At 43.3% G+C, this 72,089-nt stretch overlaps 1 protein-coding gene across 4 annotated transcripts; it reads left to right on the plus strand.

Annotated features, from left to right (window-relative positions):
* Window positions 1-8,787: 8,787 nt before the first annotated feature.
* LOC147892842 (uncharacterized) lies at window positions 8,788-50,530 on the plus strand. Of its 4 annotated transcripts, XM_087387551.1 has the most exons (7): window positions 8,788-8,904; window positions 13,706-13,843; window positions 48,871-48,951; window positions 49,091-49,326; window positions 49,434-49,487; window positions 49,655-49,726; window positions 49,843-49,967. In XM_087387551.1, exons 1-6 carry the CDS (start codon window positions 8,868-8,870, stop codon window positions 49,724-49,726), a joined length of 618 nt encoding a protein of 205 aa, XP_087243677.1. In that variant the 5' UTR covers window positions 8,788-8,867; the 3' UTR covers window positions 49,843-49,967. The 4 variants fall into 4 exon arrangements, with proteins under 4 accessions (XP_087243677.1, XP_087243675.1, XP_087243676.1 ...); XM_087387549.1 differs by lacking the exon at window positions 49,655-49,726 and having other exon boundaries at window positions 49,437-49,487; window positions 49,843-50,530; XM_087387550.1 differs by lacking the exon at window positions 49,655-49,726 and having other exon boundaries at window positions 49,100-49,326; window positions 49,843-50,530.
* The last annotated feature ends 21,559 nt before the right edge of the window (window positions 50,531-72,089 follow it).

Consider the following 72,089-nt stretch of genomic DNA (forward strand, 5'->3'; position numbering starts at 1 on the left):
ACAGGGTAAGCAAGTCGATAGAAACTTTGAAAAAATATGATGCCTAGAGAAAGTTAGAGCGATTCACTCCTAGCATTGGAAAAGACAAGTTGATAGTGACTTTAGAAAAATAGGATTCCTATATAAACTTAGAACTATTCGCTCCCAGCTAATGAATAGTGGTTTGACTTGAATGTTTTGGTGGGAACCACCATGATGGATATGTATAAAAGATGTGGAAGCATGGAGGATGCACAGCGTGTCTTCAATGATGTCCCCTATTGTGATGTGGTTGTTAGATATCAATACTCCACTCTCGTGTAACTATGCGGGAACCAACTAACTCTACTTGTAAGCCCCCCATATGAGGAGAAGGCATTTGAGTAGCTCGATTATCCGGTAGGTCCTGGTTTGGACACCAAATGGGAGCCATGTGTGGCCTGATGGCTAGACAGCTTCAGATAGAGTTGGCACAATACCAACTAGGCTACATGCAAGTGCAGGAAGGCATCCCATGACTGACCGCACTAAGGGTAGATAGCATTTCTCGAGGCAACCCCCACTCTCGGGCTGCGGGGCCCATTTGGAACCCTAGATGATCTCAGATGTGGCTTTGGGTCGAACGGGGACCGTAGGGCAATTGCTCTATTCTATGCCACGGTTCTAATGTGTGGTTGGTGGCCTATTTCGGGACCGCAGTCGATCGTTTTGGGCCGACTGGGTCGGTGGTCTCCCAATTGGGTCTAACCGACTACAACTGGTGGCTATATAAGAGCAAGCCCGTGAAGCCCATTATCATCACTGGCTATAGCAACCCTGATTCCTTGGCATCCAGCCTCTGTCCTCTACTATTTCCAGCACGATCAAAGCTTCTCACACAGGAGCGCACGGCTGGGAGGCAGCGCCATCTATTGTAGCAATTTTACAGTAATTAAATTTTTTATTCTCTATACCATCAACTTTTCTCTCTTGCATACAAGATCTTGTTATCTATTGAGCACAAACGTTGTATTGTTTTCTTACATGGTATCAGGGCTTGGGCTCTAGCAAGAAGATTTGGTAGTGTGTTTCTGTTTGCGAGCAGATTGTGAGAGATGGCCCAGCCCGCAAGACTGCGAATCCCACCGTTTGGCGAAAGCGAAAAGTTGGATGGCACTAACTATCCACTCTGGAAGTTCAAGATGAAGACCATCCTAAGCGCATACGAGCTTTGGGATACTACTACTGGGGTGGACGTGAAGTCGGTTGCAAGACCGAATCTAGCCAATGCAGGACAACAGATAGTACCAACTGCGGATCAGATTCTCGTGTGGATAAGAAGAAATGCAGATGCGCTGTGTTTTATTGTCTGCAGTGTAAGTGATTCTGTCATGGCGTTAATTCAACATGTCACCACAGCGGAGGTGGCATGGACGGTCTTGAAAAATTAGTACGAGACCACGAATCAGAGGAGATTCAAAATTTGGAGACTCAACTCGCGAACGAGAAACTGTCTGAGTCTGAAATGGCAGAGAAGTTCATCACCAGGGTAAAGAATCTGCGCGATCAGATGACTGCAATTGGCATCACCATCACCAGTGAGAATCTAGCGCGAAAGTACATACGGATTCTCCCACCAAAGTACGATGGTCTTGTTATGGTGCTAAATACACAGAACAAAAATCTGCCCCTCAACTTTGAGGATTTCAACGCAATGCTTCTGGAGGAGGAGATACGTCAAAAGACAAGGACTAGAGAAGATTCGGCTTTCTCGGCTGGATCAAAGAAAGGTAAGGGTAAGGACTTTGGTAACCCATCTTCTCTTGATGATAAAAAGAGAAAGAAGAAGATCAAGTGCTTTTATTGTAACAAGGCAGGGCACAAGTAGAATGAGTGCCGAAAGAAAATTCCAGATGAGAAGAATGGAGTAAAGAAAGAGTCCAGCAACAATGGACAGGCAGTACCAGTAGAGCTGTTCATAGTAATTGAGGAGATTCGCACGGAGGCAGTTCATGTACCTGCGGATGAAACTTGGATTATTGACAGTGGTGCATCGTGCCACATGACCAGTCAGAAGGATTGGTATACCTCTCTACATCCGGTAGGGAATGGCATCTTGGTAGCAGTCGGCAATGATGCAAAATGTCCAGCAAAAGGAAAAGGTACGATTGCTCTCAAGTCAGATGGAGTTGTAAAACAATTGTCCGATGTTCTTTATGTGCCAGATCTCAAGAGGAACTTGTTGTCTGTTTCTGCGATCACAGATTGGGACCTCAAAGTTCACTTCGATAAGAATGGTGCATAGATTTTGGATCTTCAAGGGAAGGTCATTGGTAAAGGTACACGGCACAACAACATCTACGAACTCTCAGCTTTCAGTGCTCAAGCCGATGTGAGCAACACTAAGCTGTGGCATGAGAGGTTTGGTCATCTAAACCTTAGTTCTTTAAAGGAGATGCATAAAAGTGGAATGATTGTAGACCTACCAGAAATTACAGATCTGCCCGATGTATGTGAAGCTTGCATGATGGGCAAGCAGTATCGGTAGCCCTTTCCTAAAGAGGCCAGCAGGGCAAAGGCTCCTCTAGATCTCGTTCACACGGACCTCTGCGGAAAGATGGAGACGGAAGCTTTGGGTGGTTCCTACTACTTCATGACGCTGATCGACGACTACAGTAGAAGGATATCGATATACTTCCTGAAGACTAAAGATGAGGCTTTTAGTAAGTTCAAAAAATGGCATGTAATGGTCGAGAAAGATATGGGGAGGAAGGTGAAGAAGTTGAGATCAGACAGAGGTGGTGAGTACATCAAGTGAATTCGAAAGTTATTGTAAAAGTCACGAGATCAAGAGGCAGAAACCCCCGCCACATACATCATAGCAAAATGGAGTAGCAGAGCGCAAGTTGTGCATCATCTGTGAAATGGGCAGGAGTATGATGAAAAAGAAAGATATGCCAAATACTTTCTGGGCTGAAGCATGTAACACGGCAGTTTACATTTTGAATCGTAGCTACATGAAGGCTGTGAATGGGATGACTCCACTGCAAGCCTTTTCTGGTAAGAAACCTTCAGCTGCAATATCAGAGTTTTTGGGTGTGACTATTTTGTGCATGTCCCTATTGCTAACAAGACACCGAAGAGCTAGAAGTGTATTTTCTTGGGCTACAGTGAAGAGGCGAAGGGTTACCGTCTCTATAATCCTGTTACTAAGAAGGTAATAGTAAGTCGTGATGTGGTCTTCTCAGAACATCCGCATCAATTGGAGGAGGATGCTTCCTTCTTAGACAACTAGGACCAAGATATCCATCCAGTACAACCACCAACAGCAGGCCGAACTCCCCTAACGGTGCTTGGGAGGATTCAAGATAAAGAAGAGGAAGAAGAGCCTCCAGAACCACAACGGCAACGACCATTCCCAAAGTGGATAAAGCAGCTTTTGGATGGCAGAGAACCTCCAGCCATTGAGGAGGAATCATCCGAACACCGCCGGTCCAAGAGATTAGAGGAGCAAAGAAGGGCACAGGAACACTTGGTCAACTACGCTTTGATGATAGAGGTGATCCGTGCTGAAGAACCCAAGTGTCTTGAAGAAGCACAAGGTGATGATAAGTGGATGGAGGCTATGCAATCGGAGTATGGCTCCATAATGAAGAACAACACTTGGGACCTTGTGGATCAACCACCAAAACGCAAAGTAATCGACACCAAGTGGGTGTACAAGACCAAGTACAAGTCTGACGACATGTTGGATAAGTACAAGGCTTGGCTCGCGGCAAAAGGATTTGCACAGGTACATGGTTTTGATTATCAGGATACATTTGTACCCACAGCTTGACTAACCACAATTCGTAGTGTTTTGGCTTTAGCAGCACAGGAAAGTTGGCCCGTGTTTCAAATGGATGTAAAATCCACCTTTCTAAATGGAGATCTCAAGGAGGAGGTATAGGTGGAACAACCACCAAGTTTTGTGATCCCCAGTTCAGAAGGTAAAGTCTGTAAAACTGAAGAAGGCACTTTACGAGCTGAAATAGGCCCCATGAGCGTGGTACCAGCAGATTGATGCCTACTTTCTGCAGGAGCAGGTGTATGATTGTGGTCCTTTATGTGGACGACCTTGTCATAACGGGGAATCATGAAGAGAAGATCTGGCAAACAAAGCATTTGCTAGGAAGAGAGTTTGAAATGACAGACCTCGGACTAATGCATTTCTATTTGTGGCGATTGAAGTTTAGCAAGAGCCAAAACAGATCTTCATTTCACAACTGAAGTATGCTGTAGAGATACTGAAGGCATTTGGCATGGCTGAGTGCAAGACAGTTGGCACTCCTATGGAGGTTGACGTGAAGCTCTCAAACGAGGATTCATCACCACTGGTGGATGAAGCGAAGTACCGAAGGCTTGTGGGCAGTTTGATTTACTTGTGCAACACATGGCCGGACATCAATTTTGCGACTGGTGTACTAAGTAGGTTTTCCAATAACTTGGAGAACCATTGGAGGGCAGGAATGCGGGTGCTGAAATACGTCAAAGGCACACTTGATTATGGCATCATCTATACCAAGGGCAACACCTTGACTAGATTCTATGACTCGGATTGGGCAGGAGACGTGGACAGCAAGAGATCAGTGACAGGTTACTGTTTCTCACTTGGATTTGGAGAGCTGTCATGGGTCAACAAGAAGCAACCCACAGTTGCTCTTTCTTCTACAAAGGCTGAGGACAAATCATCATGTTTTGCCTCTTGTGAGGCAGTGTGGTTGAGGAGGATTTTAGGGGACATGGGTGCAGTGCAAAACAAGCCTATGCAGTTATCATGTGACAATCAGAGTTGCATGGCAATTGCAAAGAACCCTGTGTTCCACGCTCGCACAAAACACATTGAGATTCAATATCACTTTGTATGCGAGCTCATCATGGATGGAGAGGTCAACTTAGTGTACTGTCCGACTACAGAGAATGCTGTGGACATCTTCACGAAGGCTCTTGGAAGAGACTTGCTGGAGAGGCATCTTCATCGACTTGGCATTGGGTCGAAAAAGTAAGTTCATTTGCGGGTGGACATTGAGGGGGGGTGTTAGATATCAATGCTCCACTCTCGTATAACTATGCAAGAACCAACTAACTCTACTTGTAAGCCCCCCATATGAGGAGAAGGCATTTGAGTAGCTCGGTTATCCGATAGGTCCTGGTTTAGACACCAGATGGGGGCCATGTGTGGCATGATGGTTGGACGACTTCGATAGAGTTGGCACACTGCCAACTAGGCTACATGCAAGTGAAGGAAGGCATCCCATGACTGACCGCACTGAGGGTAGACGGAACATTTCTCGAGGTAGCCCACTCTCGGGTTGCGGGGCCCGTTTGGAGCCCCAGATGATCTCGGATGGCTCTGGGCCAAACGTGGACTGAAGGGCAGTTGCTCTATTCTGCACCATGATTCTAACGTGTGGTCGGTGGCCTATTTCGGGATCGACCTCTAGTCGGCCGTTTTGGGCCGACTTGGTCAGTTTCCCAATTGGGTCTAACTGACTACAACTGGCGGCTATATAAGAGCAAGCTCGTGAAGCCCATTACCATCACTAGCTACAGCAACCTTGATTCCTTAGAATCCAGCCTCCGTCCTCTACTGTTTCTAGCACGCCATCGAAGCCTCTCACACAGGAGCACACGGCTGGGAGGCAGCGCCATCTATTGTATCAGTTTTATAGTATGATTCTCCATACTATCTACTTTTCTCTCTTGCATACGAGATCCTGTTATCTATTGAGCACAGACGTTGTATTGTTTTCTTATAGTGGTTATGTGGACTAGCATGATCGTGGAATAGTGATTATGAGTTGAATGTTACAATGGGAACTACCTTGATTGATGATGTCCCTTATTGTAATGTGGTTATTTGGACTAGTAATGATCCTTAGACCTACCTATAACTCACCCATTCTCGGGTCCATATGATAGTATCTATATGTGTTCACAAGAACAAATCCATATATACATGTAGATGTATAGCATAAATCACAATATGTGTAGTAGCTTGTATAATAGTTGCATATACACCTACATATATAGCTACATAAAACCCTGGCAATTTAGTTGTAGAGCATGTAAATGACACCAAAAGATAGTAGCATTACATGTAGCCAATGCATAGCATAAATCCTCATATATATAGTAGCTTGTATAATAGGTGCATATACACCTACATATATAGCTACATAAAGCCATCTATTGAGTCTATATGCACAAGCATTATATATTCTATTAGATTTTGGTACCATGATTTTGTCAAGCACATGTGTACTAGGCCCACCAAGCAAAAGAAAAGAATAATCTTATCGTTAAACTTTCTCTCTATATGTTTCCCCCATTATGAGCTTACTCATAACTCTCCCACCCCTTCACGTTACTAATTATTGCTATTGATTTTTGGGGAGCGAAACTCTCCACTCTCTAATCTTTCCTGATCAATGGAATTTAAATTTCTTTATACTTGGATGTGTTTAGATTAAGTCGAATCACCATGGGAAAAAAGACTAGCCTAAGATGTTAGGATGGGACAAATCATGACATATGATGAGTATATCTACTAGCGGGTGCTCCGAATTTGAAAAATCATAGCTTTGAAACTGGATAGTTCAAGTGAACCACGTTGTAGTTGAGGAAGAAAAAAATCAACACAAACGTTGAAAATGCACATAGCTATTAACTCATGATGCAAAAGAACTTGGTGGTGCCCTTTTAGGAAAATATTGTTAGTTTATAATAGCATTCTTTCTTGATATTATGCTTTTCATAGTATTAGATTTGGGGCAAGGAGAGAGAACCGTGAATTGTTCCTATAAATGGTTTTTGATGGGAAGGATATTTTGCCTAAATAGTAAAGAAAAAAGGATAGTGCTCTTCAATTACTTTGAGAAAGAATGGACTTTTAATATTCAACCTTTTGGGCCCCTGCATCAAAATCTTCTCAAGGTCCCTTGTGTTTGTTAATGCAATTCCTTTGTAATAACACCTTGGGTGCCTATCTCCCTACCTAATTCCTCCTTGATCTACTACCTATTTCAAAGGCTTTAATCTCAACAAATTATTCCATACATATAACTTCACCTAATTGAAAAGGCCTTAATTTTTCAATGCACTTGAAGCGAGATCTTGCTCGAGTATGCTTGAAAGTGTGCATGTTGAATTTGATTGGGGAATAGCATAAGATATTTCAAAGGATCGTAGAAAGGTCTTTAGAAAAATGAAGCGGTTGGAGGGGGGGGGAGGGAGGAAAAGGGGAAAGGGGGGAGGGGAAAGGGGGGGAGGGGGAAGGGAGGGGGAGGGGGAGGGGAAAGGGGAAAGAAGGGAGGGGAAAAGGGAGAGGAAGGGGAGGGGAAAAGGGCCTAAAACAAGTGGAGGGATACTTTTTTAAAAAAGTGTTAGGAGAGCACTGCCTATAGGGCAGTGCTGAGGATCGAACACATTGGATTCTCTAACGTGAGTAAGACCATGCTCGAAAACACTCGCATCATGCACTAGACTTACAAGAGATACAATCAACAATCTGTGTACGCCCTTGGTTGGATTATTACTGAAATGGTGAAGTTTTTCATAAATATTTCAGTTTGGGTATTAGATAGCTGAATTAAGCCAAGGGCAAAGGGATAACTTCAAAATTTCATTCACTCATAAGGTCTTTCCATTAGGCTACATGAGAAGTTGTGAAAATAAATTTATTGTTAAAGGGTTTTTATGACGAGAAGACCCCTCCCCTCATAAATAGAGGGTAGTCGTCATTAACCCCTCTCCTCTTTACCCCTCCCCTTTCTTTTCCACTTATTTATTCACTAATCAAATACAATCCTTTATTTTTATCAATTGGGGGATCTATTTGAGACTAAAGAACAATATATATACACATTTTGAATTCATTATGGGACGCAGCCTAGACCAAAGTTTTCTCTTTCTGAGCCCTCATTAAGGCACATGCCATAATCTTATAAGATTATAAGATTATAATCTTATTTATAATCTTTTTGGCCTGCCACCTACAAGGAGGCCTTACTGAAGGCGAGGGTTTCTTCCAAAGAGAAAAATCATTTTCTTAGATTTATTTTGTAAATCCTATTTCATTCCACACGTGCCTCCAATTCCCACCATTTCTCCCTCTTTTCCTCATTTCTATTTCAAGGCCCTCTCTCTCTCCAACAGACAAATAAGTTGAAGGGTACAAAGATATGGATATCTGAGGAGCTCACCCCGACTCAACTCAAACAAAGGAATAGTGAACTCACTAAAGTCAAAGATCCATGAAAAACTAGAAAATGGGCAGTCTACCGAGACGGAATAGCATTAATTCGAGATTTCAAATCTAAATCTAAAGATCCTTAATCTTAAACTGATGTAATGAAGGCCATTTTGATATAGGACTACAACTTAGATGTGTGCTAAAATAAGCTCGAGCTGAGTTGCCATGTGCACTCTCTGGTTGATCCAGATATGTAAGGGTTTTGTTTTGTACTTGATACTTTGTCCCATAAGCCCGTGAGGCTTTCTACGAACGTCAATATATCTTTTTTTCTCTCTCTCTCTCTCTCTCTCTCTCTCTCTCTCTCTCTCAAGTTTCTCCCCACTCTTGATCTCTATGCCCACATTATCGCAAGGGTGCACCCTAAGAAGCTGCACCCTTGCTCCTAGGCAGGCCTTATGAATGACAGAAGTCATTCAACTTGTTTTATGTGTGGATGTGAATTGTTTTTTTTTTCTTTTCGTGTTAGACTGAAAGCGAAACTCTCCCACATGAGCTCCATATGGGTGACCAAGATAAAGCCGTGAGCTGCTTGTGTGTAAGGGTGGATTAAGTGGATCATCGTTTCTTCAGGGTATAGGGGAAGGGAGCTGTGCTTTCGTGTTGATGACTAGAAATGCAGGTCGCTAGACTTCTTGTGCGTCCTCGCTTGTGTAAGTGTAATCGAGCTCTTGCTTACTTCTTCGCTTCTGTTTTTGTACCAGCTTTTTACATCTCGTTTATGATTAGAACGATTGCTGGTTCCTTTTCTCTAAAAACGTCCTTGTTAACATAACCCATCATGTCCCTTTTTGGCAGAAAGGTATCTTTCTTTTGTTTTCATGTTTTACTAGCGACTTTAGCCTCCTCGCGGTGATATGTTGATCATTTCGTTGCTTGTACGACCCCTGAATCTGAGTCCTCTTAATTGCGTCCAAAAGAGGCTAACTCCTGCACATGCGTATAAAGCACACCCAACCACCTGTAAGATCATAATCGTGCTCTTATACTTCTACTGTGGCTCTTTACAAGAGGATCTAGCATTGGGGTCTCACGCTTGAGTGCTATATCCGAATTCAAGAGTTTCTTCAGTAGCTCTCAGAAACTTGTCTTACATGTGTGCTGGATTTTTGCTTACGTAGAAACAGAATGGGCATTCTAGAACTTAATTGTACTACTACTTGCAAGGGATTATTTGCCATCCCTATTTCACGGAGCTATAGATAAGGTCGTGCCAATGCCTATAACTCATTGACATCAACCTGGCTGATGTTTTTCCACGTACTTGGGTGCAAAAGTTTCTACAAAGTCCCCTCCTATAAATTTGTCAGATTTTGTGTACGCCAAGATTTTAACAATTTATCTTGATTTTCCTTTTTGGCAGCAGAATGTCTGCTGTAAACAATCCTGTGATTCATTTCACTTGTAGAAATCTACAAGATCCTGTGAGAGATACTCTCTCCGATAAAATCCCCTTTTCATATTCGTAGCTTTATTCCATTTACTAAACATAGTACTTCTCCCCATTTACGAAACAGTCTCACTTCTATGACGCTTCATTTTTCTTCCAAATTGAGCTTTTGCATGTAATAGATTTAAATTTTTATGATGTCATTGTCCATGAAAGCAACAATATATTGGAACATGCATGACGGAGTAGCAAGCACTTAAACCACCCTTGGATGAGTTTGAGTGAGGGGTGAGCTTGAGTGAGGGGTCTCGTGAGTCGTCACCTACATAAATGCTGGATAGCCACTTTGTGTCCTCATAGCTCCACTAGAGAGTCCTTCCATCGCCAAATCCTGCATGTTGTCTTATTGATGGAGGTTGCTTGTGTGGACATTGGGGTGCCATAGGTTGTAGAGGTTTGCCACCACGTGCCGTCTGGATGAGGAGAGCTCGAGGGAGGGTGAAGACAATGAACGGATCAAAGGTGCAAAAGAAAGGAAAGAAATAAAGATTTCTTTAACAATAATAAAGATTATGACATTGATTCTATAAAGAAAAGATACACAAAGGTAGTAAATGTTGAAGATGTTTGCTCTTGGATAGATTTTCTTTTAGATAATCTTCACATCACAATAGGTGATTGATTCTTTGTTTCAATAAATTATAGGAATTGCATCCAAGTTGTGGCCTGTTGGTATTGGGATAATTCTTTCTATCTTAAATGATGCATTGCCCTATCAGCTAGATTTAGATTTAGATGCTCGTTTGGGAGGGACTAAAAGGAAATCGTTTAGACTTCACAAGCAGTTGTAGCTTGAATGAAGAGATTTGAACTGCGTTTGGATTAGCCTTCTCCTTTAGTGCTAGCCTTCGTCATGGCTGAGTTTGCCCTTCACCTCTGGAGTGCTGACAGAAACTCAGTACGAAGACTTTGTATAAATGGATGCTCAAGTATGTGTGGATGTGTGGATTTGCATGTGTGAGAGCATACTTTTATGCTATGGTCTACACCCACTGTTGGGCGCTGATGACGTTAGTGGGGATGTCATAGTAGCTAGTCCGTGCTATGCGTGATGGACTTTATGGTTTTCAATCTTATGAGTGACTATCATGAGATTGAAACTGCACTATGTTGTGTATTTAGAGGATGAGCTTGGGAATGTTCCTGGATTCATCTAGGTATATAAATTATAGGAATCCCTATGGGCACTAATTGTGCTGTCTTTTTAGCAAACTTTTATCTTTTCACTTATGAATTTGAGTCTATGCAACGTCTTATTTCTATCAATACCTGCCCTATCATTTTACATAAGCTTAGTCAAGCTAGGCATTTTATAGATGATTTATTTGTACCAGATGTCCCCGACTTTCAAGACTTTATGTACAAAGACGCTTGTGCTTTTGGAGAAGGAATCTATCCTTGTGACTCTTGGGAACTGAACTGCACTTCAAGAGGGGATTCTTGTGTTTTGTTAGATCTTGGACTTTCTCTATCTACTGTATGATTAGAGGTTGATAGATATGATAAACGTGAAAGGAGTCTTTTATCGCTCAATGTAGTAATGTGATCACTTTACTAATACACAAGAGGTATAATCCAAGAAAAATAATGAAAAAATTACACACAATCTTAGATATGAAGTCTTTTATCTATGGTGTATCGGCCTTAGGCATGTTTAAAATGATTGAACATAAGCTGAAGACAAAAAGCGGGAAGCTGAATAACCCATTTTTCTTTTAGTTTCAAAAGAGAGTTGATTGAGTATGCATGTGTTTCTTAAGTTAGGAATGTGTTTTTGCATCTTTGTAGGAAGTGGGAACACAAGTGTAAGGGGTTCATTTAGTTTTTTACATTTTAAATAATTCATTCCTTCTGTAAATTCTTTATTTCATTCCTACGAGAGAGAGAGAGAGAGAGAGAGAGAGAGAGAGAGAGAGATTTTATTCATGTTTTTTGGAAGATTTTATTTCTTGATTTGCTTGTTTATTTTTGCTTAGTCACCTCCTGTTTTCTTTCTCTTTTGTTTTTTTTGGGACATATTTTAGTAAGCACTGGGTTTGCTTAGAGCTCCAGAATAGCTGCTTATGCTTGGGCATTGATGACGATGAAAGTGTTGCTTTGCTTGCTAAGTACGTCTTCCTTTTGTTTTTCAAAGCTTTTTGTTACCTTTTCTTCTATTTTGTTCTCTTTCTTTTTTTTTCCTGTGTAGATTTTTGGATTTTAGAACAATAAAAAATCTAAATGTGTACGATTGGATATATTCTAGTCTTAACTTTTGTAGAAGGTCAAAAAGGCCTTTGAGCCCAAAATCTGAGAGGCATTGTGCTTGTACACCCTGTGTTGGAACCTAAGGTTTCTAGCAGTTTTCCATCCTTCAAAACTTAAGTTTCTAGCACTTTTCCTTCCTCCAAAACTTGGTGTTTGTATCATGTATACTTCTAAATATTATAAGCAGTGTGGTGATTGTCATTCTTGGGTGCAAAAGTTGCTACAAAGTCCAATCCTATGAATTTGTCAGATTTTGTGTATGCAATGCATATCCAACACTTTCATAAATTGTATGGTTTTCCTTATTGGCAGCCTTGTTGTGTTCTAGAGTGTCTATATGAATACAATATTTGTAATTCCAGTTCTCTTGTACAAATCTACAAGCTCTTGTGATAGATACTCTCTCAATTGTCACTTCTAAGACACTTCAACTTTCTTCCTATTTGAGCTTTACATTTAATAGATAAATTCTTCTTTGGTGTCATTGTCAACAATAGATTTGCTTCCTGTCAATAACGGTATATCCAGCATATATTGTGCAACCTTTTGCCTTCCTACTCCATTAAAGAACGAGTCCCATTATTGTTACCATACACATCCTTTGCAAAATTTCCATTTACCACAAAGTCCACTCCTATGCATTTGTCAGATATTTTGTATGCAATGTATGTCTCCTCTTTCTCAAATTGTCTTGCTTTCCTTTTCGGCAGCGTTGTTGTGTTCTAGATTGTCTATAGCAGTACACTACTATGTGATTCCATTTCTCTCATAGAAATGTACAAGATCTTATGACAGATACGCTCTCCCATTGTCACTTTTAAGACACCTCGACTTTCTTCCTATTTGACAATTACTTTATTTTTGCGGTACATTGCCCTATCAGTTGCGTAAGTTTTTTTTCTTAGAACTTTTGTTTGGGACCGTGTAATGGATGGTTGTGTGTGTCGGTTTGTGTAAAACTAATAAATGTTCATCATTATGCATTGCGTGGAGTCTATGGCTTGAACTTTTGGGTGATTATTATGAGGTCCTTGTAACATTATTCATTTTGCTTTTACATGATAAGTTTGGGCTTATGTTTTTATATATACACTTATCCCTAAAAAGTCCTCAATCTTAGTGAGTTCTAGTTCTAGACTCGAGGTCATTTACCCTAGGTAAACCATGGGCATAGTATACTTCTCTCCTTAGATTTTGAGATAATAAGGAATGAAGTCAGGTTCCTTTCTTAACATAGTAGTATACTTCTCTCTTTAGATTTTGAGATAATAAGGAATGAAGTCAGGGTATCTTTCTTAACATAGTAGTAAACTTCTCTCTTTAGATTTTGCAAGTGTCCTGACTTTTCATATGCATTGTACTAAGGAGATGTGATTTACTCCCTTAATATTACCCTTGCGTGCATGTCACATAATTTTGTGGGGATTTTGCTATATTTAACAACTCATCTCGTAATTCTTAAAATACCCAACGTAGCCCTTGATTTTGGAGTAGCTGTATATTTGAATCATGGAATAAGGCACCTCAGTAAAAGGAAAGATTTTGATTTATCATGGGTTGCATAATTCTCTCATTTAGAAGCTGAAATCTTGATACATTCACCCTTCGGAAATCGGATTGACATGAAAGCGAAGTGATGACTTTTACAAACATACAAGTATATAGCCTTTTGTTCATTGTTAACTTTCAAGGGATCTATTCTCATTGAATTGTTGAAGTTAAGCAGCACTAAGTAATGCCTGCTTATTTGTTTAAAGTCCTAGGAGGCAATTCCAATATATTCAAAGCTACGTTGCCGGCTCATAGCTACCATCAGCTTCATCCATTATTTATACAGGGAAGAGAGTTACAAGTGAAGCTACCAGTTTTTTTCCAAGCTGCTTCCTATCGACCTGGTGAGTGATTTGTGGCTTGCAATGGTTTGTATTCTTTAAAATTTTTTGGGTTTTTGTTAAATTTGAAGTTGCAACTGCCTTCTGCTTTTGTGAGCGTGGTTCATGAAAAACTCAAGTTTTAAATTCTTGCTAGAGGGGTTGCTGCATCCTTTTGTGGTTTCCCTATCATATCTGAGGCTGGCATTTCAGCTGGAGTCACTCCACCAGAGTTGTTGCATGGCCTACATATCCTCATCGGCGGTTGTGCATGGCTTAGTTGGAGAATATGGGATTTGAGTGCCTAGATGTGTTTGGCCCCATATCATGAGTCCCAAGTATAAAGGAGGAAAGAGGCATGAGTGTGGGAAAGCTAGGAAAGTGAACTTATGTAATGAAACAGCTATGTATCTTAGTATTTTAGGATAGTCTTTTTGGATAGTATGCACACTTGGATAATCTATAAGACAAAACCATCGTAGGATAAAGCAGCCATGATTGCAATTCTTTCTTAGTTATGGCTTTGCATGGCACTGTTGGGGAGAAAGCTGCTATTAACCTATTGCATGTACCATATATGTATGCTTAACCCTAGGACAATTTAGTCCACTCTAGGTTCAATATGTGCTCTAGGATAATTTGTTGACTCTATGCATATTTGGACAAGACAAGCATGTTGATGAATACGAATTCAGCATCATTGTAATCCTACAAACATGAAGCCTAGCTAGACTAGAACAGCTTTTGCCTTCATTTTGGAGAGCATGCATATTACGAGAACATGATGTAATAGTGCCATTACGATTAGTAGGAGAATAGTTTCATGTTATTTCTTGCTAGATTTCAGTTCATTTTGGACACTTAGTCCTGTTAGTCAATGTATGACTCTTAGGACTGTTAGTTCTACCCTAGGCTTACATCAGGGCTAGACATTATTATGGCTTGTATTTTCACTTCATGCAGTTGTGCAATGCACCTATGTTTTGTTCCTGCTGTGGTCTCCAACAGCATTGCTTTCTAACAGTGCCATCGATTCTGCCCGGGTATCTCTCTCTAACCACGAGCCCTTCTGCTGATCGACCTTCCTTCCTCAGGCAGAAATTTTGAGTTTCTTGTTGCCCTTGGAGGAAATCAGCCTGGTTCTAGCTGTTCGATTGGTCGCCCCTTTGCTGCGCCTCATGCTACAGCAGGATTGCGGCCAAATTCATGTCTAAGTCCCTGCCTTTGATCTCTATCTGCCCCTGTTGCAGATCTGCAGGCTGTCACCTCTTTTTCTGGTGCATTTCCAGCTTTCAGGAGACATGATTTTGGCTCAGGTGTACTCACTCAGCTGTTGCCTACAGGAGTCTCATATTGCTGCTGCACAGCTATATTTGGCCCCAAACTGCTTCATATCAGGTCGCCTACAGGCGGAGAGGGTGCTTTGGAGATACGACCTGCTCAAATCTGCCCCAAACAGTAGCCATTGTTGGCCCCAAACTGGCTGCCAAGTTCTGGAGGTATTGAGTTGCTGTTTGGTGGTCAATTAAGCACTAAAACAGTGACCGATTTTGGGATTATCTCTGCCTTGCTAGTCGACCCACATTTGGGGATTTTCGCTGCCAATATTAGAGGAAATTGTGCCACATCATGCCGCCTTTCTGTTGCTGAATTCCTGTCTGACAGTAACCAGCCTCTATACCCTCTAATTCCAACTGAATGGACTCAGTTTTGGAGTGTTTGCAGTTCCATTGTGGTGGACATTTGCAGCTGTCAAAGTTTGACTGCATGTTGACTTTTGCCAGCTGTACAGTCAATTACAGCAGACTGTGTGGTGCCCCTTGTGATTGGTTATCACTTGGTAGCAAATTTGTTGACTCTATGCATCGTTGGTCACTCTTACCTAGTGCAGGCGATTTACTTGTGTGGTTGCTTAGGGCAGTCACTTGGTTCAGTGAAATTTTTTGGGGACTTGGGCATGATGCCTCAGTTGCAATGGCAAACAATGATCTTCTTCTGTAAAAATAAAAATAAAAATTTGGGCATGTTGTCTCAGTTGCAATGGCAAACAATGATCTTTTTGTATATAAAGACGAGTTAGATGACCTCCATCACTGTTATGCTCCAGCCGAGATAGCATGACCGACTTCTGTAATATTTAATGTGCGTAAATAAAATGGTCAAGAGAAGTAACTGCCAAGGTCCTAGGTGAGGGTGTAATGGCATTGACTAGGTGGTTCTGAGTGCTTAGGCCTAGGTGCACCTAAATGTGTAATAATATCAAGGGGCAAATGGTTTAATTGTGCCCCAAGAGAGGGGTAAATGGTGTACCAAGAAAAGGGCTAAAATGATGACATGTGGCAGAGGGAACCATCTAGGGAGTTCTGGGTTTTGTGGATAGGCATGAGACAAAGAAATTACGTATCAGATGAAAAATGCGATCCACGAGAGCAAGGCTGGGTGGAAAAACGATATGTCATCGCCCGTGATTGCGTTTGACCAAGAGAGGGATAGAATAGGTTCGTTTCAATTGGTATCAGAGCCTATGGTAGAGATCAAAGGCTAGACGAACGGGAGAGAAGGAATCGGTTGCCCGTGACGACGAACAGCGTGGTGGCGGAGTTCGGGTTGTGGGAAATTTCGCTGACGGTGTTCTCCGAGTGAACGAGCTGGTGGTCCGACAATTTGCTGGTAGTGCTCGATGTGGCAGCCATGGCGATGCAACAACACAGAAATTTGGGCTTGGCAGAGCCAGAACCGTGTAAAAGCGAAAGGCACACATAGAAAGGTTTCTGGGAAGCGCGACGCTGGCCAGCCAATTTCAGACCCCGAACAGTGACGAGCGGAACCTTGTCCCGATTCCTTTTAAAACCTGCGAGGAGATTCCAGGGAGCCGTTCTTTTCTCTTTTATATAAATTTTTAGTTGCAGTCGATTCGTTCTATACAGCAGAGGCTGTCGTTTATTATTCCTGCATAACAAAAGGGGAATCTGAAAAAGAAAAAGAAAAAAAAAACCCTATTTTCCCTTTTGAAACTATGGAGGCAGAAGGACAAGATTCCAGGGTGAATCCTAGCGAATCTAGAGCCCGGTCTACACAACAAATGTCCCATCACACAACACCTACTCTGGTCGGTAGGATTTCGGTATTAGAAGAAGCTTTACAGCAAATCATGAACCAGCAGCTTCAAGTGAACGCTGGTCAGAATGAGATTAGGGAGATGGTGCAAGCCTTGTCGGCTAGGCCATCTAGAATTGATAAGGGCAAAGCTCCAGCAGAGCCAGAGCCCAGTATACATTCATCAGAGCGTGCGAGGGTCAAGGTGCCTACTATTGCCAACTAAAGACCGGAGAAGTATGCTGGTCGGATGACCGAGCGCAGTTCTGATGTGATCGAGGTTTGGTTACACAAGTAGGAAGAAGCCTTCGCCATTTGTGAAATCAGATCTGATCTAAAGAAAATCCGTGAGGCCACTCACCTGTTTATTGAGGCAGCGGATAGATGGTGGATAAAGTACAGAAAGATCAAGTTCCCCCTACCACCTGGGAAGGGTTTAAAGCTGAACTTAAGAAACACTTTCTTCCACCTGATGAAGAGTCCCGAGCTTGGGATGCTTATAGAAACCTTCGTCAGAGGAGTCTGTCGGTGGCAGAGTACACTGACAAGTTTAGGGAATGTGTTATGAAGATAACAGACCCTCTCCCTATGTCGGTTCAGTTGAAATACTATAGCTATGGACTGAACGACAAGATTAAAATGGAAGTTCGGGCTAAATATGTGACTACATTAGATGAATCTATTGCAGTAGCCTTGAACTATGAGGATGCCAGAGGCAAATCTAATGGATTTGTGCAGGCAGGGACTCAGTATGAGTACCCGAGAAAAGGGGGATTTCAGAGGAAATGGACTTCAAAGGTAAGTGTCTCGCAGCCAAGTGGCCAAACCAAGCAGGTGAAGCCGGTTGAGGGACCAGCAAAAACAAGTACCACCGTTGGGGTGAAAAGGAAAATAACTCCAATGGCAGCCCGGGCTTGGTCAAAGTCCTCGTTGACCCCTGAACAAAAAGAGAAAGCTAGAAAAGAAGGATTGTGCAGAAGGATTGTGCTTCGGCTGCCTTCAACGGCATCAGTGGAAAGATTGTCCACTGAATAAAGACCGTCGCACGGCCAATATGATAATATCTGAATGCGACGCGGAAATGCAGGAGAGTCCCAATGCGGAAGATATGCAGATGCAATTGGCGGGACCTTCTCAGAGGTTAGTACCTGTGTTGTTAAGTGTGTCTGTTACTAAGTTAGTAAGCGGTGCACCTGATAGCATCCTTTCAAAGCCCGCAGCAACGGGGTATACGGTTTTCGATGAGCCCGAGTTGATTAAAATGAAAGGGCAAGTAGCCAGTCATGATGTGATTGTGTTGTTTGACTCAGCGTCAACACACAATGTAATCAACTCGAAGCTTATTAAGAGGCTCAAGTTGAAAACTAGTCCGTCTGACTATGCTTATACGGTCAGGATGGCGGATGGAAGTTCAACTGAAGTATGGGACCAAAGGGTTACCCAGTTGGAACTTCGAATTCATGACTATGTTGAGAAGCTGGACTTTGAACTGACCAGACTTGCTCACGCAGATATAGCCCTAGGCATGGCTTGGCATTTTTGGAAAAATCCAGCCATTGATTGGAAAAAGCATATTTACCAGTTCAAGATGAACGGGGTAGAATATGTTTTGCGAGGTGAAAAGGATTTACCTCGAGGACCATTGATTTCAGCCATGGAAATTCGGAGGACTCCGAAAGAGTTTCTGTGTCTGTGTATAGCATCGGTAGAGTCGATTGATGATGCATCGACTAGCATTGAGGCTACCCAAGATGGAAAAATGGCCGAGTTGGCTAAAGAGATATGAGAGAAGTTCTCTGAATGTTTTAGGGATGAACTACCTTATGGGTTACCTCCAGAGCGGAAAGTTCAGCATAAGATTGAACTAATCCCGGGGGCAGAACCTGTAAATAGACCTCCCTATAGAATGAGTTTTACTGAAGAGGCGGAGGTGCGTAGACAACTAGAAGAATACCTCAAGTTGGGGCAGATTTAACCAAGTTTCTCACCTTTTGCTTCGCCAGTGATATTAAAGAAGAAAAAGGATGATACGTTTCGCCTCTGTATAGATTACAGAGCATGGAATAATATCACTGTTAAGCACAGGTATCCGATGGCTCGGATTGATGATTTGCTAGATGCATTACATGGAGCCGTGATTTTCAGCAAGATAGATCTTAAGTGTGTCTACCATCAAATCCGGATTAGAGCCGAGGATGTGCATAAAACCGCTTTTAGAAGCAGGTTTGGTCATTATGAGTTTTTGGTAATGCCCTTCGGACTTACCAATGCTCCAGCGACATTCGTCATGCTTATGAACGATTTACGACGTCCGTATATCGGAAAGTTTGTAGTACATTTTATTGACGATATTCTAGTGTTCAGTAAAAGTATTACTGAGTATCGTGAACACTTGAAAATAGCGTTTAGTACTTTGAGGAAAGCCAGTCTTTATGTAAATAAAAAGAAAACTATACTGTGTATGATTAGGCTGGAATATTTAGGATTCATAATTACTCCACAGGGGGTGGAAATGGATCCGAAGAAAGTGGCTGCGATACTAACTTGGCCAATCCCTCAGAGTCTGACCGCGTTGCGATCATTCTTGGGATTTGTCCAATTTTATAGAAGGCATATCAAAGGATAGTCCGAAATAGTATCGCCATTGATTGATCTGACCTCAGATAAAGTATCTTTTATCCTTGATAGAAAACTTCAAGGTTTCAAAAGCCTTGTTCATTGCATCATTCCAAGAGATCGGCTGGGTAGACCTGCGTCCACGACCTTTCAATATGTTGGTCAAGGGTGCTGTGATTCGTGAATAATCACGCACTGACTTCCGAAGAAATACCGTAAATCCTAGGAAAGAACGAAGTTGTTTCACAGTCTGAGGGATAGGCCATTCTAAAACCTTCTGGATACGATCCAGATCAATACTAATACCTTCAGAAGAAATCTTGTGTCCTAAGTAAATGATCTCCTTCATAAAGAAGTCACATTTACTCATCTTGGCATAAAGCTTATGCTGTCTTAGAACAACTAAGACAACCCGAAGGTGTCCTATGTGATCCTCAAGCGTCTTACTATATACCAAGATATCATCTAAGAACACTACAACAAATTTGCCCAGAAAATCCCTGAACAAATCGTTCATCATCTGCTGAAAAGTAGCAGGAGCATTGGTCAAACCAAAAGGTAATACGAGGAACTCGTAATGACCATATCTAGTCCGGAATGCGGTCCTATCTATGTGTTTAGCATAGATACGGATTTGGTGATAACCCGTACGCAAATCAATCTTAGTGAAATACTTCGCTCCGGCCAAACGGTCTATCAAATCATCGGAACGAGGTAAAGGATAGCGGTTCTTAATTGTGACTTTATTTAATCGTTTATAATCTATACACATTCTCTAGGAAGAATCTTTCTTCTTTCTTAAGAGGACAGGTGCACCCCAAGGTGATTTACTTGGGCGGATATAGCCCATATTCAGGTAATCCTGTAGTTGGCTAGCTAACTCATCCTCCTCTACCTGGCTCATCCTATAAGGTGGTACACTGATAGGTTGAGCCCCCGGGACTAAGTCTATGCGATGATCTACTGCCCGTTCTGGAGGTAAACCTTCCGGCAGTTGAGCTGGGAATACGTCCTTAAAAGTATCTAACAACATTCTCAATTCACGGTGTTCAAACAACAAATGAAGAAAGCGGAATCAAAAAACACACTGATAGACATCATAATGAGAATTGTTTAATATATTCCGAAGCTGCATCGCAGATACAATAGGCCCCTGAGAAGGGGGAATTTTATCACACTGAATACAAAATCGGGTGTCCTTATCTACGAAAGAAAGTGTATGCTCTGTCCATCCGATCTGAATATTATGGGTTTTAAACCACTCTATCCCGATCAACAAGTCTACATGCTCCAGATGCATAACATAACATGTAAGAGCTCCCGTGTAGGCTTGAATCTGGATAGAAAGCGCTTCAACCTTGCGATCCCAAAACTGCTTCCCAGTTGGAAGCTGCAACTCGTAGGTGTGGTCGCTAGGTACTGTGGACAGCCCCATCTTCTGCACAAATTTGTAATTAACAAAATTGTGAGAGCTGCCCGGATCAAAGAGAATGTGAACCTGTTGGTCCCTAACTTCTCCATAAACTCGGAAAAGGTCATGGGAACCAAACAACGAAGTATTGAAAGTACAATTACAAGAGAGTAGGCAGGTAATGACATTTACTGAAATACCTATCATCGCGACTTGGTTTGCTCCCTTGGCTGCGGTATGTGGACCCGCCTGGAGCTTCGGTCCTAGCACCAACTTTTGGTTCTTCCGCTTAGGACACTCATTCTTTGTGTGGCCCCGCTCCTCGCAATAGAAGCATCGCCCTTCTTTCTTGAGCCTCAGAGTGCGAAGGAAACGGGCTTTACCATTCTTTGCTGGAGTTAAGCTTTTCCTGGAGGCGTTGTCCGTAGACTTCGTCTCCGCAATACCAGTCGTATGCTGAAAGAACTTGCGTTTGTTCTTTCCACTCGTGTCGGTAACTGTGGTTGCCTTGGTACCGGCCATGGTATCATCATATATGCGTGCATATGTCATGGCCTCCTGCAACGTTGTGCACTTGTTCTTTATCTGCAACTTGTAGGAGTCTGGCAAACCATCCACAAAGAAACCTAACAAGGTCACTGGATCCATTTTAGTGGCCCTGGTTTGCAGATCCCTAAATCTTTGAAGATAAACTTCAAAGGTCAAGTTTAATTTTGACATATCGAGGGCCTTGAGCTTGCCAACGATATCGTAATCATCCTCCTTCTTCAGGAACTCCTTCCTGAAGATCCCCTCAAAATCTGTCCAAGTATCAGGCTTAGGCTGGAGTTCCTCCCACCATAGCAAGGCTTTACCTGACATAAACCCTGCTGCAAGCTGGATCTTTTTCTCATCTGGATAGGGGTGGAATTGAAAGTATACCTGCCACTTGTGTAACCAAGTGTCAACTACCTCCTTTGTTCTTGACTTTTGGTCACCCGGAAAAGGATCTGGAGTTATATTCGGGCCTAGCACTGAAGCCATGGCATCCACATGCGTGAGTGCCTGTACAGTGCTAGCCAGAAGGGTGAGAGTTGCTTGAATCCCCTGGAGTTGCTGTGTCAACCCCGATTGATTTGCATTGATTTACCAACTGACACATCCCCGCACTCCTGAAATCCCTGATCTGCAAATAAACCACACACAACATCAGATCTGAGCAGGTTGCTCACCACCCAACCATGACATCTACGGGATGTGATCCCGAATCAGAAGATGTCCCCTCTGAGCCACGAGCTGAGCTACTGGCACGAACTCCCAATCAGATCCAAACCAGCTTGGTGTCCCATACCACCAGGTGGCGCTGTGAAGCCCTGGATCTGCCACTGGGCCTTGGGCTACGCTAAGATGTAGGGGCGCGTCCGCGACTCAATCCAGGATCAGACCTTGCACCTGGGAACGAGACTTGCTCCCAACTGCACACTGAGAACTGAACCCCCTGGACCTCTTTTATAGACTCGGGCTCCGGCGCCAAAAATAGCGAAGACCTATAAATAGTTCGTACCCTTGCCACTCAACCCGAGAATCAAGCCTGCCTAGCTCTAAGTCTCCCCAGGCTAACCTGAGCTAGTTCTGTGTACCTAGTACACGTCAGATACCAATCCGTGCACATGACAGTAACCATGCGGGCTGTGGGAGCAAAAGTTTCATCAAAATCCATGCCTTCAGTTTGAGCAAAACCTTTGACCACTAACCTTGCTTTATACTTATCCAAGCTGCCGTCTGATTGTATTTAAGTTTGTATACCCACTTAGTGCCGATGACTTTCCGTCGCGGGAGCCTGGCCACTAAGTCCCAGGTATTGTTCTTCAGGATAGCATCCATCTCTGCCTGCATGGCAGCTTGCCATTTTGGATTATCCTTTGCCTCCTCAAAGGTCCTTGGCTCGTCAAGCTGAGCCACCAATGCAAAATTCACGGATGGGGTCTTTTGAAGACGTTGGGACTGACGCAATCCGGAACTGCTTCTCTTAGGTAATTCGATGACCCGAGACTCTTCCAATGTCCGTAGGTACCATATAAAGAAAATACTTGGAGACAAATAAAACAATACTGAAGACAATCAATGGCTGAAGAAGATATATATATCACAAACGGAACTTAGTACAAGTGAAGAGAAGCTCTGAAACAAACTTCAGTCCTGACAACTGTAGTGGACTTCTGCACTAGCTCCACAAGTTGGAACTGAACCAAATCTGAGACAACAAACTGATGAAGGGGTTGCTGCAGATTTGGAGTAGAAAGAACGGAATCTGGAGCGGAAGTTGGAGGTAATCTGATGCAGAAAGATGAGCAGAACTGAAGCAGAAAGGAAGGCTGTTCTGGAGCAGAAAAGAGGGCAGATCTGGAGCTGAAAAGGGGACAGATCTGGAGCAGAAAGGAGGGCAGATCTGAGCAGAAAGGAGGGGCAGATCTGGGGCAGAAAAGAGGGCAGATCTGGAGCTGAAAAAGGGGACAGATCTGGAGCAGAAAGGAGGACAGATCTGAGCAGAAAGGAGGGCAGATCTGAGCAGAAAGGAGGGGCAGATCTGGGGCAGAAAAGAGGGCAGATCTGGAGCTGAAAAAGGGGAGCAGAGGAGGCAGCCAGGAGGCAGAAGTTGAGGCAGCAGAGGAGGCAGCCAGGAGGAAGAAGTTGAGGCAGCAGAGGAGGCAGCCAGGAGGCAGAAGTGGCTCAGGGTGTGCAGGAACCTCTGGAGCTGGAGAAGAGATAATATGACAATACCTAGCCCCCCCCCCTTTAAATAGGAAGGGGCAGAAAAAGTCGGTCAACCTGCAGGTTGACCGACCTGGTCAGAGTTGACCGACCAGGTCAATCTGGTCGGCCAGATCTGGTCAGACCAGAAAAAAAAAACATTTTTTAAATAATTTTTTATTTTGTTTCTCCTCTGCACCGGGGCTTTTGACATTTCTTTGGTTGTGTTTTTGGCCTCCGATTCGGGGTTTCTTTGACAGGATTTGGAGAGGCACCAGTGGTGTTTGTACCTGTTTTATCTGGTCCTGGAGAATTGGAGATTGCCTGGCTTAACACCCCCTCTCAATGTCCAATGCAGACAGGAGAAGCAAAGAGGTGTTCCATGAGTGATCTATCATCTTCATCAGCCTTTTTTTTTTTTTTTTGGTGGGGGTTTTCATTTAGATGGAGATGCCTACAAAGTAGGTTTTCATCTTCACTAAATGCCCAGATGATGGTACAAAAAAGAAAGACTTGAAGGAGTGCCCTCGCAGGGTATTTGTTCACTTCCTTAAGTACACAAAGAGAAAAAAAAACTGTTAAAGAGGAGGTAAACCAATCCCCAACCGTGGGCAGAGATGCTCAAGAGTAGGGCGATTAACCGGCTTGGTAAGAATATCAGCATGATTATCGGCAGCTGGAACATAGATCAACCGAATAGTACCTAGTTCCACTTGCTCGCGAGTAAAATGAAAGTGAACACCAACATGTTTGGTGCGGTTGGAAAAAATGGGATTGCCTGCGAGAGCAATGGCACTTTTGTTGTCGACGTAGAGGATCGTGGGTTCAGTACAAGGAAAGTGCAATTCTGCCAAAAACTGTCGGAGATATATGGCCTCTGTGGTACAATCATACAAGGCCCGGTATTCAGCCTCAGTAGAAGAACCAGCAACAGTCTCTTGTTTACGGCTAGACCAAGAAACAGGTGCCGAGCCAAACGAGAAAATATAGCCGCCATGAGAACGACGATTGTCCGGGTCACCAGCCCAGTCAGAATCAGTGTATTCGTATCTTGCGGTTCATTCGTGGTACTTACTATAAAGAAAATACTTGGAGACAAATAAAACAATACTGAAGACAATCAATGGCTGAAGAAGATATATATATCACAAACGGAACTTAGTACAAGTGAAGAGAAGCTCTGAAACAAACTTCAGTCCTGACAACTGTAGTGGACTTCTGCACTAGCTCCACAAGTTGGAACTGAACCAAATCTGAGACAACAAACTGATGAAGGGGTTGCTGCAGATTTGGAGTAGAAAGAACGGAATCTGGAGCGGAAGTTGGAGGTAATCTGATGCAGAAAGATGAGCAGAACTGAAGCAGAAAGGAAGGCTGTTCTGGAGCAGAAAAGAGGGCAGATCTGGAGCTGAAAAGGGGACAGATCTGGAGCAGAAAGGAGGGCAGATCTGAGCAGAAAGGAGGGGCAGATCTGGGGCAGAAAAGAGGGCAGATCTGGAGCTGAAAAAGGGGACAGATCTGGAGCAGAAAGGAGGACAGATCTGAGCAGAAAGGAGGGCAGATCTGAGCAGAAAGGAGGGGCAGATCTGGGGCAGAAAAGAGGGCAGATCTGGAGCTGAAAAAGGGGAGCAGAGGAGGCAGCCAGGAGGCAGAAGTTGAGGCAGCAGAGGAGGCAGCCAGGAGGAAGAAGTTGAGGCAGCAGAGGAGGCAGCCAGGAGGCAGAAGTGGCTCAGGGTGTGCAGGAACCTCTGGAGCTGGAGAAGAGATAATATGACAATACCTAGCCCCCCCCCCCTTTAAATAGGAAGGGGCAGAAAAAGTCGGTCAACCTGCAGGTTGACCGACCTGGTCAGAGTTGACCGACCAGGTCAATCTGGTCGGCCAGATCTGGTCAGACCAGAAAAAAAAAACATTTTTTAAATAATTTTTTATTTTGTTTCTCCTCTGCACCGGGGCTTTTGACATTTCTTTGGTTGTGTTTTTGGCCTCCGATTCGGGGTTTCTTTGACAGGATTTGGAGAGGCACCAGTGGTGTTTGTACCTGTTTTATCTGGTCCTGGAGAATTGGAGATTGCCTGGCTTAACACCCCCTCTCAATGTCCAATGCAGACAGGAGAAGCAAAGAGGTGTTCCATGAGTGATCTATCATCTTCATCAGCCTTTTTTTTTTTTTTTTTTTTTTGGGTGGGGGTTTTCATTTAGATGGAGATGCCTACAGAGTAGGTTTTCATCTTCACTAAATGCCCAGATGATGGTACAAAAAAGAAAGACTTGAAGGAGTGCCCTCGCAGGGGATTTGTTCACTTCCTTAAGTACACAAAGAGAAAAAAAAACTGTTAAAGAGGAGGAGGTAAACCAACCGTGGGCAGAGATGCTCAAGAGTAGGGCGATTAACCGGCTTGGTAAGAATATCAGCATGATTATCGGCAGCTGGAACATAGATCAACCGAATAGTACCTAGTTCCACTTGCTCGCGAGTAAAATGAAAGTGAACACCAACATGTTTGGTGCGGTTGGAAAAAATGGGATTGCCTGCGAGAGCAATGGCACTTTTGTTGTCGACGTAGAGGATCGTGGGTTCAGTACAAGGAAAGTGCAATTCTGCCAAAAACTGTCGGAGATATATGGCCTCTGTGATACAATCATACAAGGCCCGGTATTCAGCCTCAGTAGAAGAACCAGCAACAGTCTCTTGTTTACGGCTAGACCAAGAAACAGGTGCCGAGCCAAACGAGAAAATATAGCCGCCATGAGAACGACGATTGTCCGGGTCACCAGCCCAGTCAGAATCAGTGTATCCCTGTAGGGTTAGTCCTGGTCTGAAATGTAAACCATAAGAGTAAGTACCACGAATGAACCACAAGATACGAATACATGCATGCCAATGAGTGAGCTTGGGTTCATTAAAATATTGACTGAGAATAGAGACGGAGTAAGCAAGATCAGGACGAGTGTGAAGGAGCCAGAGGAGTTTGCCAACAACCTGGCGATAGAGATGTTCATCAAAGGGAGGAGACTCCAAGTCTTTTGAGAGCTTTACGGTGGGATCTAAGGGAGTGGCAGCCAGCTTAGGCTCATGAGGAATGATTTGATCAAGGAGTTGAAGAGCATATTTCTGTTGAGAAACAAAAATACCACCAGAATGTTGTACAACTTCCATGCCTAAAAAATAGGAGAGCCGACCAAGATCAGTCATTTCAAAAGTGATGCTGAGTTGAGTTTTAATGTACTGAAGTGTAGTGGGAGTGGAGCCTAAAAGCAAAAGATCATCGACATAGAGTAAAATAAAGCAGACCCCCTCTGACGAATGATGGATATATAAATTTGGATCAAAGGGAGTAGAATGAAAACCATTAGTTTTGAGGAAGGTGTCTATTCGGTGGAACCATGATCGAGGTGCTTGTTTGAGACCATAAAGAGCTTTGCGGAGACGGAAAACCTTATTTTCATGGCCAGGAGGAGAAAAACCTGGTGGGGGAGTCACATAGACTTCTTCATCAAGGTAGCCATTGAGAAAGGCACTCTTGACATCCATTTGATAGATAGTCCAGTGGTGATGAGCAGCTAAGGCAAGAAGAAGACGAAAGGAAGTTAACCGAGCAGTAGGGGCAAAGGTTTCCTCATAATCGATACCATGTTTTTGGCGGAATCCTTGCACTACTAAGCGGGCTTTGTATTTGTCCAGGGTGCCATCGGCTTTGAGTTTTGTTCGGAAGATCCACTTGGTTCCCATGACCTTTTTGTGAGTGGGTCGATTTACCAAGATCCAGGTCTGATTGCGATCAATACTTTCAAGCTCCTGTTCCATAGCACGATGCCACGCAGGATTTTTAACTGCTTCCTGCCAAGTGGCAGGTTCAGAATGTATGATATAGGCCGTGGTAAAAAAAGAGGCAGTGGCAGGAGAAGAAGTTATTCGAGTAGAGCGGCGCGGACCAGAAGGAGGAAGTTCGACAGGAATAATCCCGGAATCCTTCATAGTTTGACGATACCAGCGTGGTAGTGGGTCGTGAGGAGAAGCAATGGGTGGGGGGAGAGATGTTTCGGGAGGAGAGGAAGGAATTTCGGGTGGAGAATTGTCGGAAGGAACTGGAGTGGAGACGTCATCAGTAGAGAGAATAGAGGAATTTTTAAGCACTGCTCTTTCATCGAAGACCACATCTCGGCGAACCAAAACTTTGTTTGTACGAGGATCAAATAATCGATAAGCTTTGGCTTCTGCCGAGTAGCCAACTAGAAGAAAAAGTTCAGCACCAGGTTCGAGTTTACCGCGAGTATCATTGGGAGTATGAGTGTACGCGCGGCAACCAAAGATTCGAAGATGAGAAATAGAAGGACGATAGCCATAAAAGGCCTCAAAAGGCGTCATGTTCAGGATGGGTTGAGTAGGACAGCGATTAAGGATATAGACAGAAGTATTGACGGCTTCGGGCCAGAGACGTTCAGGCAACTCGGCTGCAAAAAGCATGGAACGGGCCATGTTCATGACAGTACGTTGTCGCCGTTCGACACGAGCATTTTGGGAAGGCGAATTTGGAGATGTAAGATGGCGTTGGATACCATGCTCTTGAAGGAATTGAGTGAATTCATGGGAAATGAATTCACCACCATTATCACTACGAGCAATCCCAATAGACTTGCCTGTTTGGTTCATAACCAAGCGAGCCCAAGTAGCAAAAAAAGAAAAAGTGTCGGATTTCTCTTTCATGAAAAACACCCATTGATAGCGAGAGTAATCATCCACAATTAAAAAGAAATAATGTGAACCATTGAGGGAAGGAACAGGAGATTTGCCACTAATATCGAGATGAATTAGACGCAAAATCTCACTGGCTCGAGAAGTGGAATGAGAAGGAAAAGGAGTGCGGCTTTGTTTACCTAATTGACAGGGATGACAAATATCTTTAGCGCGCGATAATTTAGGTAGGCCATCAACTAGATGATCCCGAGACATTTCATATAAAGAGTCATAGGACAAATGTCCCAGACGATAATGCCATAATCCTTCTGTGTCAGTTGGATCTTTTAGGATAGCATTACCGTAAAGCCGATGAAACTCAGAACCGCAAGGGGAGGGAGTCGCAAGAAATTGATTTATAAAGTACAGACCATTAGGTTGAGCATCACCTCGAGCTAGAAGGAGTCCCGAGGACTCATCTATGATGTCAACATGCATCTTTGTAAATAGCACTGTGCGACCAAGGAGGCAAAGTTGATGAACAGAAAGAAGATTGACCCCTAATTGGGGCACATAAAACACTTGATCCAATTGAGCAAGTTTGGGACCTTTGTCAGTATCAAAAGTTATTGAACCAACACCATGAATAGTAGCAACAGAGTTATTGCCACAACGAACTCCCCCTGTTGCCGGTTGGCGAGAAATGAAGAGATCAGGATGAGGAGTCATATGATGAGTGGCTCCACTATCCACAATCCAAGAAGATTTAGAGTCACATGAAAGAGTATGAAAAGCTGACCCAGATAAGGAAGAGGAGGAGTCAAGCTCGGTGATATGGATCAAGGCTTGAGAAGTGAAGTCTAGAGAATCTCCGGTGGACCAGTCAGACAGACCTTCAGGAGTTATAAAGGGAGGAGAAGGAGTGAAGTGATTAGTGACATGGCCCTGGGGTCTCCAGAGACCAGTGTTCGAAGAAGGAGGAGGAGGACCACCCCTAGGACGCCAACGAGGTGGGTGAGGAGTCGTGGTAGGGGGCTGTGGAGTCCAACGGGGTGGTTGAGGAGTCGTGGTAGGGAGCTGAGGAGTCCAACGGGGTGGTTGAGGAGTCATGGTGGGAGGCTGAGGAAGAAGGCCTTTGGCTTTGGAGCGACATTCATCGTCAATATGCCCAACTCTCTGGCAATGCTGACAAAATCTATTCTTTTTGGGAAGGGAGTGCCAGGCGGGTTTACTACTAGAGGGGTTAGGAGTAGGAGAGGGCTTTCCGGAGCTAGGTTGATCTTTTGGAATCCCGGAGAGAAGAGCCCCCTCTGAAGCAGGAATGCTATGTTTTTGGTGGACCTGAGAGTAAAGACGAGCATAACGCAAAAGTTGACATTCAAACTCATAAAAAGTAGGAAGAGAAGGTTGAGAAATGATTTGTTGCATAAAACTGAAATACTTGGGCGGAAGTTTATTTAAAAAGAAAGTAACTTGGTCATCCTCGGATTTGGGAGGACCAGTTGTGGCAAATTCAGCAACTAACCGCCGGTAATCGGCTAGTTTAACCTTGAGATCATCGTCAGCAAGAATCTGGAATTGTTGGAGATCATGGTCAAGATTGATACGACGAGTACGATCTCGAGCTGCATAGCGGTCAGTGAGATGTGCCCATCGCTCAGAGGCAAGATCAAAATGCTGTAATTGAGAGTGAAATTCAGGTAAAAGACCTTGCATAATTTCAACAATGGCAGTGGCATTACGATGTCGCCACGAACGAACTACCTGAGGAGGATAAACATGAGGATCAGGTGGCGATTCGGTACCTTGAACAAGTTCCCATAGGTCTTGAGAATCAAGCACATGGCGCATAAGATTGGACCATGTGGTATAATTAGACCCATTAAAACGAGTCATATCAGTGAAAGCATGTTTGGCTGTTGCAGAGACAAGGTGAGGGGAAGAAATAGAATGATAGGGAGAAGCAACCGGTGGAGGCAGAAGAGAATTGGGAATAGTAGCAGAGTGAGAAGAAGGGAGAGGTGGCATCACCGGAGGAATAAAGGAATTTGAAAAAGGTCCTGAGGGGGAGGGATGAATATGAGAGGCGGGATAAGACATGAGAGGTGAAAAAGAGGCAGCGGGAGAGATAGAGGGAAATAAACTATAGGAACCCAGTGGCATGGGAGAAGGAGGAGGATGAGAAACCACTGGAGGAAAGATGGCAGCGGAAGAGATGAGAGGGAAGGGAGGGAGGGAGGGATGTGAACCGAAAGCAAACTCATTGTCAGACGCATTTCTTCCTTCTCGTCTGCGAGTGTTCACATGCATGTATGGATCTGTGTCCTCGTGATTACTTGTTCCTATGCCTTGCATAACAGAAGGAGTTGCACTAAGGGAATAGGGCATCATACCTTGCACTGATTCTTGTGGAATAGGCACTGTCGAATAATCCAATGTTCTCATGCCGGCCTGTCCTCTTTCGTCAGGGGATACTTGTTCTTCGTTGGCACCGAACTTGAGATGTTGCTCAGCTTCTTCTGAGTTGAATAGAGGTCCTTGTTGACGTATTGGAGAGAACCGTGGAGAGGTAGAGGCACGAGGTGTGCGGGTACCTGCTTCAAGTTCCTTCCATTTCTGGAATTCAGCAAATTCTTTAAAGAGTTTGGAGAGGTATTCATCACCTTCAATCCTAGCAGACTCTCTCTCGACATATGTCGAAGGTGATGGTTGAATAGAGGTTGATTCAGGCTGAGATCGCTTCGGAGAAGAGGGAGAAGACATCTTCAGGTGATGATTTATCTTCCAAGCTTTCCAGATCAAGGCTCAGGTGTCGATTGGCACACCTGGCTCTGATACCATATAAAGAAAATACTTGGAGACAAATAAAACAATACTGAAGACAATCAATGGCTGAAGAAGATATATATATCACAAACGGAACTTAGTACAAGTGAAGAGAAGCTCTGAAACAAACTTCAGTCCTGACAACTATAGTGGACTTCTGCACTAGCTCCACAAGTTGGAACTGAACCAAATCTGAGACAACAAACTGATGAAGGGGTTGCTGCAGATTTGGAGTAGAAAGAACGGAATCTGGAGCGGAAGTTGGAGGTAATCTGATGCAGAAAGATGAGCAGAACTGAAGCAGAAAGGAAGGCTGTTCTGGAGCAGAAAAGAGGGCAGATCTGGAGCTGAAAAGGGGACAGATCTGGAGCAGAAAGGAGGGCAGATCTGAGCAGAAAGGAGGGGCAGATCTGGGGCAGAAAAGAGGGCAGATCTGGAGCTGAAAAAGGGGACAGATCTGGAGCAGAAAGGAGGACAGATCTGAGCAGAAAGGAGGGCAGATCTGAGCAGAAAGGAGGGGCAGATCTGGGGCAGAAAAGAGGGCAGATCTGGAGCTGAAAAAGGGGAGCAGAGGAGGCAGCCAGGAGGCAGAAGTTTAGGCAGCAGAGGAGGCAGCCAGGAGGCAGAAGTGGCTCAGGGTGTGCAGGAACCTCTGGAGCTGGAGAAGAGATAATATGACAATACCTAGCCCCCCCCCCGCTTTAAATAGGAAGGGGCAGAAAAAGTCGGTCAACCTGCAGGTTGACCGACCTGGTCAGAGTTGACCGACCAGGTCAATCTGGTCGGCCAGATCTGGTCAGACCAGAAAAAAAAACATTTTTTAAATAATTTTTTATTTTGTTTCTCCTCTGCACCGGGGCTTTTGACATTTCTTTGGTTGTGTTTTTGGCCTCCGATTCGGGGTTTCTTTGACAGGATTTGGAGAGGCACCAGTGGTGTTTGTACCTGTTTTATCTGGTCCTGGAGAATTGGAGATTGCCTGGCTTAACAACGGAATCTGGAGCGGAAGTTGGAGGTAATCTGATGCAGAAAGATGAGCAGAACTGAAGCAGAAAGGAAGGCTGTTCTGGAGCAGAAAAGAGGGCAGATCTGGAGCTGAAAAGGGGACAGATCTGGAGCAGAAAGGAGGGCAGATCTCAGCAGAAAGGAGGGGCAGATCTGGGGCAGAAAAGAGGGCAGATCTGGAGCTGAAAAAGGGGACAGATCTGGAGCAGAAAGGAGGACAGATCTGAGCAGAAAGGAGGGCAGATCTGAGCAGAAAGGAGGGGCAGATCTGGGGCAGAAAAGAGGGCAGATCTGGAGCTGAAAAAGGGGAGCAGAGGAGGCAGCCAGGAGGCAGAAGTTGAGGCAGCAGAGGAGGCAGCCAGGAGGAAGAAGTTGAGGCAGTAGAGGAGGCAGCCAGGAGGCAGAAGTGGCTGGGGGTGTGCAGGAACCTCTGGAGCTGGAGAAGAGATAGTATGACAATACCTAGCCCCCCAAAAACATAGCATTCCTGCTTCAGAGGGGGCTCTTCTCTCCGGGATTCCAAAAGATCAACCTAGCTCCGGAAAGCCCTCTCCTACTCCTAACCCCTCTAGTAGTAAACCCGCCTGGCACTCCCTTCCCAAAAAGAATAGATTTTGTCAGCATTGCCAGAGAGTTGGGCATATTGACGATGAATGTCGCTCCAAAGCCAAAGGCCGACCAGATTGACCTGGTCGGTCAACCTGCGGGTTGACCGACTTTTTCTGCCCCTTCCTATTTAAAGGGGGGGGGGGCTAGGTATTGTCATATTATCTCTTCTCCAGCTCCAGAGGTTCCTGCACACCCTGAGCCACTTCTGCCTCCTGGCTGCCTCCTCTGCTGCCTCAACTTCTTCCTCCTGGCTGCCTCCTCTGCTGCCTCAACTTCTGCCTCTTGGCTGCCTCCTCTGCTCCCCTTTTTCAGCTCCAGATCTGCCCTCTTTTCTGCCCCAGATCTGCCCCTCCTTTCTGCTCAGATCTGCCCTCCTTTCTGCTCAGATCTGTCCTCCTTTCTGCTCCAGATCTGTCCCCTTTTTCAGCTCCAGATCTGCCCTCTTTTCTGCCTCAGATCTGCCCCTCCTTTCTGCTCAGATCTGCCCTCCTTTCTGCTCCAGATCTGTCCCCTTTTCAGCTCCAGATCTGCCCTCTTTTCTGCTCCAGAACAGCCTTCCTTTCTGCTTCAGTTCTGCTCATCTTTCTGCATCAGATTACCTCCAACTTCCGCTCCAGATTCCGTTCTTTCTACTCCAAATCTGCAGCAACCCCTTCATCAGTTTGTTGTCTCAGATTTGGTTCAGTTCCAACTTGTGGAGCTAGTGCAGAAGTCCACTATAGTTGTCAGGACTGAAGTTTGTTTCAGAGCTTCTCTTCACTTGTACTAAGTTCCGTTTGTGATATATATATCTTCTTCAGCCATTGATTGTCTTCAGTATTGTTTTATTTGTCTCCAAGTATTTTCTTTATATGGTATCAGAGCCAGGTGTGCCAATCGACACCTGAGCCTTGATCTGGAAAGCTTGGAAGATAAATCATCACCTGAAGATGTCTTCTCCCTCTTCTCCGAAGCGATCTCAGCCTGAATCAACCTCTATTCAACCATCACCTTCGACATATGTCGAGAGAGAGTCTGCTAGGATTGAAGGTGATGAATACCTCTCCAAACTCTTTAAAGAATTTGCTGAATTCCAGAAATGGAAGGAACTTGAAGCAGGTACCCGCACACCTCGTGCCTCTACCTCTCCACGGTTCTCTCCAATACGTCAACAAGGACCTCTATTCAACTCAGAAGAAGCTGAGCAACATCTCAAGTTCGGTGCCAACGAAGAACAAGTATCCCCTGACGAAAGAGGACAGGCCGGCATGAGAACATTGGATTATTCGACAGTGCCTATTCCACAAGAATCAGTGCAAGGTATGATGCCCTATTCCCTTAGTGCAACTCCTTCTGTTATGCAAGGCATAGGAACAAGTAATCACGAGGACACAGATCCATACATGCATGTGAACACTTGCAGACGAGAAGGAAGAAATGCGTCTGACAATGAGTTTGCTTTCGGTTCACATCCCTCCCTCCCTCCCTTCCCTCTCATCTCTTCCGCTGCCATCTTTCCTCCAGTGGTTTCTCATCCTCCTCCTTCTCCCATGCCACTGGATTCCTATAGTTTATTTCCCTCTATCTCTCCCGCTGCCTCTTTTTCACCTCTCATGTCTTATCCCGCCTCTCATATTCATCCCTCCCCCTCAGGACCTTTTTCAAATTCCTTTATTCCTCCGGTGATGCCACCTCTCCCTTCTTCTCACTCTGCTACTATTCCCAATTCTCTTCTGCCTCCACCGGTTGCTTCTCCCTATCATTCTATTTCTTCCCCTCACCTTGTCTCTGCAACAGCCAAACATGCTTTCACTGATATGACTCGTTTTAATGGGTCTAATTATACCACATGGTCCAATCTTATGCGCCATGTGCTTGATTCTCAAGACCTATGGGAACTTGTTCAAGGTACCGAATCGCCACCTGATCCTCATGTTTATCCTCCTCAGGTAGTTCGTTCGTGGCGACATTGTAATGCCACTGCCATTGTTGAAATTATGCAAGGTCTTTTACCTGAATTTCACTCTCAATTACAGCATTTTGATCTTGCCTCTGAGCGATGGGCACATCTCACTGACCGCTATGCAGCTCGAGATCGTACTCGTCGTATCAATCTTGACCATGATCTCCAACAATTCCAGATTCTTGCTGACGATGATCTCAAGGTTAAACTAGCCGATTACCGGCGGTTAGTTGCTGAATTTGCCACAACTGGTCCTCCCAAATCCGAGGATGACCAAGTTACTTTCTTTTTAAATAAACTTCCGCCCAAGTATTTCAGTTTTATGCAACAAATCATTTCTCAACCTTCTCTTCCTACTTTTTATGAGTTTGAATGTCAACTTTTGCGTTATGCTCGTCTTTACTCTCAGGTCCACCAAAAACATAGCATTCCTGCTTCAGAGGGGGCTCTTCTCTCCGGGATTCCAAAAGATCAACCTAGCTCCGGAAAGCCCTCTCCTACTCCTAACCCCTCTAGTAGTAAACCCGCCTGGCACTCCCTTCCCAAAAAGAATAGATTTTGTCAGCATTGCCAGAGAGTTGGGCATATTGACGATGAATGTCGCTCCAAAGCCAAAGGCCTTCTTCCTCAGCCTCCCACCATGACTCCTCAACCACCCCGTTGGACTCCTCAGCTCCCTACCACGACTCCTCAACCACCCCGTTGGACTCCACAGCCCCCTACCACGACTCCTCACCCACCTCGTTGGCGTCCTAGGGGTGGTCCTCCTCCTCCTTCTTCGAACACTGGTCTCTGGAGACCCCAGGGCCATGTCACTAATCACTTCACTCCTTCTCCTCCCTTTATAACTCCTGAAGGTCTGTCTGACTGGTCCACCGGAGATTCTCTAGACTTCACTTCTCAAGCCTTGATCCATATCACCGAGCTTGACTCCTCCTCTTCCTTATCTGGGTCAGCTTTTCATACTCTTTCATGTGACTCTAAATCTTCTTGGATTGTGGATAGTGGAGCCACTCATCATATGACTCCTCATCCTGATCTCTTCATTTCTCGCCAACCGGCAACAGGGGGAGTTCGTTGTGGCAATAACTCTGTTGCTACTATTCATGGTGTTGGTTCAATAACTTTTGATACTGACAAAGGTCCCAAACTTGCTCAATTGGATCAAGTGTTTTATGTGCCCCAATTAGGGGTCAATCTTCTTTCTGTTCATCAACTTTGCCTCCTTGGTCGCACAGTGCTATTTACAAAGATGCATGTTGACATCATAGATGAGTCCTCGGGACTCCTTCTAGCTCGAGGTGATGCTCAACCTAATGGTCTGTACTTTATAAATCAATTTCTTGCGACTCCCTCCCCTTGCGGTTCTGAGTTTCATCGGCTTTACGGTAATGCTATCCTAAAAGATCCAACTGACACAGAAGGATTATGGCATTATCGTCTGGGACATTTGTCCTATGACTCTTTATATGAAATGTCTCGGGATCATCTAGTTGATGGCCTACCTAAATTATCGCGTGCTAAAGATATTTGTCATCCCTGTCAATTAGGTAAACAAAGCCGCACTCCTTTTCCTTCTCATTCCACTTCTCGAGCCAGTGAGATTTTGCGTCTAATTCATCTCGATATTAGTGGCAAATCTCCTGTTCCTTCCCTCAATGGTTCACATTATTTCTTTTTAATTGTGGATGATTACTCTCGCTATCAATGGGTGTTTTTCATGAAAGAGAAATCCGACACTTTTTCTTTTTTTGCTACTTGGGCTCGCTTGGTTATGAACCAAACAGGCAAGTCTATTGGGATTGCTCGTAGTGATAATGGTGGTGAATTCATTTCCCATGAATTCACTCAATTCCTTCAAGAGCATGGTATCCAACGCCATCTTACATCTCCAAATTCGCCTTCCCAAAATGCTCGTGTCGAACGGCGACAACGTACTGTCATGAACATGGCCCGTTCCATGCTTTTTGCAGCCGAGTTGCCTGAACGTCTCTGGCCCGAAGCCGTCAATACTTCTGTCTATATCCTTAATCGCTGTCCTACTCAACCCATCCTGAACATGACGCCTTTTGAGGCCTTTTATGGCTATCGTCCTTCTATTTCTCATCTTCGAATCTTTGGTTGCCGCGCGTACACTCATACTCCCAATGATACTCGCGGTAAACTCGAACCTGGTGCTGAACTTTTTCTTCTAGTTGGCTACTCGGCAGAAGCCAAAGCTTATCGATTATTTGATCCTCGTACAAACAAAGTTTTGGTTCGCCGAGATGTGGTCTTCGATGAAAGAGCAGTGCTTAAAAATTCCTCTATTCTCTCTACTGATGACGTCTCCACTCCAGTTCCTTCCGACAATTCTCCACCCGAAATTCCTTCCTCTCCTCCCGAAACATCTCTCCCCCCACCCATTGCTTCTCCTCACGACCCACTACCACGCTGGTATCGTCAAACTATGAAGGATTCCGGGATTATTCCTGTCGAACTTCCTCCTTCTGGTCCGCGCCGCTCTACTCGAATAACTTCTTCTCCTGCCACTGCCTCTTTTTTTACCACGGCCTATATCATACATTCTGAACCTGCCACTTGGCAGGAAGCAGTTAAAAATCCTGCGTGGCATCGTGCTATGGAACAGGAGCTTGAAAGTATTGATCGCAATCAGACCTGGATCTTGGTAAATCGACCCACTCACAAAAAGGTCATGGGAACCAAGTGGATCTTCCGAACAAAACTCAAAGCCGATGGCACCCTGGACAAATACAAAGCTCGCTTAGTAGTGCAAGGATTCCGCCAAAAACATGGTATCGATTATGAGGAAACCTTTGCCCCTACTGCTCGGTTAACTTCCTTTCGTCTTCTTCTTGCCTTAGCTGCTCATCACCACTGGACTATCTATCAAATGGATGTCAAGAGTGCCTTTCTCAATGGCTACCTTGATGAAGAAGTCTATGTGACTCCCCCACTAGGTTTTTCTCCTCCTGGCCATGAAAATAAGGTTTTCCGTCTCCGCAAAGCTCTTTATGGTCTCAAACAAGCACCTCGATCATGGTTCCACCGAATAGACACCTTCCTCAAAACTAATGGTTTTCATTCTACTCCCTTTGATCCAAATTTATATATCCATCATTCGTCAGAGGGGGTCTGCTTTATTTTACTCTATGTCGATGATCTTTTGCTTTTAGGCTCCACTCCCACTACACTTCAGTACATTAAAACTCAACTCAGCATCACTTTTGAAATGACTGATCTTGGTCGGCTCTCCTATTTTTTAGGCATGGAAGTTGTACAACATTCTGGTGGTATTTTTGTTTCTCAACAGAAATATGCTCTTCAACTCCTTGATCAAATCATTCCTCATGAGCCTAAGCTGGCTGCCACTCCCTTAGATCCCACCGTAAAGCTCTCAAAAGACTTGGAGTCTCCTCCCTTTGATGAACATCTCTATCGCCAGGTTGTTGGCAAACTCCTCTGGCTCCTTCACACTCGTCCTGATCTTGCTTACTCCGTCTCTATTCTCAGTCAATATTTTAATGAACCCAAGCTCACTCATTGGCATGCATGTATTCGTATCTTGTGGTTCATTCGTGGTACTTACTCTTATGGTTTACATTTCAGACCAGGACTAACCCTACAGGGATACACTGATTCTGACTGGGCTGGTGACCCGGACAATCATCGTTCTCATGGCGGCTATATTTTCTCGTTTGGCTCGGCACCTGTTTCTTGGTCTAGCCGTAAACAAGAGACTGTTGCTGGTTCTTCTACTGAGGCTGAATACCGGGCCTTGTATGATTGTATCACAGAGGCCATATATCTCCGACAGTTTTTGGCAGAATTGCACTTTCCTTGTACTGAACCCACGATCCTCTACGTCGACAACAAAAGTGCCATTGCTCTCGCAGGCAATCCCATTTTTTCCAACCGCACCAAACATGTTGGTGTTCACTTTCATTTTACTCGCGAGCAAGTGGAACTAGGTACTATTCGGTTGATCTATGTTCCAGCTGCCGATAATCATGCTGATATTCTTACCAAGCCGGTTAATCGCCCTACTCTTGAGCATCTCTGCCCACGGTTGGGGATTGGTTTACCTCCTCCTCTTTAACAGTTTTTTTTTCTCTTTGTGTACTTAAGGAAGTGAACAAATCCCCTGCGAGGGCACTCCTTCAAGTCTTTCTTTTTTGTACCATCATCTGGGCACTTAGTGAAGATGAAAACCTACTCTGTAGGCATCTCCATCTAAATGAAAACCCCCACCCAAAAAAAAAAAAAAAAAAAAAAAGGCTGATGAAGATGATAGATCACTCATGGAACACCTCTTTGCTTCTCCTGTCTGCATTGGACATTGAGAGGGGGTGTTAAGCCAGGCAATCTCCAATTCTCCAGGACCAGATAAAACAGGTACAAACACCACTGGTGCCTCTCCAAATCCTGTCAAAGAAACCCCGAATCGGAGGCCAAAAACACAACCAAAGAAATGTCAAAAGCCCCGGTGCAGAGGAGAAACAAAATAAAAAATTATTTAAAAAATGTTTTTTTTTTCTGGTCTGACCAGATCTGGCCGACCAGATTGACCTGGTCGGTCAACTCTGACCAGGTCGGTCAACCTGCAGGTTGACCGACTTTTTCTGCCCCTTCCTATTTAAAGGGGGGGGGGGCTAGGTATTGTCATATTATCTCTTCTCCAGCTCCAGAGGTTCCTGCACACCCTGAGCCACTTCTGCCTCCTGGCTGCTAGGTATTGTCATATTATCTCTTCTCCAGCTCCAGAGGTTCCTGCACACCCTGAGCCACTTCTGCCTCCTGGCTGCCTCCTCTGCTGCCTCAACTTCTTCCTCCTGGCTGCCTCCTCTGCTGCCTCAACTTCTGCCTCCTGGCTGCCTCCTCTGCTTCCCTTTTTCAGCTCCAGATCTGCCCTCTTTTCTGCCCCAGATCTGCCCCTCCTTTCTGCTCAGATCTGCCCTCCTTTCTGCTCAGGTCTGTCCTCCTTTCTGCTCCAGATCTGTCCCCTTTTTCAGCTCCAGATCTGCCCTCTTTTCTGCCCCAGATCTGCCCCTCCTTTCTGCTCAGATCTGCCCTCCTTTCTGCTCCAGATCTGTCCCCTTTTCAGCTCCAGATCTGCCCTCTTTTCTGCTCCAGAACAGCCTTCCTTTCTGCTTCAGTTCTGCTCATCTTTCTGCATCAGATTACCTCCAACTTCCGCTCCAGATTCCGTTCTTTCTACTCCAAATCTGCAGCAACCCCTTCATCAGTTTGTTGTCTCAGATTTGGTTCAGTTCCAACTTGTGGAGCTAGTGCAGAAGTCCACTACAGTTGTCAGGACTGAAGTTTGTTTCAGAGCTTCTCTTCACTTGTACTAAGTTCCGTTTGTGATATATATATCTTCTTCAGCCATTGATTGTCTTCAGTATTGTTTTATTTGTCTCCAAGTATTTTCTTTATACCTTTGACCACTAACCTTGCTTTATACTTATCCAAGCTGCCGTCTGATTGTATTTAAGTTTGTATACCCACTTAGTGCCGATGACTTTCCGTCGCGGGAGCCTGGCCACTAAGTCCCAGGTATTGTTCTTCAGGATAGCATCCATCTCTGCCTGCATGGCAGCTTGCCATTTTGGATTATCCTTTGCCTCCTCAAAGGTCCTTGGCTCGTCAAGCTGAGCCACCAATGCAAAATTCACGGATGGGGTCTTTTGAAGACGTTGGGACTGACGCAATCCGGAACTGCTTCTCTTAGGTAATTCGGTGACCCGAGACTCTTCCAATGTCCGTAGGTACCATTGGGGCAACCCTTTCTGCTTCTATGTGGGAGGAGGAACTGGAACTGCTTCTGGAACATCCTGCTCTTTCTGAGTATCTTGTGGAACACCAGCTTTTGATTTTGCCACCTCTTGGATGGTCAACCTGGGGCGGGGTGGGTTCGGGGGTTGAACAATCTCCTCCTCCTCAATCTGAGGCTCCTCCTGGGGTTCAGGTTCCTTTTCCTCGAAGACAACATCCCGACTGATAAGGATTTACTTCTTTACTGGGTCGAAGAGTCGATAGGCCTTGGATTCTTCGCTATACCCAACAAAGATACATTTTTTGCTCCGGGAATCGAGCTTGGTTCTGTCTTCCTTGTGCACATACACCCATGCATTAGAACCAAAAATGCGAAGATGAGTGATAGAGGGTTTCTTACCATAAAATGCCTCATATGGAGTCTTGTCCTTGACGGCCTTCGTCTTGGTCCTGTTGAGAATGTGTACGGCTATATTGATAGCTTCACTCCAATAGGCTTTAGAAAGGTTCCTCCCTCGGAGCATAGCAAGTCCTGTCTCTGTGGTGGTTCTATGCTTTCTCTCGGCTACCCCGTTTTGCTGAGAAGTATGTGTTGTGGTGAGTTGTCGCTTGATCCCATGCTTGCGACAAAATGTGTTGAACTCATTTGAGGTGAATTCTCCCCCCCTGTCTGTGCGGAATGTCTTGACATCCTCCTCTGTCTCCTTTTCAACTCTGGGCTTCCAATCCTTGAACTTCTCGAAAGCTTGAGACTTTTTAGCCAAATAATATACCCAGGTCATTCTACTGAAATCATGCACAAAGAGAAGTGAGTACCTGGATCCTGCCCACGATGCTGTAGACATTGGGCCACAAATGTCGGCGTGAACCAACTCAAGTGGTTTGCTGGCCCGAAACGGGCTTCTTGTGGAAACTTATCCCTATGCTGCTTGCCTTCTAGACAAGCCCTACAGAGATCATCCTTGCCTGTAATTGGTGGAAGTCCATCCACCATCTTCGACTTTGACATTTCAGCCAAGATTCCATAGCTGACATGACCGAAGCGCTCATGCCAAAGTCTGGACTTTCCGTTGTCTTCATGAACCAACATTGCATTGAGACGGTACAGTCCGTTCTCTTCAATTCCTTGAGCCACCATCTGTCCATTTGCTTTGGATGTCACGGTGACCTTGCCATCTTGAAAGCGAACTGCCATGTTGTTTTTGTCCATCTGACTTATAGACAGTAAATTCTTGCAAAGGTTGGGTACATAAAGTACTCCAGAGATATCCTTCTCCTCACCCACAGTTGTAATGAAAGGAATGCTACCGATGCCCTTCACAGGACACGTTCGGCTATTCGCGACAGAAACTTTGGAATCCGGTTGTGTACTTTCCATGGTTTTGAACCAAGTCCTTCTGTTGGACATGTGCTTGGAAGCACCGCTGTCAACATACCAACCCTCTTTACCTTCACTGACTGCATATGCTGAACAATGTTCACTGATTAAAAACAACTGTCCAGTCGTCACATTGGCAGAATCATTCTTAGGCTCTTCTTTGTTCCTGGCTTCTCTCTTCCGGTTCTGATCTGCCTTCTTCTTTCGGCATTCTTTGGCGGAGTGGCCAAGCTTTTCACAGTAATAGCACTTCATTTTCTTCTTGCGGTCAGCGTCCTCTGACTTCTTGGACTCCTTTGGCTTGCCTTTTCTAGGCTTGTCTTTGGCCACTAATGCCTTCTCGTCGGTTTGCGTAAAGAGTTTCTCTCGAGCCTTCTCCTGAAGCAGGAGTGGGCCAAGCTCTTCAAAGGTGATTGGCTTAGTCCGTTGACCTGCAGTGACCGTAGTCACAAAACTTTTGAAACTCCTTGGCAACTTGTGGAGTGTGAGCAACGCCAATTGACTCGAGTCCACCTTCTGACCAACCGCTACGAGCTGGTCCCGCACGACTTTCACCTTTGTCAGTACCCTCATTCATATCAAGATTATAAAGCTGATGCTGAAGAGTAATGATACGGGTTGTATTATCGGTTTCATACAGCTCCTTCAGTATGGCCCACGCCTCTGAAGACGTCTCTGCCAACTGGATATGAGGAATCACAGCATCTGCTGTCGTGCCAATAAGCATTGCCTCCTGTGCTAGCCTGAGCTGAAAACAGAATCGCCTTTCTGCCAAGGGACTCCTTCCTTCAGAGAGTGCTTTGATGAAGAAAAGTTGAGAGCCTATGGCTCTGATACCATGTTAGAGAATAGGAGGGAATGAATCACTCAAACCTCCACCCAAGATCTCTCCAACTCTTCCTCACACTCAACTCAGATAGATGATCATAGTTGCAATAAACACTCACTCAGAGATAACTTAAACGGAGAGGGAGAAAGAGTGTATTCATCCACCGGAAGGTGGGCAGAAACTGGCTCCAAGGGAGCAATACAAAAACTCAGAGAAGTGCTGGAGAAAACTGATGGAACTCTCTCTCACAAACTGAACCAGCTCTGAGTGCACAGCGCAGCCTTGGAAGGAGGCTTTCAGTCTGGCACAGGATGCTGGAATGACTGAAGGAGTGGTCCTTTTATAGGCACTGCCCAGGCCCTTTGGGTTGACCGACCAGCAGGGTTGGTACCCTGTCTGGTGGCCGACCAGATGGCCCTGGAAATCCGACCAGGCCTGATCGGTGGCCCTGGTTGGGCCGACTTGGCCTGCCACAGGCCCCTATTTAAGGGTGCCCTGTGCAGCCAGTCTATGCAGCTGCAGGCGCCTCCAAGTGAGGCCCAAGGCCCCCTATTTCTCTGCTGTTGCAGGCAGCAACCAGCCCATGTGCTGGTTGCCTATGATGCCAGCCTGAGTCTCTCTCTTTCCCAGCCCTCCTACCTCTCACTGCCCCTTGTCCCCTCAAATCGGGGGCTCACAGGTGGGCACAATGAGTTTCTAACACTGTACTGTCACACATGGCAGCCTATGTGCTGCCCATGTATGATGTGGCAGTCCCCTCTTCTTTGTTTTCCCACCAAGTTTGCTACCCACATGACAGCCAATAGGCTGCCCATGTGGTGGCCCTAACCCTAAGTCTACCTCCCCCACTCTCTTCTCATATGGGGGCTTACAGATGGGGAGGTGACTACCAACACCCCATCTGACCAACACATCTCGGCTCGATGCCAGTTTGGCGATGAGGATGCTCCAGTAGCTCTTGTGTCGTAGCCCTTTGGAACAGTTCGGTGTCGATGTAGATTCCTGGCTTTTCAACTGGGTCTAGTCCTACACTAGTGAACCATCTTGGTACACAGGTCCATCCATGGTGGCATCGCCACCTTCAATCACGTTCCCGCCTTCAAACTCGAGCAATCCAAACGCCACCATCTTCTAGTTGTCCCCTTCATAATGAGTGAACAGTGTGGAGACTTCCAGGCACAATGCTTTGAGGGTCTGGTTCAACTTTCTTCCCTCTGGTAAGGTCCGCAACAAAAGAACCATATTGAGAAATGATATCCCAAGAATATCTCCAGATAACTTGGACCATGAGCTTTTATTGAACTCTCAAGCAAGTATTCCTGTGGCTTCAATAGTCCTTGTCCATGGTCACCTTCCAGCAATTTCTGAGATTTGAAGAAGCACCCACACTTCCCCTTTTGCCTTCGAGGAAGGCACATTCCTTCCAATCTTGTATTCCTTGAGACACATGAAGAGTAGAGTGCTTGTGTGCTTGCTCGGAGAGCAAACCATGAACCTCCTAGAGGCACATTCAACTCCCCTGTGTAATCCTCTAATGCCTCCTCTTGAACCACAACATCCATTTGACCCTGAAACCCTAGGCCACTCCATGGAATCATCCCTTGTGTCAACAATACCAACAAAGCACTTGGTTGACTGCAAGCACTCATCGTTGTCCTTCACTTTTTTCCGACTCCTCGTTTGCCCACATCTCAATATCAGACATCTTCATTGTGACTTTTGGGTTTGCATACCTGATCTCAGCAACACTCGGAGATGTCACCAAGAATAATGGTTCTCCAGTGACTATCAAATTGGTAGTGTCCGACTCCCTTGAATTTGGACCGGACCCCTTCTTATTCTTTTGATCTATCTCTTCTTTCTGCAATCCTTCGCAAAATGTCCCGGTTGATCACAATAGAAATTATGTGCTTCCTCTTTTCCTTGTTTTCTGAAGTGTCCTCATCGTCCTTAGGCTTGTCCTTCGTGGGCTTGCCTCCACTAGGGTTACCCTTCCCCTTGATGACCTTGTCGTTGGCCAACAACGCCTTGTCATCACTTTTGGCATGGAGCTTCTCATGAGCCTCCACTAGTAGCAATAAGGGACCCAGGTCGTCAAAATTCAGAGGTCTGTTCCTCTCTCTTAATTCAGGCTGACTGGCTTTTGACCAACCGAGGCTATTTGGTCTCTCACCATCTTCACTTAGTGAGATGATCATGGAACCGTATCTCCTTCATCCATGGTCATGTTGAATAATTGATGATTTAGAGCTAAGATCCAAGATGTATTGTCCGTCTCATATAAATCCTTCAAAGCGGCCTACGCCTCGATCGACGTCGTGTCCGCCATCTGGATGTTAGAAATCCGTGGTCCCTATGTTTAGTGCTAGAGGTTGGGCATAGCATTGGCTGCCCATTTTTCTTTTTGGATGGTCCATTTTTCATATGGACGTCAAGTCTGCATTTCTAAAGGTTCGCCTGGAGAAAGATATTTGTGGATCAGCCGAGAATTTCATGCTTCAAGGTACTAGTACACAGTGTGCTGATTGAAGAAAGATTTGTGCAGGCTGAAACAGACCCCAAGGGCATGATACCAATCTATCGATGACTACTTCAATAAGATTGGAAATTGGATTATGTTGGAGTCCATCAGATGCAAACCTATACCTCTTTTCAGAGGGATAAGCAATTGATCATAATGTTGTAGTTGATGATCTGATTTTTAGAGGTGATCAGAAGGGGAAGATACGGAATTGTTGGGTAATTCGTTGCCAAAAGTGTCACAGTTAGGCTCTAGTGTGAATGCGTCTTGGTTTAATAGTTGTGATACGTAGGTGGGTTTAGTAGGTGAGTGACTAGTGACCTCACCTATGATGTGTGGTGTTGAAGAGAAGGCTTGGCTAGCTTATAAAAGAGGGGCTGTACTTTCCAATCACATCAATTGAAAGTACCTTGCCTGATTCCCTTGTGTCCATCTTGTGATCTTACATTGTTTCCAAGATGGTATCAGAGCTAGCGTTTGGCCTAGCTCAAATCTGCCCCTTTGTGTCTATCTCTTTATCTCATATTTACCAAGGAACTACTTATTGTAGGTCCTGAACGCCGTTTCCTGAAGGAAAGGTGCATGGGAGCGCCTCGAACAGCCCTGGAATGGCTGTTAGAGGTGGAATGCCAAGGGAACACGTTCTCGTGTACCTAGAACACGTTTTAGACTTGGAACCAACGTTCCGCGTGGCGCGGGACCTAGTAAAGACTGTTGCAACTTCCTGAAACTCTTTTCCTATTGGGATTTTCTGCTACTACAGCCCGCTCCCCCCCTCTCCTCCTCCCCTTTCTCTCAGCCCAATTCTCTCAAGCTTCAGCCTGCTTCTCTTAGCCCTATCCACTATTAGCCAGGTTCAAACCCCCCCCCCCGTCTCTCCACTCTCTCCCTCTACCCTCAGCCGACTCTCTCCCTCTTCTCTCAATGGTTTCTCCACGTGGCATTGAGGTAGACAACAAATCTTCTTGGTGGAATGAGGTGGATCCCATTTTTGCATATGACAATTGGAAAGGAGGAGCACACAAGTGGTTGTGTTGCTTTTATAAAGTACAAAAAAGTGGAGGCACAAACCAAGTGCGGGCTCATTTATTGGGAGTACCAAATCAAGGCATCAGTGTTTGCTCTTCAGTTCCAGGTTCAGATTTACACGTTTTCAAGCACTTGCCACTTCATTGGATAGTGTGGCAGCAAAACCTATCATTCTCGAGGTCAACCCCACGTGCAACAGGTTCTATGTGTGGTAGTACAATTTCCTTCTACTTCCGCTTCGATTTCATTTTTTTTCTAAGAAATTTGTGTGTTTTTAATGGAAAGTTTAGAGCTTCTAAAATTTTTTCATATTTTGATATATTTCCATGTGATTTGATGACGTGTCATATGACATAGGGTTCCTATTTCCCCTTCCCGATGCATTCCCGTTTCCGCATCTGACGTTTTCGAGAGGATCCTGTTCCCTGGTGTCTACGCTCTATCGATAGCATATTGCCACCATTTCTAAGGGATAACCAGCTTAGTCTTTTCCAGACATTGGCTATTATCCTCAGTTGGAGCTTTCACCTGTTCTTGGCACACCCTATATAACAGAATTGTTGCCCAGCAACAACCGGCCAAACCCACCACAGATCTGCTACAGATCTATCTTTGTTCTTGGCGCTCGTACAAGCCATTCTATGGCTATCCATAGGTGGCACTCATTCCTTGGTATGTGCCTTGTAGGCCTAGTTATAGGCAGTTAGGACAGATGGTACAGTTAGTAAATGTACCAGTTAGGACACCCTGTCTTAGGGTTTTGCTATATTGGGTGTCTCTTGTACTCTCTCTTCATTTTTTGTAGCAATTCATTCCAGCAGCTCGTTTTTGTCTTCATTCCCTCATTTCTTGAGCTTTCAATTGCTTTCCCTAGCCTACAGTGGTATTAGAGTAGGTTGGGGACCCCTCCTGTCAGCCATTGACAGCTTTCCCAAGCTGTTTGACAGCCTTTTGAGCCCTCATTCTTGCTGGTCTGCTCAATTTTTGAGGTTTTCTACAAGCAGGTGCTCACCTGTGGCCTCTTCAAGCACTTCCATTGCAAGAACTTCTCATTTGGCACAGGAAATCAGTGTTTTGGAGCGTGTGGTGCAGGAATCGGTGCATTTTAAACGGGGGCTGTACGGACCTGTCAAAGGTGCATTTAATGCTGTATGACTGTTGAACGGTCCATTAATTGCTGTACAGGGGTCTCCTATGCAGCATTTACGGCAGTCTGGACCTGCCTCAAAGCTCATGCCAGCCATTTGAAGCCTTTGTTCAGCTCATTTCTTCATTTCAAGGAGCATGCTTGGTGTTTGGAGACATTTGGAGCTTGCTGCTGCCATCCGGAGGCCTCTCCTTGAGCCCGTTGCCTCTCGTTTGCCTTCCCTTCGCCTCGGGCTGCGAGATTCCCTCCATTGGATCACTCTCCTTTCATTTCGAAGTGCTCTCCTCCTTGTGGGAGCACATTCTCTTGCTGTAACTCTCATTTCCAGCCTTCTCTTGGCACCTCACATTGCCATTTAGGTGGTTCTTGATTCTCAGCTTGTTTCTAATACCCTTGATGGGTTGCTTGACTCCTACCAGGTCTTTGCTTCTACATTGAGGTTGGTTGCGGGTGGCAATGCCAACCATTATTCCTTTGACCAGCTGGTTGCTCTCTTACTTCACGAGGAACAACGCCGTGCAAACCGCAATGCTTCTATGGCTAGTGATCAAGCCTTTGCTGCCTAGCGTAAAGCAAAGGCAAAGGCAAGGTTTCAGTTGGTAAACCCCCTCATTCACATGCTGGTCACTTCCATGATGCTTCTTCTTCTGGGGATGAGAAGAAGAAGCATCATTCTAGTCTTACAAAGGTGTATATAAGAAGAAGAAAAAGAGATGCAACTATTGCAGGAAACCTGGGCATGACATTTCTGAATGTAGGAAGAGAATTGCATCTGAGAAGAAGAAAGAGTCTGGTCTTGCAGTATCTGGGTTTCCTAGTCCAGATGATCGACATGAGTCATCTAATTTTGCACATGACCAGCATTGGGTTTTCTTGTTACATGTCAGTATAATCCTGATGTTCATGATGCCTGCATGACAATTTCTGATGTATTTGATGCCTGGTTCTTTGATAGTGGTGCTAGCAGGCACATCAGTTCCTGCAGGAAGTTATTCAGCTCACTTGAGTAGCATGTCTTCAGCCCCTCTACGCACCATTATCAGGCTGTGGACTTACACAGTTTTTATTTAGACCAATGATAATGATGGGAGCATACATTGAAGAAGTCTTGGTACACTGTAAAACTTTGGACAGAGCACAAACAATGGCAGGACTGGCCTTGAGCACAACTACACAAAATATAGATGTTTACAGCTATCTATAGAGCTACAATTTGTAGTCTTTGATACTGGGTCATTCTGGTCAGGTCTTGAGTTGACATTCTTAATATCCTCCTCCCCTAAGCAGGATGTGGACATCTAGCTGTTGTACTCGTACTGTGCAGGCTGAAGGAGACACATTTATCTATGACCACATCTGCTTTGGGATTGTCTGAAATGGAATTAGTGTTAGAAAGAGATATTTATTTATATTTTGAGCTAAATGTTCAGATTTGTCTGAGACCTCCTCTGTTTTGCAGTCAAGAGATTTTCCTCAGTCATAGGGTTGGCAACAGCTGCAGGGTGTGCGAATCTATTATCTTGCGCTATATGTGAGGGTGGTAAGAGAGTTATTACGTGATGTCCATGCCCCTCCAATGAAAATATAAAATTCTGATTCCTTGGATCTTTTCTGAATTATAATGTAGAATTTGTTTAGGATTATTTAAATGCCAATTGGATCTTCAAATTTGTGACTAGACAAAGCAGATTGTCAGTCCAGAGTATTCATTCCTTCAGTTCAAGAAAATTGCAATGAATGGAGCGAAGGGCATTCGCCGTTCTTGTTTTGGCTGAGGCGGCTATGGGTGCCTATGTTGGTAGTCATGACAGTAGCAATGGGATGGCACTATCCCTTGTCCCTGACTGTAAACTTGGTTTTTCTTCTATGGAGCACAAAGCCCACACCATCTTCTATTTACATCTGGGTTGAGCAGGTGAAAGAGCAGCTCTTGAATCCTTCTACATGCTATACTTCAAATAGTTGTTTTTATGGTGATATGTTGGGAAAGTAGACTAATTTATCTTATGATTTTACATTCAGAAGAGGTTGCACTCAGCAGAACACAAGTATGGTCTTGATCGATTGAAGGCACAGGTTGGTGCTGTTGTTTCTTTCTTCATGACTCATTTTTTAGCCACTAAGCTTTGCTATAAAACATAGAGGGTGCTTTTCTACAAGGCCTTGATTTTATGTGCCTATGTGCACAAAAGAGAGTCTTATGGCTTATGAATGCTCTACTCTACTGCTCGTTATTTGATTAGGTTGAATTTGGGAATTTGGACAAAAGGAATATTGTATTTACCAGTTTCAATATTCTTCTCATGTTCTCCTAGGTAATCCTTTAGGAATTTCGAGAATTAGGAGGCATCAGGTGTCGTTTGCAAATTAGTGGTTTTGTATTTTTATTTTCAATTGAACTAATCTATCATTTTATGACTCCAACTGACAGTTAAGTAATGCGTCGATGGTGATGCATGTTGAAGTGCGTGACTATGTGCTATTCTGTCTAGCACAAGTTTCGTCGTTAACTCAGAAGATGGTGGTTCTTGGACTATTGGGAGATTGGTGGGTGATCTTTTCGTCCTCCTCTTCTATTACAGGATTAAATTTTGGATCTTTGTTCCCTGTTTTGCCTTCAAATGAATGGTTCAAGTGAGCTTCAGAGCCAATTGTGCTTCATTTTGAAGTGTAATGACAATAAGCTCAACCTGCTTAATTAGTGGTTAACCAACACTACAAAGTCATTTTTTCAAATGATGGTACCTCGAAATTCAAATAGGGAAATTTGTACATTATTGAGATTTTGTCATTTTTGGAGAAAGCAAGAACAAAGGTCTTGCTATTTGAGCAGGCTGTTTATTCAGTTTATAAGACATCACAGATGCAGTCTTTGTTGAAGGTCAAAGACTAAGGTAAATCCCTTTAATTGGCTAGAATTGTCCCTTGATAAATTTATGAAATGGAAGACAGAACCGATAAACCTGTAGAAACTGAGTGGAGAGTTGCACGAGGAATCTGGTTACAAAGGGTAGTAAGGGCTTTTCATAACAGAGAATAAATGATGGGCTGCCACAGGAAATGCGATAGAATCGTTTAAATTATTGTTTTGATTTGCACATTGTTTTGAGAAATGTAAGAGTGAGACTTTAAATATGTGTATTTGGGAAGGGTCAAAGTTTGTAAGATATTGTAGACCAAGGAGTTGAAGTGAGACTAGGTTTATGTGTAGTGTCAATTAATGAACTTGAAAGTCTATTTTGTGAATTGTGCGTGTTAAGAGAAAATCATTCCGGCAGTGGATGAAGGTAATTGCTAGTGCTTGAACCATATGGGAATATACCTACAATGCTCACAACAAAAGGTGAAAATTATTTATGCTCCCCAATGCATGATTGAAACTCTGCTGATCAATTGCAGGTTAGTATGCGATATTCTTTAGATGATGATGGTTATGGATTAATTCATAACCACCCATGAAGTCCACGGACTAAGGGTTCAAAATATGAAGGTGAGTGTTTTGCTATTTTAAAAGAACAGGCTTTAATCCAAGATCCATGTGTGTACATTTCAATTATCATCTTGAGAAACCCTATATCATAAACCTTATTGTCAATAGCTTGAGGACTTAAGCCCTTGATGAACCAGGAGTGTGAAGGTATGAAGGAGTGTGAAGGTATGAAGGACTTCGGTCCTTGACGAGGCAAGGGCAAACTTTGGTCCTTGACAAGGCAAGGGCATGAAGAGCTTCAGTCCATAAGGCCTTGAGAACCCTGGTTTGTCAAAAGCTTAAGGACTTTAGAAGACCTTGACGTTCTTAGGGCGTGAAGAGCTTAAGGATGCAAGGGCATGAAAAGCTTAGGTCCTTAAGACCTTGACACCCTTGATTCGTCAAGGATTCAAGACCTTGATGTTCTAGGGGCACAATGGTCCTTAAGTTCTTGATGTCCCTTGTGTTGAACCTCGGGATTCAACTAACGTCAAAATCGAATTGGGGCACACCCCAATCGAAGGATGAGCAAACGACAAAGGGAGCCCTCGGTGGATGGAGTGGTCAAATGTTCATCCCACCACATGATGTCCAAGAGAGCTATAGAGCGGTCGAAGGATTGGATGAGGCAACGAGCACAACGAACCCGCTTGTGCACCTTGTCTTCAAAGCATTATCCAAGAAGCAGTAAAGATGAGGGATGGTAGAGGGCAGTCGAAAAGTGGGTGCATACGATGATTGATGATAGATTGACATATGGACTTATAAGGTTTGATAGTCGAATGATTCGTTGTAATGGGTGAATGTTAGAGGTTGACATTCACGTCGAGTAGGTATAAAGGTGTAGGGTAGTACATGTCGCCATATCTCCCAAAAAGGTTCGAATTGTGTTGTATCTAGCTGTATTGGCCATTTAGTGGCAAAGCTCTCATTTTCAACTTCAATCTTGTATTTGTTTTCGTTTTGGAAGCTCTCTCTGAACGCATCTTAGCAACTTGGCGTTAACATTTGGCGATCTTGTTGGGATTGTCAATCAAGTGTGCACTAGAAAAGGAAGCAGGTAGTGATCTGAGCGCGGTGGGTGATGGAGACGTTGAATGAAGAGCAAGAATTTTTGGCATTGGTTTTTACAAATGCTTCAGTCTTGCACAACCTCTTGGCTATACTTGACACATTATTATTAAGATTGAGCCACATGATAGTGTCAGTAGGGTCCTCTTGGCTATACTTGACACATTATTATTGAGATTGAGCCACATGATAGTGTCAATAGGGTCCTCTTCTTTGAGACCAACCTCGTTCTAGAGGGATTTCTACTTTATCTTGCCATTTGATTAAGAATCCAACTCCCCTCCTCAGCTCCAGTAGGAAGAGGCTCCCTTGCCTCCAATATCTCCACCACCTTACCTTAGCCCCTACTTGAAATCAGGAATCGTTGTTCTTTGCAAAGATTTTGATTTCTCTATAGGACCCTTTCCCCCTCGGTATGATACAAGTCAGCCTACAATGGTATTATCCAAGCAAGAGGACTTGCAAGGTGAGGAGGAAGAAAAATACGGGTCGAAATAGAAGGATCAAGCCTACACCTTTAAAGAGTAGATGCATGTGATGACGAGGTAAAGCTACTACAAAAAACAATGAGCATGAAGTTTGATGGCTAGCGCAGTGCAAGGCCGTGCTTATTGAAGATTTCAAAGCTCTTACAAGCAAGTTTAAAAGTTACCTCCAGAAAAAGAAGGGTACCCAAAGGGCTATCGAGGATTTTATTTGGTAGACCAAAAAGGTATATCCAATGATGAGCCACCAAGATGGATTGTAGCAATAAGAAATTCAATTATAGTATGCTTGGTCCCACAAATGGAAGACAAGGTTTCATGAAGAAACCTTAAGGTTTGAGGTGGTAGAGCGAGAGTAGATTCTCCAAGGTTAGAGGATTTGAGCATTGGAAATCCAATTGGTCAACTTGAAAGAAGAACCTTTGAAGAAATTGATCAAAGTAACATTCCCTATGTGTGGGTGAGAGATTAGATAAGTAGGATTGAGTAGGACATCAACAGACAAGACAATAGAAAGCAAAGATATTGGATATAGATCAATGTATAACTTCATAGAGCAACTCGATTCTATAGTTGGGTTGGGGCAATGTGAAGTAGTTGTACACTTGACAGTGGCACTCCCCTTTTTTTGGTACAACACAACTGCTCAATCTAACATTTGAAATCAAACTAAAGGAGATACATGATAATTTTTTGTTTTATATAAAGCCCCCCAAAATTAGAAGTATACACCAATTCTACGACATCAAGTTTCTAAAGGAGACATTCCATACACTTTTGTTTTATATAAAGAAATTAATTCTCAATCATTTTGTCCCCAATAATTCAAAGTATACACTGGTGAAAGCAGACACCGTATGTTTTTGTTTCATAAAAATAAATGAAAACTCAATCATTTTTTAACCAATAACTCAAAGTATGCATCACAAACCTCAAAGTACTATAACAAAAATCAAGTAAAAAATATAACAAATATATTTTTACATCAATGTCATCACAACTTTGAAAGGCAAAGATCAAACCTATTGCACTTCAAGGTATGCATTTTCATTTTTCCACTCTTTCGATAGTAAAGGAGAGGTGTTTGCACTCTTTCCAATGATATGAGACTGATTGTAACCAAGCTCTTCACCTCTTAGTATTGATTTCTTTCAAGTCATCACATTTATTGTCTACATTCTTTTTAATATCTACATTTCGTTTGCCTTTTACATATTGAAGGTTTTTTCTTCTTATCTAAATTTACAGAGGAGTAGCTAGAACCCAAAAAAGTTCTATTGAGCCATCGTTATGATCATTGTTTTGAAATGTCTTTATTGTATCTTTAAATGCTCATGTATAAGTCATTTCCATGTGCCATATTCATTGTTCTTGGACCACAATCTTGAGATGTCTTAATCATTATAAGAGAAGCAAGAGCTCAAATTGCAAGGTATCATTATTGTAGTTGACCTCCGAGAACGTGTTTTGAAAATATGCAAATTATAGGATGATTTACATGGCTCTTAGATCTTATCTATTGAGATACTACTTTTCTCATTGTAATTCCATTCAAATGGTTTCCAAACCTTTTTTTATAGGTTTGAACATTGCTTCCACATGGACAATGACTTTTTTGTATGTAGCATTTTTCTTGGCTGCACACCATAAAGAAAGGGAAATTCTCTCGTGCATCTCGATAAACAAACTCAATTCTTGCTCTTACATTATTCTCTTTTGCACATGACCATTCTCCCACATTAAAGTATTGAAGAAGTCAATACATGCCTTTCGTAAATTATTTTATTTCCAATTTGATAAGCCTTATGGTTTGTAGATTGATTTTATGTCATGCGAATAATAGAAGTCTAAGCAAGTTAAGACTAATTGTTTTTAATGATAATGTTGTGTAACTATATTATGCAGACCATGCAATTCAATAGACTAAACCTTTATTGCATTTCCTATGATAAAGTCAATGCAATAATTCACAAAATCATTTTAATCAAAGGGATTAAAAAGAAACGGTATTACATGAGATAAGGGACAAATAAATCTTGATAGAATATTAATTTTTTGAAATTGATCCCATGCTACATATAAACCACACACTATTATTAATTAATTTTTTCCCATACTCATCCAACAAAATATTGCCAATTCCTTTTGTAGTCCATATTAGGTTATGAGATATGAATGTGCATACCTTAACTTTTATAATTTATTATGAACTCCTAAGGAGTCATGAGGTATTGTAAAGTTCATATTCTTGAATCCTTACATCTAGTTATCACCTATCAAAGGGATTTACATGAATTCTACTCCTCTCACAGTGGTTCATTTTCATTGATATTATACTCATTCATGCTTTTGAGAATATATTGTCTCTTGTGTCTAAAACTTATTTTTTTACTAGATAAGGTCTTCAGATCAATAACATGTGGAAGCACCATTGACACTATGTAATATCCCTTTACAAGGCTCTAATTGTGGCTTTTGTTTTGAATGGATTCTCTCCTTGGAGCTGTACTAGGAATTGGATCTTTGTTATATAACAAATCTTGTACACTTTTGTAAATGAAAAATATTACATCTTTCTTTACCTCATAATGGTTGTCATGCATAGTGTCTTTTTTGCAACTCTATTATCTTTTGCAATGCTATTAGTGGGATTTGTTCAATGGGACAAGTGTTCAATCACCCAACAATGTCAAGAGGTGCCTTTGAATAGAATAAAACAACACACACAATTAGACCTTCACCCCTTGTCCACCCCTTTAGATGGCTCACAATCCAATCCCCAATGCATTTAGGAATCCTTCTCATTGGCCACTCTGTATGGTAGCCACACTGTAACTATAATTGCTCCATACTTGAAAAAATCATTTGGCAATTTAAAAAAAAAAGACAGAATGATTATTGAAAGACACAAAACTATCAACAGCGGTTAGGAAGTGTATGGCATAGACTCTCTTATTAATGCATCTTGTTGAACATATCCACAAGCTACACTACTTAAGGACATGCGAGGTATGATCCTTACCTATTTACACTACCGTGCTCATCCAAAAATAGGTATCTTCTCTCAATCCCAAAACCTTCTCTCAATCCTAGCACCTTCTTTAATACTACCTTGCTCATCCAAAAATAATAATCTTGATGCTATCTTCTCTTAATCCCAAAACCTTCTTTAATCATAGCATCAATGAAAAAGTTAACCTTTCTCGCACTTTAGCTCCTACATTTTCATCCTAGGTGCCATTGCACTTATGTTTTAGTTGCATAGGATGTAGAGACTTTGGTTTGACGTGTGCTAGATCCAGCTCTTAGATCTTGAGGAGTGTGTCTAGGTGATATGCAAAGTACGTGTACAAATATTATAGTTGTAGGCTCTTTTGTGGTTATATATAGCTAGCTTCAATGTTCACTTTGGGTTTCATCTTCATCCTATGTAACATTACACACATCTCTATTAGGTTTGAGGAGTAGCATCTTTATCTCTTAAATTCATTGGGAGTGTGTACCATAATATGCATCTCTACTATTAGGTTTGAGGAGTAGCATATTTATCTCTTAAAATCATTGGGAGCTTATGTCAGTTTTCTTTCCTTTTTAGTGCCAACCTATTGGGATTTATATCAGTGACTTGAATGTTTTGTACATGTTGATCTGAGATACTCCATACATTTCTGTTATTGAGTATGCCACATGACCAAGTTGGATTCTAGTTTCACTTGCTTACTTGCTTTGGATACACTTATTTTGGGTTCCTAGTTTTGGACTACCCCCGGACTACCTCAGGACCCAAGGATACTTAGACATGGTAGTGGATCTCTCATCAAAGCAAGGATCATTGCCCTACCTTTTGGTGCTCATTTTGAACTTGGGTACGGGTGGGTGAGCATGCACATATACATGCACCCCACCCTCTCTCTCTCTCTCTCTCACACACACACACACACACACACACACACACACACACACACACACACACACACACACACACACACACACACACACACACACACACACACACACACACACACACACACACACACACACACACACACACACACACACACACACAATCCCTTCCTCCATTGGTTTGGCCACTTGCTCATTAGATCTCCCCTCGACAACCCCCCTTAATTTCCCTAGTTTCTTTTCCCTCAAACTCCCTTATTCTCCCCGTAATTTGTCTCTAATTTTCTCTAAATTTTTTCTTAATCTCCCTTGTTTTTCCTAATCCCTCTCTCTCTCTCTCTCTCTCTCTCTCTCTCCATCTATCTCTCTCTACCCTCTCCCTATCTCTCTCTACCATCTCTCTCTCTCTCTCTCTCTCTCTCTCTCTCTCTCTCTCTCTCTCTCTCTCTCTCGTCTCTTCATTTCTCTCCCAAACCTCATATCTCTTCATTTCTTGTTATTTTTTAATCTCTTAATTTTTTATTAATCTCTACTTTTTTCTCCCCCCCTCTCTCTCTTCCCTTGCTATTCCTCTCTCCACCCTCGCTATTTCCTATTTTTATTAACACTAGTAAACTGAAATTGCCTTATTACATCTATCTTTTCTCCTAAACCTTTTTTAATTCAAACAAACCCCCCCGTGGCATTTCTTTCATGCATTACATGGCTTTGTCATAATTTCCCCCACCTCCCCCAAAAAATTCCCAAACTCCAGACTCACCTTCCAAAACTACCCCTCCCCTCTCCACTATAATAAGCCTACCACTAATCTCCTCCACCTCAAACTAACCTTCAGTTCCACGTCTCTCCTGCCCGCTGTCTATGCTACCCATCGCCCACTACACTGTACCCTCTGCCCATGCTCTCATAGAGCTCGTGGCTCTCTATCCCATGTTCCGAGCGCCATGCCCTCTCCCTCTACTATTTAGCCCAAGCTTTGCTCCCGTCGCCATTCATGCAATACTACTGCCACTTTGTACATCATGGCCTCTTTAAATCCGTCTCCATGCCCAGCCCCTCGAGCTCCGCTTTGCACGTCACGCCATGGACTCACTGCAGTCCATAGCCTTTGCTTAGTCTTCTTTCATTGCTCCATACAATTAATTCCACCCCCCCTCTTTACTTACTTCCTCTCTACTTTTTTTTACCTTCCCCTTCTCTAATTTTATATATATATTTTAATACATTTACCCCCCCCTCTCCTCCTTTCTTTCCTTCTTTTTACTATATATTCTCTCCCCTCTTATAGTCTATCCCTTATTTAACCCCCTCCCCTTCTCTTCCCCCCTTCGTTCTTTAAACCTCTCCTCCCCCCTTAATTCTCTAAACCCCTTCCCCTTCCCTCTTATCTATTTAACCCCCTCAACTTGGTTTCTTTATATACTGTTGTTGCCACCTTTTTTGATTGCTCTATGCTTTAAAAAAAAGCTCCCACTTAGGTTAATTTTCTAAACCTTTCCCCCCCTTTGTTTCATTGGTTCTTCTTACTTTATTAAAGATTTCCCTTTGTCCTATTAATCTTAGAGTAATTAAATGCTCAGATTGATCTCCTTTTTTAGATTTTCTATCTTCTTAATATGTACTTAAAAAATCTTTGCATTTCACATGTATTCACTAGCTTGATTAGTTTGAGGCTAAGTGCTAACTTTTATTGTGACCCCGATAACAAGGGAGGAGTGTTTATGACACCTGTCTTCCCAACTAAAGCTAAAGCTAGTTCTTACCGTTTTTCTTGTTGCATGGTGATCTGTAGGCAGACGCCCCTCTTCAATTAAAGCGATGCTTGCGAGGACTTATCCCTGCTAAACTTCCATACAGTTTCGACAAAGCCATTTCTACAAAAATGACCATTATTAGTTTCCTTTATAAACAGGGATTCACCGACTTGTACAAACTTTTTTGTTAATGCAATTAGTCCTATTTCATTGTCTAGATTTGCTCTTTTGTCTTTTCACTATGCAAAAGGGTGTTGTAAAATCTTCCACATAGAGGTCATTTCCCCTACAACTCTGGATGGTTGCACATAGTACACTTAAGCCATTAAGGCTGTTTTGGCTTCTTGACTCCCTTCTTTAACTTGTTCTTTATTTGTTTTATTTTTTATAATAAACATCTTTCTAATCCCTCTCTTGTCCTTGCAGATTTATCGATCCCATGTTCTGAGCACCATGCCCTCTCCTTCTACTATCTAGCCCCAGCTTTGCTCCCGTCGCTATTCATTGATCACCGCATGCAGTACTACTGCCCCTTTATACAGCCCCTTTATACATCGCTACCTCTTTAAATTCGTCTCACATGCCCAGCCCCTCGAGGTCCACTCTGCACGTCACACCATGGACTCACTGGTTAGTCCATAGCCTTTTCTTAGTCTTTTTTCATTACTGTATACATTTAATTCGACCCCCCCCTCTCTTTACTTACTTCCTCTCTACGTTTTTTTACCTTCCCCTTCTCTAATTTTACATATATATTATTATAAAATTACCCCCCCTCTCCTCTCTTCTTTCCTTCTTTTTACTAAATCTTCTCTCCCCTCTTACAATCTATCCCTTATTTAATCCCCTCCCCTTCTCTTCCTCCCTTAATTCTTTAGACCTCTCCTCCCCCCTTAATTCTCTAAACCCCTTCCCCTTCCCTCTTATCTATTTAACCCCCTCAACTTGGTTTCTTTATATACCATTGTTGCCACATTTTTCGATTGCTCTAGGCTTTTAAAAAAAGCTTCCACTTAGGTTAATTTTCTAAACCTTTCCCCCCTTTTTTTCTTACTTTATTAAAGATTTCCCTTTGTCCTATTAATCTTAGAGCAATTAAATGCTCACATTGATCTCCTTTTTTAGATTTTCTATCTTCCTAATGTGTACTTTAAAAATCTTTACATTTCACATGTATGCACTAGCTTGATTAGTCTGAGGCTAAGCGCTAACTTTGATTGTGACCCCGATAACAAGGGAGGAGTGTTTATGACACCTGTCTTCCCAACTAAAGCTAAAGATGGTTCTTACCAATTTTTTTGTTAGATGGTGACAGGTAGGCAGATGCCCCTCTTCAATTAAAGTGATGCTTGCTAGGACTTATCCAAGCTCAACTTCCATTTAGTTTCCATAAAGTCATTTCTACAAAAATGCCCACCACTAGTTTCCTTTCACCGACTTGTACAAACTTTTCTGTTAATGCAATTAGTCCTATTTCATTGTCTAGCTTCGCTCTTTTGTCTTCACTATGCAAAGGGGTGTTGTAAAATCTTACACACACACACACACACACACACACACACACACACACATATGTGCACATGCACGCGTGCACACACGCACGCACACATGCATGCACATATGTGCACGGAATTATATAAAAATAAATTTTCTCACACAAACAAGTCACACACATAGGTAGTCCTCAATACACGCACACACACACACACACACGCACACACACACACACACACACACACACACACACTTATCAACAAATATGTCAAAATTTCTAAACTTGGTTGTATGGTTGCAGGGAGTGATTCCTTGATGGATAATTGACACATGACACTTAAAAAGTTTGGGACCTGGTGGGACTCATGAAGACATAGCCTCCCCTAGAGCTCCTGGACTGCTTTGAGGTAGAAGACATTTGCTTTGAATCCATGTTGAATAAATAAAGCACAAACCCACAAAAAGAAAGAAAGCTACATAAGTAACCCTGTGAAAAGAGAGAGAGAATTAATGCAAAAATAAGAAGAGAGGAAACAAGAAGAGAGGTGAGATGAGAAAAGAGAGAGAATAAGAAAAGAATGTGGAAAATAGTAGTGGAGGAGAGAAGAGAAAGAAAGAAAGAGAATATGAGAATGCAAAAAAGAATGCGAAAATATGAGAAAGAGTATGGAAATGCAAAATGAATGTGGAAATACGAAAAATGATGCAAAAAGAGTGCCAAAAAGCAGGAAAGAGCACAGAAATGTGGAAACACGAAAAAGAATGCAAAAATACAAAAGAGAGTACAAAAATACGGGACAATGCTGGAATACAGAAAAGAATGTGGAAATGTGCGATAGAATGTGGAAATGTGGGAAAGAGTGCGAAAATGCAAGAAAGAGTGCAATGCGAAAAGAAAGGAAAAATGCAAGAAAAAAAGAAGCAAAAATGCAAAAAAGACTACAGAAATGCAACAAGGAAGACTTGGACCAAATTATGGGTAGTTTGTGACTGCATTAGTCACTTGAGATGAACCACCAACATTTCAACTCATGTCAGATGCTCAGGTAGGAGCAATTGAGACACAGTCTTAGAACAAATTTGAAGAATCATGACAAGAGGAGGCGCAAGAGAGTCATTCAAAGGAAATGGCAAGAATTTCAGATGCTCTAGCAATTAAGGCAAAGGTTTGTACCAGCGAAGATAGTCTCCATCTTCATGGACTCAGAGTCATGGTGCTCCTACACAGAGGGGGACATGGAATTCCAAAGGTAGAGGTAGCTATGGAAGATGAGGAAACCAAGGAAGTACTCCTAGATGTGAGGGAAATTGAAACTATTATGGCATCCTAGGCCATTGGGAACCAGAATAATGCAGGAACAAACAAAGGGATTCCGCCAATGTAGGCTAGACAACTAGGTCTCACAACCCTCACCAAGGTAGCCATCATCAATGACAATCTACCCACTATGCCTATGATGATAACAATTCTCAGGACTATCAGCACAAAGTTCTCATATCGCATTATGCTCAATTTGAGAAGTCCACAACTTAGGCATAGAAGAATGAGGAGCGAGAAACCACATGACATGTGAGAAAGAATGGTTCTCTGATCTCTGCTCCAACAGGAGCCCAAGAGAGAACGTATTGATGGGAATGACACACCTCACAAAAACAAAGGGATTGGTACTCTTGCACAGTAATGCAAGCACCACAGGGAGTATGGGAGATGTGTTCTATGTTGCCACAAATGCACAAAACCTTCTCTCTATTGGATAGATGAATGAGAATGATATGGAAGTCATCTTCAACAAGTATGGATGCACCATGAGAGAGGTCAATAATCCCGGATCCATCATTTCTCAGGGTGTCAAGATTGGAAGAATGTTCAAGTGTTCTTATAACATTCCAATCCAAAGAGCCCTAATAGCTCATCATCACAATCAAGATGATTATTTGAGTACATTGTGGCACAAGAGGTATGCTCACCTCAACTTTAGAAGCCTTGTATCCTTAAAAAAAACAAACATGGTACACATGATTTCATAAATGTACTTTCAAAAAGATGTATGTGAGGCTTGTTGCATGGCTAAGCAACATAGAAAACCCTTTCCAACATCTTTGACTCAAAGTATAGATGTCCTTTAGATCATGCATTTTGATCTATGGGGTCCGACTTCTATACCATCTCTTGGCAAGGATTTGTACTTCATGACCTTCATCGACGATTACTCATGGAAGACTTGGATCTACTTCCTGAAAAAGAAGCATGATGCATTTAACACTTTCAAAGACTTCAAAGACTTGGTAGAAGAGCAGACTGGCAAGTACCTAAAGGTCCTCAATTATGACAATGGAGGTGAATACAAGTCCACATAGTTTAACGCCTTTTATAGACATCATAGCATCACATGTCAATTCACATACACATATACCCCTCAACAAAATGGTCTTGGTGGACAAAAGAATAGGGCGATTGTAGAGTCATCTAGATGCGTGCTTGAGGAGAAGAATGTTCCAAGATAGTTTTGGGCCGAGGCATGTGACACAACTGTGTACTTGATGAATAGGAGCCCCAATATTTCATTGCAAAACATGACACTAGAAGAGGCATTCACAAGAGCTTAACCCTCTATTGGTCACTTGAGAGTATTTTGATCTCTTTCTTACACTCATGTTCCCGATGCACTTAGGACTAAACTTGATGCTACGTCAATCAAGTGTGTTTTATTTGGATATGATGTAGAGTCGAAGGCATAACGACTCTATGATATAGTCAAGAAAAATTTGATTATATCTAGGGATGTTATCATTGATGAGGCATCATCATACTTTGATAGTCTAACCATGGTTTCTACTCGCCTCTACCAATAGTGCCAATGTTATATCAAATTTCTTTACTTGTAGAGTCAGATAGTATGTAGTCCACAGTGACCTCACAAAGTAAAGGCAAAGAAAAGGTCCTTGAGATAGTGGGTACAATAACTACCACAGTCATCATCGATATTCCTAAGAGTTCAACTGCTAATCTCATAAGATCTGCTCACGATCGAAAGACACCTCAGATGTCGACCTATAAGAGAAGTTATGCATTCATGGTCCAAAGTGATGGAATTTGATGAGCTAACCTCCTTCAAGATGTAGTTGAAGTCCCTGAGTGGTGACATGAGTACAATGCTCTTCTTAAGAACCAAACTTTGACCTTGATAGATCTTCCTACATAGAAGAAGCCCATAGGATGCAAATGGGTTTATAAAGTCAAACTCAACTTAGATGGTGAGGTTGACAGATAGAAGGCAGGCTGGTAGCCAAGGGACATGCCCAAGAGTATGGTACAAATTATGAGGAGACATTTTTACCAGTTTCAAAGATAACTACTATCAAGACAACCATAGTCCTTACAGCGCACTTTGATTGGCCCATCCATCAAATGGATGTGAAGAATGCCTTCCTCAATGGTTTTGTAGAAGAGGAAATCTACATGGTATAGCCTGTAGGATATGCTGTTCCAGGATGGAACATAAGGTCTGCAAGTTGCAGAAATGACTTTCTAGTTTGAAATAGGCTCCTTATGCATGGACTGCAAGGATTCACCTTCACTTTTTGATATTTGGTTTTCGGACATCAAATTTAGATCCATCCCTTTACATTAGAAAGACTACAGAAGACATCCTTCTTGTAGTGCTTTATGTTGATGACTTGATTCACTAGCTCCAACGGACATCTCATCTCAGAAGCAAAAGGTTAGATTACCTCAGAGTTTGACATGAAGGATATGGGAGAGGTCCATGATTTTCTTGGAATAGAAATATGGAGAAATGACACAGGGATTACACTTTCTCAAGGCAAGTAACTCAACTGGGTACTTAAGCAATTTTAGCTACATGACTACAAGACACTCCCTACTCCTATGGAATGCAATATCAACTTGTCGCCACTTGACTCTTCTCTAGCTTAAGATCCTCTTCTATATAGACTACTCATTGGCATCTTGATCTACTTGACTCCAGGCCAAACACCTCAAATGCACTTGGTATGCTTAGTTAGTTCATGTATAACCCCAAGAAGACTCATCTCCTTCTAGCAAAGAGAGTACTCAGATGCCTTCATGGTACATGGGATCATGGACTACATTATACCAAGTCATTTGACTTACACTTCCATAGATACAAAAATGCTGATTGGGTTGGAAGTGTAAATGGAAGAAGATCCACTAGTGGATAATTCTTTAGGCTTAGATCTATAGCTTTGGCATGGCAAAGCAAGAAGCAGCCAATAGTGGATTGTATTCCATTGAAGCAGAGTATAGAGGATCCACCAATGCAACATGTGAATCAATTTGGTTTAGAAGGATTCTTTCAGAGGTTGAGATCCTTTTTGAAGACCCTATTATGCTCTATTGAGATAATATGAGCAGCATTCAACTGGCAAAGAACCCACTGTTCCATGCAAAACAAAACTTGATATTGAAGTGCATTATCACTTCATCTGTGAGAAAGCTCTTAGTGAAGAAATCAACTTGGTACATTGTTCGACATAAGAACAAGTCACATATATCTTCACCAAGCCACCTTTCCTTGATAAATTTGCACACTTTTGACATCATCTTGGTCTTTTCCATTTGCAACTTAAGAGTGGGAAGTGAAGGTTAAGTTGCACATGTGTGTACATAATTTTTTCCACTATGTTCTTTTTGCACTCTTGTGCATCTTTTTTTATCTTTATTTCTATTGGCATCATGCAACATTCAAAAAATCCAAAAATATGTTTTGTAAAGCACCTCTTCTTATGCATGCAATTTAAGAGGGGTTGTTGAGAATGGTGTAAATTGCACTATAGGGTATGGGACAAACCCAAACCCAAGCCCTAACCCTAAGGGGTCCATGTATATATTCTCAGATTCCATGGAATACAACTTAGTGTACAATTAGTAATCTTGTGTGCACTCCTCTCTCTACCTCTCTCTTTACCGCTATCAAGTAAGAGAGAGCAAAAAAGAGAGACGAGTAGGAGAGAGAGAGAAAAGAGAGAAAAAGATAGAAATTAAAGAGAAAAGAGAGAAAAAGTGAGAAAAGAGTAGGAGAGGGAGAGAAAGCAAACAACTAGAGCAACTAGAGCAAAAAAGAAAGTAACTAGAGCACAAAAGAAAGCAAACAACCAAAACAAGAGATATGGTTCTTCACTACATCTTGCTACTTCTTATGGTTCTTTTTAGAGGAAAAAGAAAGGGCATTGTGAGGGAAAGTGGAGAATAAGTTGAGGAAAAGTAGAGGAAAACATAGTAAGCGAATAACTTAGAAAGCATGAAATTTGGAAAGAAAGAAGGAGAAAAGAAACACATACCTTGAAAGAAAGGGAACAATAGGTGGGCTATAACACGTGGAGGTGGAAAGGGACATTTGTGGAGAGGATGGGAAGTGGTAGATGGGGAGGGAGATTTGCTTGTAAGGATGCAAAATGGATGAAATGAGGAAACTAGTAGTGAAACAAAATCACGGGAGTGAAAAGCATGGGCACTCGGCATTGGCTATTTTTGTGACACATAGTGTCAGCATATTTCGACACTTATATGCCGATATATTTTGACACCTATATGTCAGTACATATTGACAGTTATACATTGGTATGTACCAATAGAAATAGGGTTTGGCATTAGTATATACTGACAAAAGGGGGTTTCTACACATACTAATAGAAATAGGGTCTAATGTCAGTATATACCAATGGAACATGAAATTTTCCTAAAATTGATGGATGCTTGGGTGATTTTTGACTTTTTTGGGTCTTGACTTGGTTTTTTGTTGTGGTTTTGGAGGTGTGCATATGGCAAGGGTGAGTGGAAGCTCTTCGAATGAGGGGTCAAGGTATGGGAGCACGAAGCAACTTAGGGAGAGGTTGCCTTGTCTTTGCACATGTTACGAGTGACAGGTTCAATACCAATGTCGTATTGCCATATGACACATGTGCAAGCATATGGGGAGTCACAAGAAGTGCCACGACCAGTTGTTGGTGGTGCTAGTGGATCACCAATAAGCCAATGTTATTTGAGTTCGGGGTCACACTAGTCATGTATTTACAAAAATCATTATACAGGATGAGGAGACAATGAGGGAGCATGTGCATTTACACACTTGGAGACTAAGGATAGTCTCCGTGATGTGCTAGATGATGATGAGGTTATAATTGACATGATGGATTCTATTTTTAGAGGCATGACATCACATGTGCACATGATGTTCGAGTTTGAGACCATGGTGCAGGAGTTGCAGCAAATACTCTTGTATGATGGTGGTCAGATGTCAAAACTATGAGCTTTCCTCTCGATCTCAAATTTGCAATCAAAGTATGGTTGGTGAGACACAATTGCCTCATCCTTAATGAGGTGGCGTGCATCGATTGATGTTGGATCTTAATTGTTTTGACAATTACTAGTATCTCATTCTTAAAGGTTCTTGCATATGTTAATTACAATAGATTGCCCTTGAAGATGTTGCCTACTCCAAATACCATGTCTGCATCAAGAGACGAAGCAAAAAAGTTGTTGTCAATGGTTGCGATGGACTATGACACAATCCACACTTGTCCTAATAATTGTATTCTCTTTCAGCATGGTGATTTGGTTAGTTGTCCAATGTGTGGGGCACATCATAATAGATAGGACTTGTAGGGTGAGAATGTCCCAGTAAAGGTCTTGAGACACTTTCTCGTCATTGCCATAATACATCACATGTTTAGATGCAAGTCCATAGTGGAGTTGACGAGATGGCATGCTACACACCGGTCCACTAATGACACTTTGAGGATTCCTATCGATTGTGCTAGACTTGGAAGCACATAGACAACACGTGGATGAACTTTGTGAGGGAGCCCAACTTACATCTCAAGCTTGAAATGAATGATGTGAACCCTTTTTGGATTACGCTCGACATCTTGGTCAACATGTGGTGAATTACAATATCCCACCATGGCTAACAATAAATAAGGGAGACCTCATGCTTGCTTTATTTGTGCTAGAGAAGTACAAAACAAAGAATATGGATGTGTACATGGTGTAAGAAAACAATACAATGTCCGGGCTCAACAGATAATAGGATCTCATATGCAAGAGAGAAAAGCTGATAGTATGGAGAATAAAAAATAGATGGCGTTGCCTCCTAGCCGTGCGCTCTTGTGTGAGAAGCTTCGATGGCATGTTGGAAACAATAGAGGACGGAGGCTGGATGCTAAGGAATCAGGGTTGCTATAGCCAGTGATGAATATGGGCTTCGCGGGCTTGCTCTTATATAGCCACCAGTTGTAGTCAGTTAGACCCAATTGGGAGATTGACCCAATCTGCCCTAAATGGCTGACTGGAGGTCGGTCTCAAAATAGGCCACTGACCACACGTTAGAACCATGGCGCAAAATAGAGCAACTCACCTACGGTATCTGTTCAGCCCAGAGCCATCCGAGATTATCTGGGACTCCAAATGAGCCCCACAACCTGAGAGTGGGCTGCCCTGGGAAATGCTCCATCTACCCTCAATGCGGTCAGTCATGGGATGCCTTCCCACACTTGCATGTAGCCTAGTTGGCAGTGTGCCAACTCTATCTGAAGCCGTCCAGCCATCAGGCCACACATGGCCCCCATCTGTCGTCCAAACCAGGACCTATCGGATAACCGAGCTACTCAAATGCATTCTCCTCATATGGGGGGCTTACAAGTAGAGTTAGATGGTTCCCGCCTAGTTACACAAGAGTGGAGCATTGATTTCTAACACCCCCCCTCAATGTCCACCCGCAAATGAACTTACTTTTTTGGCCCAATGCCAAGTCGATGTAGATGCCTCTCTAGCAAGTGTCTTCCAAGAGCCTTTGTGAAGATGTCCGCAGCATTCTCTGTAGTCGGATAGTACACCAAGTCGACCTCTCCATCATCATGAGCTTGCGTACAAAGTGATATTGAATCTCCATGTGTTTTGTGTGAGTGTGGAAGTCGCAAAGCTGATGTCCGGCCGCGTGTTGCACAAGTAAATCAAACTGCCCACAAGCCTTCTGTACTTTGCTTTGTCCACTAGTGTTGATGAATCCTCATTTGAGAGCTTCACGTCAACCTCCATAGGGGTGCCAACTGTCTTGCACTTAGCCTGCCAAATGCCTTCAGTATCTCTCCAGCATACTTCAGCTGTGAGATGATCTATTTTGGCTCTTGCCAAACTTCAATCCCCAAACAGAAATGCATCAATCCGAGGTATGTCATTTCAAACTCTCTTCCTAGCAATTGCTTTGTCTGCGACATCTTTTCTTCATGGTTCCCTATTATGACAAGGTTGTCCACATAAAGAACCATGATCATACACCTACCTCCTTCTCTGTAGATATACAAATTTGCATTAGATGGGCTCATCCTGAACCCGTTTTGCAGAAAATAGGCATCAACTGGTACCATGCTCGTGGGGCCTGTTTCAGCTCGTAAAGTGCCTTCTTTAGTTTACAAACTTTACCTTCTAAACTGGGGATCACAAAACTTGGTGGTTGTTCCATGTATACCTCCTCCTTGAGATCGCCATTCAAAAAGGAAGATTTTACATCCATCTGAAACACACGCCAACTTTCCTATGCTGCTAAAGCCAAAACACTACAAATTGTGGTTAGTCGAGCTGTGGGAGCAAAAGTATCCTGATAATCAAAACCATGTACCTGTGCGAATCCTTTTGCCACAAGCCGAGCCTTGTACTTATCCAATGTGTCGTCGGACTTGTATTTGGTCTTGTACACCCACTTGGTGCCGATTACCTTGTGTTTTGGTGGTCGATCCACAAGGTTCCAAGTGTTGTTCTTCATTATGGAGCCATACTCCGACTGCATAGCCTCCATCCACCTATCATCACCCTGTGCTTCTTCAAGACACTTGGGTTCTTCAGCATGGATCACCTCTGTCATCAAAGCATAGTTGACCAAGTGTTCAGGCGCCCTTCTTTACTCCTCTAATCTCTTGGACCAGTAGTGTTCGGATGGTTCCTCCTCAATGGTTAGAGCTGCTGTCCAAAAGCTGCTTTACCCACTTCGGGAATGGCTGTTGCTCTTGTGGTTCTGCAAGCTCTTCTTCCTCTTCTTTATCTTGGATCCTCTCAAGCACTATTGGGGGAGCTCGGTCTACTGTTGGTGGTTGTACTGAATGGATATCCTGGTCCTAGTTGTCTAGGAAGGAAGCATCCTCCTCCAATTGGTGTGGCTGTTCTAAGAAGACCACATCACGACTTACTATTACCTTCTTGGTAACAAGATTATAGAGACGGTAACCCTTTGCCTCTTCACTGTAGCCCAAGAAAATACACTTTTGGCTCTTCGGTTCCCATTTGGTCCTGTTAGCATCAGGGACATCACAAAACAGTCACATCCAAAAACTCCGAAATGTGTAGCTAAAGGTTTCTTACCAGAAAAGGCCTGCAGTGGAGTCTCATCCCATTCACAGCCTTCCTGTAGCTATGATTCAGAATGTAAATTGTTGTGTTACATGCTTCAACCCAGAAAGTCTTTGGCAAATCTTTCCCTTTGATCATACTCCTGCCCATTTCATAGATGATGCGCCTCTTGTGCTCTGCTACTCCATTTTGCTGTGGTGTATGTGGCGGGGGTTTCTACCTCTCAATCCCATGACTTTTGCAGTAACTTTCGAATTCACTTGATGTGAACTCACCACCTCTGTCTGATCTCAACTTCTTCACCTTCCTCCCCGTTTCTTTCTCGACCATTATATGCCATTCTTTGAACTTACTAAAAGCCTCATCTTTAGTCTTCAGGAAGTATATCCATATCATTCTACTATAGTCGTCGATCAACATCATGAAGTAGTAGGAACCACCCAAAGCTTCCGTCTCCATCTTTCCACAGAGGTCCATGTGAACGACCTCTAGAGGAGCCTTTGCCCTGCTAGCCTGTTTAGGAAAGGGCTGTCGATGCTGCTTGCCCATCATGCAAGCTTCACATACATCGGGTAGATCTATAATTTCTGGTAGGTTTGCAATCATTCCACTTTTATGCATCTCATTTAAAGAACTAATGTTCAGATGACCAAACCTCTCATGCCACAGCTTAGTGTTGCTCACATCAGCTCGAGCATTGAAAGCTGAGAGTTCGTAGATGTTGCACTGTGTACCTTTACCAATGACCTTCCCTTGAAGATCCAAAATCTATGCACCATTCTTATCGAATTGAACTTTGAGGTCCCGATCCATGATCGCAAAAATAGACAAGAAGTTCCTCTTGATATCTGGCACATAAAGAATATCAGACAACTATTTTACAACTCCATCTGACTTGAGAGCAATTATACCTTTTCCTTTTGCTAGACATTTTGCATCATTGCCGACTGCTACCAAGATGTCATTCCCAACAAGATGTAGAGAGGTATACCAATCCTTTCGACTGGTCATGTGGCGCGATGCACCACTGTCAATAATCCAAGGTTCATCTGTAGGTACATGAACTGCCTCCATGTAGATCTCCTCAATCGCTACAAATAGCTCTACTGGTACTGCCTGCATGTTGTTGCTGGACTCTTTCTTTACTCCATTCTTCTCATCTGCAATCTTCTTCCGGCACTCATTATGCTTGTGCCCTGCCTTGTTGCAATAGAAGCACTTGATCTTCTTCTTTCTCTTTTTATCATCAGAAGAAAATGGGTTACCAGAGTCCTTACCCTTACCTTTCTTTGATCCAGTCGAGAAAGCCGAATCTTCTCTAGTCCTTGTCTTTTGATGCATCTCCTCCTCCAGAAGTATCGCGCTGAAATGCTCAAAGTTGAGGGGCAAATTTTTGTTATGCGTATTCAGCATCGTAATAAGACCATCGTAATTTGGTAGGAGAATCCGTATGCACCTTCATGCTAGATTCTCACTGGTGATGGTGATGCCAATCACAGTCATCTGATCGCGCGGATTCTTCACCCTGGTGATGAACTTCTCTACCATTTCAGACTCAGACAATTTCTCGTTCGCGAGTTGAGTCTCTAGATTCTGAATCCGCATTTGATTCATGGTCTCATACTGATTTTTCAAGACCGTCCACGTCCTCCACTGTGGTGACATGTTGAATTAACGCCATGACAGAATCACTTACACTGCAGACAATAGAACAGAGCGCATCTGCATTTCTTCTTGTCCATGTGAGAATCTCATCAACAGTTGGTACTATCTGTTGTGCTACATTATCTGGATTCGATCTTGCAACTGGCTTCAGGTCCACCCCAATAGTAGTATCCCAAAGCTCCTATGCACTTAGGATGGTGGTTTTCATCTTGAACTTCCAGAGTGGATAGTTAGTGTTGTCCAACTTTCCGCTTTCGCCGAATGGTGGGATTCGCAGTCTTGCGGGCTGGGCCATCTCTCACAATCTACTCGCAAACAAACACACACTACCAAATCTTCTTGCTAGAGCCCAAGCTTCGATACCATGTAAGAAAACAATACAACGTCTATGCTCAACATCTAACAAGATCTCGTATGCAAGAGAGAAAAGCTGATAGTATGGAGAATCAAAAAATTGATTACTGTAAAACTGATACAATAGATGGCGTTGCCTCCCAACCGTGCACTCCTGTGTGAGAAGCTTCGATGACATGCTCGAAATAGTAGAGGATGGAGGATGGATGCTAAGGAATCAGGGTTGCTATAGCCAGTGATGAATACGGGCTTCATGGGCTTGCTCTTATATAGCCACTAGTTGTAGTCGGTTAGACCCAATTGGGAGACCGCCGACCCAGTCCGCCCAAAATGACTGACTAAATATTGGTCCCAAAATAGGCCAGCAACCACACATTAGAACCATGGCACAGAATAGAGCAACTAACCTACAATATCCATTTAGCCCAAAGCCATCCAGGATCATCTAAGACTCCAAACAGGCCCTGTAACCCAAGAGTGGGCTGCCCCGAGAAATGCTCTGTCTACCCTCAATGCGGTCAGTATGGGATGCCTTCCTGCACTTGCATGTAGCCTAGTTGGCAGTGTGCCAACTCTATCTGAAGCCGTCCAGCCATCAGGCCACACATGGCCCCCATCTGGTGTCCAAACTAGGACCTACCAGATAACCGAGCTACTCAAATGCCTTCTCCTCATATGGGATGCTTACAAGTAGAGTTAGCTGGTTCCTGCGTAGTTACATGAGAGTGGAGCATTGATATCTAACACATGGCACCTTGGATAGAGGAGCTCTAGAACTTATGGAGAGGCATACATGTCTTTGATGTTTCTAAAGCTCTGAGGCATACCACCAACATTTCCTTTAAGGATTTTTTGATGTAAACCATGCATGACTTTCCAAGATATGGGGAGTGTTCAGCTATGTACTTGAACATTTGGGCATGCCTACTAATATTTGTATGCTTTGTGATGTGGTCTATGCATGCCTTATAATAAACTTTTTATTAATGCATGCATATAGGAATTGCTATAAGTGGGTACCATGCTTGTCCTATATGTTGTGGTAGTTTGAATGAGCTTGCACAACACTCCTGACATAATATTAGAAAATTGGTTTATGTT

This window comes from Dipteris shenzhenensis, chromosome 16 (assembly GCF_047967505.1).
Source record: "Dipteris shenzhenensis isolate YYH24624 ecotype China chromosome 16, Dip_SZ_1.0, whole genome shotgun sequence".
Lineage (NCBI taxonomy): Eukaryota > Viridiplantae > Streptophyta > Polypodiopsida > Gleicheniales > Dipteridaceae > Dipteris > Dipteris shenzhenensis.

What these genes read in the sequence shown, in the direction of transcription:
- LOC147892842 (XM_087387548.1), top strand. Translation starts at nt 8,868, where the DNA reads ATGCAGGTCGCTAGACTTCTTGTGCGTCCTCGCTTGT. An exon ending in AGCTGCTTCCTATCGACCTG is followed by an intron (nt 13,844 to 48,870) that starts GTGAGTGATTTG and finishes TCTGTTTTGCAG; the next exon opens with TCAAGAGATTTTCCTCAGTC. An exon ending in TTGATCGATTGAAGGCACAG is followed by an intron (nt 49,488 to 49,842) that starts GTTGGTGCTGTT and finishes TCCAACTGACAG; the next exon opens with TTAAGTAATGCGTCGATGGT.